This window comes from Stomoxys calcitrans, chromosome 1 (genome assembly GCF_963082655.1).
Source record: "Stomoxys calcitrans chromosome 1, idStoCalc2.1, whole genome shotgun sequence".
NCBI classification, from domain to species: Eukaryota; Metazoa; Arthropoda; class Insecta; order Diptera; family Muscidae; genus Stomoxys; species Stomoxys calcitrans.
In genome coordinates, this window is record NC_081552.1 from 108039052 (window position 1) to 108111140 (window position 72089).

At 39.2% G+C, this 72089-nt stretch overlaps 1 protein-coding gene across 1 annotated transcript; it reads right to left on the reverse strand.

Moving 5' to 3' along the window:
* Positions 1-48663: 48663 nt before the first annotated feature.
* Positions 48664-57388, reverse strand: LOC131994150 (uncharacterized). Its single transcript, XM_059360548.1, has 2 exons — positions 57298-57388; positions 48664-49856 (listed from the first exon to the last, which is right to left on the reverse strand). The coding sequence occupies exons 1-2, from the start codon at positions 57312-57314 to the stop codon at positions 49043-49045; spliced, it is 831 nt and encodes a 276-aa protein (XP_059216531.1). The 5' UTR covers positions 57315-57388; the 3' UTR covers positions 48664-49042.
* Positions 57389-72089: the final 14701 nt, after the last annotated feature.

A 72089-nucleotide genomic window follows, 5' to 3' on the forward strand; every position in this document is an offset into this window, starting at 1 on the left:
TGGGCTTCACTTCCAACAACTGTGCAAAGTATGGTTCAAATTGATCCATAACCTGGTATAGCTGCGATATAAACCGATCTTGGATATTGACGTCTTGAGCCGGTAAAGGGCGCAATTCTCTTCCGATTTGGCTGAAATTTAGCATGAGGTGTTTTGTTATGACTTCCAACAACCGTGCTGAGTATGGTGAAAATCGGTGCATAACCTGATATAGCTGCTATATAAACCGATCTTTGTTTTTGATTCTTGAGCCTCTAGAGAGCGCAATTCTAATCAGATTTGGCAGACATTTTTACAACGACTTCTCCCATGACTTTCAACATACGTGTTCAATATGGTGTGAATTGATCTATAGCTTGATACAGATCCCATATAAACCGATCTCCCGATTTTGCTTCTTGAGCCCCTACAATTAGCAATTCTTATTCGAATGCACTGAAATATTACACAATGACTTCCGCTATGGTCTCCAGTATTCAGTTCAATTATTGTCCGATATGAAACATAACTTGATATTGTTTCAATAGCATAGCAATTCTTTTCTTTTTTCCTTTGTTTGCCCAAAAAGAGATACCGTGGCAAGAACTCGACATATGCTATCCATGGTGGAGGGTATATAAGATTCGGCCCGACCGAACTCTACTTATTTGTTAATTCTAGGTCTAAAGTTTCTCTTAATAATGTTTATTAAGCCATGTTCTGGAATCTAGTTTCGTCATTCTGATTGTAACTAATCGAAATATTCGTGTGAGACACACAAATACTTCTTATTAGTGTAGATCGGTTGGTATTGTAAATGGGCCATATCGGTCCATGTTTTGATATAGCTGCCATATAAACCGATCTTGGGTCTTGACTTCTTGAGCCTCTAGAGTGCGCAATTTTTATCCGATTGGGTTGAAATTTTGCACGACGTGTTTTGTTATGATATCCAACAACTGTGCCAAGTATGGTTCAAATCGTTTTATAACCTGATATAGCTGCCATATAAACCGATCTTGGGTCTTGACTTCTTGAGCCTCTAGAGTGCGCAATTCTTATCCGATTGAAATGAAATTTTACACGACGTGTTTCGTTATTATATCCGACAATTGTCCCAAGTATGGTTCAAATCGGTCCATAACCTGATATAGCTGCCATATAAACCCATCTGGGGTCTTGACTTCTTGAGCCTCTAGAGTGCGCAATTCTTATCCGATTGGAATGGGATTTTGCACGACGTGTTTCGTTATGATATCCAACAACTGTGCGAAGTATGGTTCAAATCGGTCCATAACCTTAATAGCTGTCATATAAACCGATCTTGGGTCTTGACTTCTTGAGCCTCTAGAGGGCGCAATTCTTATCCAATTTGAATGAATTTTGGCACGTAGTATTTTGTTATGATATCCAACAACTGTGCCAAATATGGTTCAAATCGGTTCATAACCTGATATAGCTGTCATATAAACAGATCTGGGGACTTGACTTCTTGAGCTTCTAAAGGGCGCAATTCCTATCCGATTTGGCTGAAATTTCGCAATACGTTTTTATACCCTCCACCATAAGATGGGGGGTATATTAATTTCGTCACTCTGATTGTAACTACTCGAAATATTTGTCTGAGACCCTATAAAGTATATATATTCTTGATCGTCGTGAAATTTTATGTCGATCTAGCCATGTCCGTCCGTCCGTCTGTCTGTCGGAAGCACGCTAACTTCCGAAGGAGTAAAGCTAGCCGCTTGAAATTTTGCACAAATACTTCTTTTTAGTGTATGTCGGTTGGTATTGTAAATGGGCCATATCGGTCCATGTTTTGATATAGCTCCCATATAAACCGATCTTGGGTCTTGACTTCTTGAGCCTCTAGAGTGCGCAATTATTATCCAATTGGGATGAAATTTTGCACGACGTGTTTTGTTTTGATATCCAACAACTGTGCCAAGTATGGTTCAAATCGGTCCATAACCTGATATAGCTGCCATATAAACCGATCTGGGGTCTTGACTTCTTGAGCCTCTAGAGTGCGCAATTCTTATCCGATCGGAATGAAATTTTGCACGTAGTATTTTGTTATGATATCCAACAACTGTGCCAAATATAATTCAAATCGGTTCATAACCTCATATAGCTGTCATATAAACAAATCTGGAGACTTGACTTCTTGAGCTTCTAAAGGGCGCAATTCCTTTCCGATTTGGCTGAAATTTCGCAAGACGTTCTTGTTGTTACTTTCAACAACAATGTCAAATAAAGTACAAGTCGGTTCATAACCTGATTTAGCTGCCATATAAACCGACCTGGGATCTTGACTTCTTGAGCCTCTAGAGGTCGCAATTATTATCCGATTTGCCTGAAATTTTGTACGACGGATTCTCTCATGACCATTAACATACGTGTTTATTATGGTCTGAATCGGTCTATAGCCCGATACAGCTTCCATATAAATCGATCTCTGTATTTTACTTCTTGAGCCCCCAAATGGCGCAATTCTTATTCGAATTGGCTGACATTTTACACAGGTCTCCAACATAAATATAATTTAATTGTGGTCCAAACCGGACCATATCTTAATATCGCTCTAATAGCAGAGCAAATCTTTTCTTATATCCTTTTGCCTAAGAAGAGATACCGTGAAAAGAACTCGACAAATGCGATCCATGGTGGAGGGTATATAAGATTCGGCCCGGCCGAACTTAGCACGCTTTTACTTGTTCATATTGAAAGCCATGCCCCTTGTTACTTCATAATATTAATTAAACATTTCATAATATTAATTAATTATTTCCTTATCAAAATCTGCCTGGCGAAATCGACTTAGTGGCTAAATAAATTTTCCATGGACATTCCTATGAATATTTAAGCTCATTGACAAGGGGCTCCTTTTTATTTCCGAGTCCGAACGGCGTGCTGCATAGCGACACCACTTTGTGGGAAAGATTTAACATGGCTTGATACCTTAAAAATGTCGGCGGCATTTGTCAAGCGATAACCACCGCTGAAAATTTTGTTGGATTTGAACCCCGGCGTTAGGCGTCACAGGCGGACATGCTTACCTCTGCGCCTGGGTGGCCTTCGATCGACTTAGTAAGGCTTCCCTAAAAGACTTAAGGCGATGGGAGAATGGATTGAGGATGGGAACAGCTCACAATAGGAACAGAACAATAGGAAACCTGGAAGAAAAGGAAGAGGTTTCCGATGGGATACCCGAGAAGGCACTTGAGGTCGAGTGCAAGGCTCTGCTGCCAGCGACACAGTCTTGGATTGGCGGAAACCTAGAATTGCCATCTGGAAGCTCACGGTCCTGCAGGCAGAGATCCGGGAGATCAAGTAATGCGTGAGGTGGTGTGGTACTAACCCGAGGACGTCGAGTGTGAACATCATTATGAACAGTAAAATGGTCATAAGGTCAATAATAACCCGGACGGTAAGGTCACGAACAATCTTACAATGCAAGAAGGTGATCAATGCCTTCTCTGAGGATGTGGGGAAGATGGTAAGACGTTGGAGCATTTCCTATGTCATTGCCCGGCTTTCGCGGCTAACAGACTTAGATACTTAGGTGGGGACCGATACCACACATGAACCAACTTAGGCGATTGGTGTGGAAAACAATTAACGATTTTGTAGGTAGCACGGAATATTTTATTTAAATTTTTTTTTTCCAAGTTACTTTTTATAAACTCCACCATAGGATGGGGATAAACTAATTTCGTCATTCTGTTTGTAACTACTCGAAATATTCGTCTGAGACCCCATAAAGTATATATAAAATTCTTGATCTTCGTGAGATTTTATGTCGATCTAGCCATGTCTGTCCGTCCGTGTGTCTGTCGAAAGCACGCTAACTTTCGAAGGAGTAAAGCTAGCCGCTTGAAATTTTGCACAAATACTTCTTATTAGTGTAGGTCGGTTGGGATTGTAAATGGGCTATATCGGTCCATGTTTTGACACAGCTGCCATATAAACCGATCTTGGTCTTGACTTCTTGAGTCTCTAGAGGGCGCAATTCTTATCAGACTTGGCTGAAATTTTGCACGATGTGTTTTGCTGTGACTTCCAACAACTGTGCTAAATTAGGTTCAAATCGGTCCATAACCTGATATAGCTGCCATATAAACCGATCTTGGATCTTGTGTACGACAGATCCTCTCATGACCATCAACATACGTGTTTATTATGGTCTGGATCGGTCTATAGCCTGATACAGGTCCAATATAAATCGATCTCTCTATTTTTCTTCTTGTTGCCTAAGAAGAGATGTCGGGAAAAGAACTCGACAAATGCTATCCATGGCGGAGGGTATATAAGATTCGGCACGGCCGAACTTTGCACGTTTTTACTTGTTAGTTTTTAGAGCTCAATACAAGCCGATTACTGGCTTAGGTGTATATCTTTAGTGGTATGGGGCGTAGTAATATCTGCACCCGCTTTACAATCTTACCTAAGGCTTTCCTACAATCATCATAATCATTGAACAATTTAACGTGATTTTTTTCCATGTAAGGCCAAAATCATTCCAGCGAGTTTTGTAGCTATGCGGCAGCTAATCCTGTATTTAACTGATCTCTTCCACATGAGAGGCAGCGTTATCTTACTTATATAGATTGCTCATCTCTTCTACAATAGTCATACCTTTTCTTTGAGTCATTCTATGTTTCTCTCTTCCACCATCGAAAATCAAATTAAATTGTCTAATCTTTGAGCTCTTAATCCCTGTATATGTGTACATAATTTTACTTTAAATGAGTTATTTACCCCAAAAAAAAAATTATCAAAAAAAAGTAAATGTGCCCTGCAATTATAAAAATATTTAGACAAGTCGTTTATAACCAAACCTATCGGAAGTCAATAAAACGAAAGTCCAAATGTAAGCTAATTTACTCTTTATAAAATAAGTATAGTTTCTTCGTGTGCATGATGTTTGCTAGTCAGTAAAATATAAATTTCCGTCGTTCAGCGCAAATACCACTTCATGTGTCGTGAAATATGGTGCGTCGCAAGGATGGCTTCAGCCACTGAAATGAATTTGCTTTCAGAACTCACAGTAAAGAATAAATTCCTATAAATAACTGCCATTTAGACCGATCTGCGATTAAAAGTAGCCAGAATGTGCCCAAATTGTACTTTATACCCGATATCAACGAAATTTGAAACTGTGAGTTGTTTTTGGCACCTCAAAATTCTTGCCTATATATATATATAGTCTACATCGAAACGTTATATGATATAGATGTATAAATGTATAAAGATTTCGGGAATAAAATTCTTGCGTTATAACTATTGTTTTTTTTACCGAATTAAAACCTGGCCGATCTTAATATGTTTTTACTTACTTAAACTCGGAGATTCGGGGCGGACTGACTGGCCGAAACTGGGCCGCTCCGCTCCCTTTGTCCCATATATATAAAATTCGTACCATAATTCCGTCTTGGGAAATTTCTTTGGTTGTCCTCAAACTTGGATTTGACCTTCGAACTTTACTTCCAAACGCCTTTTATTTGCGTCTCCTATTGTCCCGGATGATCAATAAAGGTTTATTTGTAAAAACTGGACTTTCAAAGACTTTAAATTTGAGTACCGGTGGCCCAATATATCCCTTTGGCGGTTTACCCGAGCGTGGGGTGTCCCTCAGAAACTTAGCCCTACTTTTAAACAAACGATTCGTATTCTACTACCAATTATAAAACGTTCATTATGATAACATGCATATTTTTATACCCTCCACCATAGGAGGGGGGTATACTAATTTCGTCAATCTGTTTGTAACACCTCGAAATATGCGTCTAAGACCCCATAAAGTATATATATTCTTGATCGTCATGACATTTGAAGTCGAACTAGCCATGTCCGTCCGTCTGTCCGTCCGTCTGTCCGTCCGCCTGTCCGTCCGTCTGTCCGTCCGTCCGTCTGTCTGTCGAAAGCGCGCTAACTTTTGGTTAAAATTTGGCACAAATACTTCTTATTGGTGTAGGTCGGTTGGGATTGTAAATGGGCCAAATCGGTCCATGTTTTGATATAGCTGCCATATAAACCGATCTTGGGTCTTTACTTCCTAAGCCTCTAGAGGACGCAATTCTCATCCGATTTGACTAAATTTTTTTTTTTTTAATTTTCGTCCTATTTGTCTTTTATCCTTTATGCTGAAGAGGTTGATAAAAAAATATATTATAGACCAAAGAACCCTTGAAATCGCTTGTCTCGGCAACAACATGTATATGGTAAGGGACAAGTCCTCTGAAACAGCCGACCTAGTCTCCTAAATAGAGGGTTATCTCGCTGTCAAGGAATACACAATGGTAACATTTCTTGACATTGAAGTTGATTTCATTAATGTAAAACCGATGCACAGTGGGCCAAACGGCGAAAAAATGGTGTTGATCTGAGCGTTAAAAAATGTTCAAGATGTTTGTAGAGGATAATATAGGCTTTTAGGAAAATGACGTTGTTGGTCTATATCTTTAATACAGGGTGTCAAAGATGACTACTTCCGCTTCTCAGATAATCAAGAATCTTTTGATCTACGGCATTGGTGGCTAAAAATTTGTAAAAATGGTCACATATGCTGATGACGTGGCAATTGCGGTTAGTGAAAAGTTTCGCAGCACTACTATACATATACTTCAAGAAACTCCAGTTGCAACAGCGAAATGGGTTACCGAAAGTGGTCTAGGCGTAAATCCGTCTAAAACAGATTAAGTTCTTTTCAGCGAACAATTAAGTTAGGTATACATAAGTTACGTTAAAATCTAAGTTACCTGGTTCCTTAGAAGGAGAGAATGGTAAATTTTCTGAAAGCGCAAAATACTTGGGTGTTTTGCTAGACAGAAAAATGAACTTCAAATCAAACATTTTCGAAAGGGGAAGAATGGCAACCTTTGCTCTGTACACATGCTAGGTTTCTATTGGCAAAAGTTTGGGGGTTTAAACCTCTTGTCAAGCACAAGGGTATACGCAGTTGTCGGACCTGAGGTCGACACAATCTGATGCAATGAATTTAATACTACACTTAATGCGTCTGGGCATTGTTGCCTGACAAATTGTGCGACGACTGCTGTGGGGCTTAGGGAGCTTTCTCTTTGGCCATTTGATGGGTACGGACACTGTGTTATTCTTGAAAAAGTGCCCGATATTCCAGGCATTGTTAATTATACATTGCCTGAACCGCTTTTTGATGTAAAGTTCTGTATCATTATTCCTGATAGAACCGATTGAAACTACGATATCCCTAGTAATATCCCGATCTATCCGAATAGATCCAAACTGGACATCCAGGTTAGTTTTGGGGAGGTGTTCGATTACAATTACAGAATTACTGGAACGGCTAAGACACAATGTCCTAACGTCGATTGGCATAAATATCTTCTCAGACAGCCAGCCAGCTATGAAATCTCTGCTTAACGTGTTTCTGAAATCAAAAAGCGCCCTCGACTATCGCAGATCTCCCAACGAGATGGCTTAAGAGTGCAAAATTCACCTGTTATTGGTATTGTAGAGCAGACGAGCTTCCAAGAGAAGACATTCCAGGAGAACTGGAATCTGTGGGTATGCCTATGCTGCATGTAAGCTAAGTCTTAAAGATCAGGGCCGAAGGGCAACGAATGACAGATGGCCCCAAAGGGAGGTTGTTAACACTCCAAAATTATGTGCCTACTCTAGTCTTGAAGAAGTCTACCGCTTTGCTGCCGCTGGCTAGAACGGACGTCTCAGTCATTGTGTCCGTCATGACAGGTCACTGCCTGATCGGAAAACATATAGACAGACTGTAAGTTGCAAAAAACGACTGTTGCAGAAGCAGTGAGGACGTCGAGGAAGAATAGAGTATAGAACATATGCTGTGTGTGTGTCCCGCTTAGGCAGTCAGAAGGAGTTACACTTTAGGTTTTCATTTCTTTGAGAACTTGTTGATATGGCGGATGTGAACATTCGAAAGATTTTGGGCTTTTTTAAACCATCTGGACGGTTCAACGGTAGGAACCAGCCGCCATCTTCCCATCGGCTATTCCTGTTACACCACAATGGACAAAAGGGTGTAAGTGAGTCTGATGGCAGACTGTCGTTGATGCTGACTTTTATGGAAATCAAAAGCATTTAGAGACCAAATTAATATATATCCGCTGCGCCTTCTTTTACTTTATATGGAACAAAAGTTTCCTTAGAATATTTATTTTCGAAGATCTTTTAGTGAAATACCTTACTTACTTGACTAAGAGTTCAACAATATAAGTGCCTTTATCTGAATCCCATATGATTTTTATTGGTCTACTTATTTAAGTTTGGATGTAAGGTGTACTCCATTCTTAAAATACTTCATTTCAGCCCGTATACTCATGATTTCTGATTTAGTGGTGTTTTCGGGAGAGAGGTGGTCCCCCAGATACTTGGCCCTGAAAAAATATCAGCATCGTCATATTCTCTCAAATACCATTTATTTAAACCCCATATTGGCCATTGGCTTAAGAGGAGTTTACAGGATGAGGCGTCCCCGAAACACATGGCCCCAAAATTGGATATCAAATTCGTTTTCTAATCTCAAATACCTTTCATTTGAGCCACATATTGGCATGGACGAAAAATTTTTTCCCTTTGGGGGTGTTTTGGGAAAGGGGTTCCAGGGTATCAAGTTCGTATTCTTCTCCCGAATACCTTTATTTGAGCCCCATATTGCGATGGTCAGTAAAAATTTGCTGTTTGTGGGGTATTTTGGGAAAGGGGTAGACCCCCAGAAAATTGGTCCCGCAAATGGGTAAAATCTTGCTCTACCCCCCAATACCTTTCATTTAGGCTCCACATTGACATGGTCAGTAAATATGCCCGATTAATGCTGTTTTGGGGATTGGGGTGGTCCCCAAACACTAAGCCCGGAAAATATATCAGCAACGTGCTTTATTCTCATACATCTAGAAACCATTTATTTGAACCCCATTTTGCCATTGCCGTCAAAATTGGATATCAAATTTGTTTCTAATCTCATTTTAACTCCTTATTGCAACAGTCAGCAAATATGTCCGATTTGGGGTATTGGCCCTTAAAACTATGAATATTTAGTTCCACTCTCTTTAAGACCCAAATTGTCTTTGTGAGCAAATACGTCCCATTTGGTAGTTGCTATGGTGGTGGGACGTCCGCTATACAGTTGGCCAATAATGTTGATATAAGATACGTGGTCTACTCCCACATACCTTTAATTTGAGCCCCATATTTCCATAGTCGGCAAACTCACTGAGTTGGAAGAAGAAGATATATATCGGATTCGTGTTCCACTTTAAAAATCCTCTTTTTTGAGCCTCATATTGTAATAGTTAGAAAATACTTACTATTTGGGTGGAGTTGTGGGGGTGGCGTGGCCCCATAGTCACTTTTCCCGAATATTGATATCAAATTCGTGCATTACTCCCAAAGACCTTTCATTTGAGCCCCATATTGCTATGGTCGTAAATTTGTCGCCTTTGGGGGATGTTTTTGGTGAGAGGCGGCCCCCCAAACACTTGGTCCCATATTTGGGTATCAGATTCGTATTCTACATTCCAATACTTTTTATTTAAGCCCCATATTCCCATGGTCAGTAAATAAGTCCTGTTTGGGAGGAGTTTTGGGAAAAGGGTGGACCGCCGGAAACGTGGTCCCACATTTGGATATCAGATTCGTATTCTACTCGCAAATACCTTTCATTTGAGTCCCATATTGCCATGGTCGGTAAATATGTCCGATTTAGGGGTGTTTTGGGGCTTGTGGGGGTCCCCCTAGCACTTGGTACGACAATTGGATATCAGATACGTTTTCTTATCCTAAATACCTTTCATTTGACTCCCATATTGTCGTGATTGGTCTAAATATATGTTTGGTAGGTTTAAGGGTGGGGCAGCCCCCCTAGGTACCCCCTCCGAAATTTGGATACCAAATTTTTATTTTTAGGGTACTATATGAGAGCACACAAAATTTCGCTTAAATCGCACCACCGATCTCCGAGATCTGGCGTTTTTGAAAATAAGGGTAAGGGGGAGGTTCCGGCCCCCCTTCAGATATCAAAAAATTTAGTACCCTATTTTCACCACGGGGTCATTATGCACCATCTGTGAAAATTTCAAGAAAATCGGTTCAGCCGTTTCTGAGTCTATAAAGAACACACAAACATATAAACAAACAAACCGACAAACAAACACAAATTGATTTTTATACCCTCCACCAAAAGACGGGGGGTATACTAATTTCGTCATTCTGATTGTAACTACTCGAAATATTCGTCTTAGACCCCATAAAGTATATATATTCTTGATCGTCGCGAAATTTTATGTCGATCTAGCTATGTCCGTCCGTCTGTCCGTCCGTCTGTCTGTCGAAAGCACGCTAACTTCCGAAGGAGTAAAGCTAGCCGCTTGAAATTTTGCACAAATACTTCTTATAAGTGTAGGTCGGTTGGTATTGTAAATGGGCCATATCGGTCCATGTTTTGATATAGCTGCCATATAAACCGATCGTGGGTCTTGACTTCTTGAGCCTCTAGAGTGCGCAAATCTTATCCGATTAGAATGAAATTTTGCACGACGTATTTTGTTATAATATCCAACAATTGTGCCATGTATGGTTCAAATCGGTTCATAATCTGGTATAGCTGTCATACAAACCGATCTGCGGTCTTGACTTCTTGAGCCTCTAGAGGGCGCAATTATCGTCCGATTTAACTGAAATTTGGCACGTAGTGTTTTGGTATTACTTTCAACAACTGTGCTAAGTATGATTCAAATCGGTTCATAATCTGGTATAGCTGTCATATAAACCGATCTTGGATCTTGATTTCTCTAACCTCTAGAGGGCGCAATTCTCATCCGATTTGGCTGAAATTTTATACAAGGGCTTCTCTCATGACGTTCAACATACGTGTCTAGTATGGTCTGAATCGATCAATAGCTTGATTGAGCTCCTACAAGGCGCAATTCTTATTCGAATGAACTGAAATATTACATAATGACCCCTACAATGTCAATCAGCATTCATTTGTGGTCCGAATCGGACTATAACTTGATATAGCTCCAATAGGATAACTGTTCTTATTCAATATTCTATGTTTGTCTAAAAAGAGATACCGCGCATAGAACTCGACAAATGCGATCAATGGTGGAGGGTATATAAGATTCGGCCCGGCCGAACTTAGCACGCTCTTACTTGTTTATATATAAAATTAATAATATAATAAAATACTTTTTTGATTACTAACCCATCGCCCATCTCAATAAAATAATAAGCTTTATTGGAAAGATCGTTTGCGTGATTTCGACAGACGAGAAGAAAGTCGAACGGATACAATTAGTTCTAATGGGAATGTCACCGCGATCCAGAAAAATTATTGGGTGGTGGCACATTGATATTTCAAAGTGTTTATAAAATCACGTTTACAATAGAGCCCAAATGCACTAGATTTGAGATAATCTCCAAAACCTGTTTTAGTACGATTGAAGTGATTAGCATTTGTCAACAGGGATGTTTTTGACAGCGTTTTTATTGTGTTCTGCATTTTTATTGTATTCAACATATATATTGTGGCAAGCAATTAAATTGATGAAGCGATTTTATTAAATTTAATTACAACATTTTATAACTTCAGTAAGAATTTTTTTTTTTGGCATCAGTGGGGTTTGAACATGGATGCTCTCGTTTGCTTATTGAATACGCTGCCAACTCAACCAACCATTTGTTTATTATGTGCGTGACTAAATGTAAACAAATGTAATTGATATATTCTTAGAACAAACAGCATCGAATTTTGCTCTCCTCAATACCCCTAATTTTTATACCCTCCACCATAGGATGGGGGGTATACTAATTTCGTCATTCTGTTTGTAACTACTCGAAATATTCGTCTGAGACCCCATAAAGTACATATATTCTTGATCGTCGTGAAATTTTATGTCGATCTAGCCATGTCCGGCCGTCTGTCTGTCTGTCGAAAGCACGCTAACTTCCGAAGGAGTAAAGCTAGCCGCTTGAAATTTTGCACAAATACTTCTTATTAGTGTAGGTCGGTTGGTATTGTAAATGGGCCATATCGGTCCATGTTTTGATATAGCTGTTTTTATACCCTCCACCATAAGATGGGGGGTATACTAATTTCGTCATTCTGTTTGTAACTACTCGAAATATTCGTCTGAGACCCCATAAAGTATATATATTCTTGATCGTCGTGACATTTTATGTCGATCTAGCCATGTCCGTCCGTCTGTCCGTCCGTCCGTCCGTCTGTCTGTCGAAAGCACGCTAACTTCCGAAGGAGTAAAGCTAGCCGCTTGAAATTTTGCACAAATACTTCTTATTAGTGTAGGTCGGTTGGTATTGTAAATGGGCCATATCGGTCCATGTTTTGATATAGCTGCCATATAAACCGATCTTGGGTCTTGACTTCTTGAGCCTCTAGAGTGCGCAATTCTTATCCGATTGGAATGAAATTTTGCACTACGTGTTTTGTTATGATATCCAACAACTGCGCCAAGTATAGTTCAAATCGGTCCATAACCTGATATAGCTGCCATATAAACCGATCTTGGGTCTTGACTTCTTGAGCCTCTAGCGTGCGCAATTCTTATCCGATCAGAATGAAATTTTGCACGACGTGTTTTGTTATTATATCCAACAACTGTGCCAAGTATGGTTCAAATCGGTGCATAACCTGATATAGCTGCCATATAAACCGATCAGGGGTCTTGACTTCTTGAGCCTCTAGAGGGCGCAATTCTTATCCGAATGGAATGGAATTTCGCACGACGTGTTTTGTTATGATACCCAACAACTGTGCCAAGTTTGGTTGAAATCGGTCCATAACCTGATATAGCTGTCATATAAACAGATCTGGGGATTTGACTTCTTGAGCGTCTAGAGGGCGCAATTCCTATCCGATTTGGCTGAAATTTTGCAAGAGGTATTTTATTTTTACTTTCAACAACTGTGTCAAATAAGGTTCAAATCCGTACATAACCTGATATAGCTGCCATATAAACCGATCTGGGATCTTGACTTCGCAATTACCGAGGTCGCAATTATTATCCGATATGCCTGAAATTTTGTACGACGGATCCTCTCATGACCATCAACAAACGTGTTTATTATGGTCTGAATCAGTCTATAGCCCGATACAGATCCCATATAAATCGTTCTCTCTATTTTACTTCGTGAGCCCCAATGGTCGCAATTCTTATACGAATTGGCTGAAATTTTACACAGGTCTCCAACATATAATTTAATTGTGGTCCGAACCGGACCATATCTTGATATCGTTTTAATAGCAGAGAAACTCTTTTCTTATATCCTTTTTTTTGCCTAAGAAGAGATGCCGGGAAAACAACTTGACAAATGCGATCCATGGTGGAGGGTATATAAGATTCGGCCCGGCCGAACTTAGCACGCTTTTACTTGTTATATATAAGATTTTGCTGAAATTTGGGACAGTGAGTTGTGTTGGGCCCTTCGACATCCTCCGTCAATTTGGCTCAGATCGGTCTAGATTTGGATACAGCTGCCATATAGACCGATCCTCTGATTTAGAGTCTTAGGCCCATAGAAGCTGCATTTATTATCCGATTTTGCTGAAATTTAGGACAATGAGTTGTGCTATGCCCTTTGACATTCTTCGTGAATTTGGCTCAGATCGGTCCAGATTTGGATATAGCTTCCATATACACCGATCCTCCGATTTAGGGTCTAATGCCAATAAAAGGCGCATTTGGATATAGCTGCTATATAGACTGATCTCTCAGTTTTAGGTTTTGAGCCCATAAAATACACATTTATTGTCCGGTGTCGCCGCAATTTGTGACAGCGAGTTGTGTTAGGCCCTTCGACATCCTTCTTCAATTTCAGTCAGATCGGTCCAGATTTGTACATTGCTGCCATATAGACCGATCCTCCGATTTAGGGTCTAATGCCCATAAAAGGTGCATTTATTGTCCGATGTCGCCGATATTTGGGACAGAGAGTTAAGTTAAACACCTCCACGTATTTCTGCAATTTGGTTAGATCGATCAAGATTTGCATAAAGCTGTCATATGGACCCATATCTCGATTTAAAGTCTTGACCCAAAAAAGAGCTTTTATAATCCGATTTAACCGAAATTTGACACATTGGCTTATGTTAAGCTTTTCGACATCCCTGTTGTATATGATTCAGATCGGTTTATTTTTAGATATAGCAACTAAAAAGACCAATATTTTGCTATATACAATTGAACAATGACTTGTACTTATTAATATTTGGTCCAAATCGAATCATATATCGATATAACTGCTATGGGACGTAATATATGCCATTTTCTTGATCGTCATGACATTTTAAATCGATCTAGCCATGTCCGTCCGTGTGTTGAAAGCATGCTAACTTTCGAAGAAGTAAATCTAGGTGCTTGAAATTCTGCACAAATACTTCTTGTTATTGTAGGTCTTGGGTCTTGACTTCTTGAGCTTCTAGAGGGCGCAATTCTTATCCGATTTGGCTGAAATTTGTTCGTGGTGTTTTGGTATCACATCCGACCAGATATGGTCAAAATTGGTTTATAACCTGATATAGCTGCCATATAAACTGCCCTTGAGTCTTGATTTCTAGAGCTTCTAGAGGGCGCAATGCCTTTCCGATTTGGCTGAAATTTTGCATAAAGTATTCTGGTATGACCTTCACCAAATGTGCCCAGTATAGTTTATATCAGTCCATAACCTGATATAGCCGCCATCTAAACCGATCTCCCGAATAGACTTCTTGAGCCTCTAGACGTCGCAATTCTTATCCGATTGGGCCGAAATTATGCATGAAGTGTTTGATTTTGACTTCCAACAACTGTTTTAAGTATGGTCTAAATCAGGCTATATCCTGCTATAGCCGCCATATAAACCGATCTTCCGATTAGACTATTTGGGCTTCTAGAAGCCGAAATCCTGATCCAATATGAATGAAATTTTGCGTATGTCATTTTGATATGACTTCCAACAACTGTTCTTAGTATGGTCTAAATCAGTATATAATCAGATATAGCTGCCATATAAACCGATCTCGCAGTTTAGTTTTTGAGCCTCGGGAGGGCGCAATTATTACTCTATTTGCCTGACATTTTGGAAGCGGTATTTTTCTATGTCTAGTAATTTTCTATTCAAAAAAGTGTAGATCGATCTAGCCATGTCCGTCCGTCCGTCCGTCTGTCTGTCGAAAGCACGCTTACTTTCGAAGGGGTAAAGCTAGCTGCTTGAAATTTTGCACAAATACTTCTTGTTAGTGTAGGTCGGTTGGGATTGTAAATGGGCTATATCGGTCAATGTTTTGACATAGCTGCAATATAAACCGATCGTGGGTTTTGACTTCTTGAGCCTCTAGAGGGCGCAATTCTTATCCGATTGGAATGAAATTTTGCACGACGTGTTTTGCTATGACTTCCAACGACTGTGGCAAATAAGGTTAAAATCGGTCCATAACCTGATATAGCTGCCATATAAACCGATCTTGGGTCTTGACTTCTAGAGCCTCTAGAGTGCGCAATTCTTATCCGATTGGAATGAAATTTTGCACAACGTATTTTGTTATGATATCCAACAACTATGCTAAGTATGGTTCAAATCTGTTCATAACCTGATATAGCTGTCATATAAACCGATCTTGGGTCTTGACTTTTTGAGCCTCTAGAGTGCGCAATTCTTATCCGATTTGAATGAAATTTTGCATCACGTATTTTATTCTTACTTTCAACAACTGTGTCAAAGAAGGTTTAATTCGGTTCATAACCTGATATAGCTGCCATATAAACCGATCTGCGATCTTGACTTCTTGAGCCTTTAGAGGTCGCAATTATTATCCGATTTGACTGAAATTTTGTACGACGGATTCTCTCATGAGCACCAGCATACGTGTTTATTATGATCTGAATCGGTCTATATCCCGATCTGAATCGGTCTATATCCCATATAAATCGATCTCTCTATTTTACTTCTTGAGCCCCTAAAGGGCGCAATTCTAATTCGAATTGGCTGACATTTTACACAGGTCTCCAACATATATTTAATTCTTGTCCAAACCCGACCATATCTTGATATCGCTCTAATGGCAGAGCAAATCTTTTCTTATATCCTTCTTTTGCCTAAGAAGAGATGACGGGAAAAGAACTCGATAATTCGATCCATGGAATAGGGTATATAAGATTCGGCCCGGCCGAACTTAGCACGCTTTTACATGTTTTATCCTTTGTTTGCCTAAAAGGAGATACAGTGCCAAGAGCTCGACAAATGCTATCCATGGTGGAGGGTATATAAGATTCGGCCCGGCCGAACTTAACACGCTTTTACTTGTTATTATCCCATTTGCCTGAAATTTTGTACGACGGATTCTCTCATGACCATCAACATACGTGTTTATTATGGTCTGAATCGGTCTATAGCCCGACATAGCTCCCATATAAATCGATCTCTCTATTTTACTTCTTGGCGCAATTCTTATTCGAATTGGCTGACATTTTACACAGCTCTCCAACATATAATTTAATTGTGGTCCTAACCGGACCATATCTTGATATCGCTCTAATAGCAGAGCAAATCTTTTCTTATGTCCTTTTTATACCCTCCACCATAAGATGGGGGGTATACTAATATCGTCATTCTGTTTGTAACTACTCGAAATATTCGTCTGAGACCCCATAAAGTATATATATTCTTGATCGTCGCGACATTTTATGTCGATCTAGCCATGTCCGTCCGTCCGTCCGTCTGTCTGTCGAAAGCACGCTAACTTCCGAAGGAGTAAAGCTAGCCGCTTGAAATTTTGCACAAATACTTCTTATTAGTGTAGGTCAGTTGGTATTGTAAATGGGCCATATCGGTCCATGTTTTGATATAGCTGCCATTTAAACTGATCTTGGGTCTTGACTTCTTGAGCCTCTAGAGTGCGCAATTCTTATCCGATTTGAATGAATTTTAGCACGTAGTATTTCGTTATGATACCCAACAACTGTGCCAAATATGGTTCAAATCGGTTCATAACCTGATATAGCTGTCATATAAACCGATCTGGGGTCTTGACTTCTTGAGCCTCTAGAGTGCTCAATTCTTATCCGATTAGAATGAAATTTTGCACGACGTGTTTTGTTACGATATCCAACAACTGTGCCAAGTATGGTTCAAATCGGTCCATAACCTGATATAGCTGCCATATAAACCAATCTGGGATCTTGACTTCTTGAGCCTCCAGAGGTCGCAATTATTATCCGATTTGCCTGAAATTTTGTACGACGGATTCTCTCATGACCATTAATATATTTGTTTATTATGGTCTGAATCGGTCTATAGCCCGATACAGCTCCCATATAAATCGATCTCTCTATTTTACTTCTTGAGCCCACAAAGAGCGCAATTCTTATTCGAATTGGCTGACATTTTACACAGGTCTCCAACATAAATATAATTTAATTGTGGTCCAAACCGGACCATATCTTAATATCGCTCTAATCGCAGAGCAAATCTTTTCTTATATCCTTTTTTTTGCCTAAGAAGAGATGCCGGGAAAAGAACTCGACAAATTCGATCCATGGTGGAGGGTATATAAGATTCGGCCCGGCCGAACTTAGCACGCTTTTACTTGTTTTGCCTAAGAAGAGATTCCGGAAAAAGAACTCGACAAATGCGATCCATGGTGAAGGGTATATAAGATTCGGCCCGGCCGAACTTAGCACGCTTTTACTTGTTTTACCTGCTCTTGAAAAGTCGTTATGAATCTAAGATTAGTATTGAGTCCATAAATGGAGCATTTTTTATCCGATTTCGATCAAAATCGAATCATTCCTTCGCGGTATAATCGAGGCGACGATAGAAAACTTGGAAGGAAGTGGAGAGGTTTCCGATCGGATACCAGAGATGAACCTTAAGGTCGAGTGTGAGGCACTGCTGCCAGCGAAACACTCTTGGACTGACGAACACTAGTATTACCACCAGGAAGAATATTTTAAACAGATGGATCAAAGCTAGAGGACAGAGTGGGCCTGAGGGTCTACAGCGAGAACGCAGGGACTGAGATCTGTTTTAGACTGCCTGACCATAATACGGTCATACAGGCGAAGATTCGGGCGATCACGGTTTGCGTGAGGTGGTGTGGTGCTAATGCGAGGACGTCGAATGTGAACATCTTTACGGACAGTAAAATTTATAAGGGCAATAACAATCAAGACAGTAAGGTCACGAACAGTCTTGCAGTATAAGAAGGAGATTAACGCCTTCTCTGAGCATGGCAAAATCCGCATCGTTTGGGTGCCGGGTCATACGCGGTAAGGGGGAATGAAAGGACAGACGATTTGGCGGTGAAGGCCAGAGGACTGCCGTTAATAAACTTGGTTAACCGGAAGCCTTTCGGATCGACGCAGTCCGAGTTGAGGGCGTGGGGGATGAATTCTCATGCAACCCTGTGGAACAGCGAAACGGTCTGTAAAACGGCAAAAATCCTATGGGGGGATCCAGATCGTGGGAAGACCAGGCTATTACTGAGAGGAGGTGAGAAGGAGGTCAATAGTGCTATTGGAATCATAACGGGACACATACGACTACGAGCTCACTTATATAAAATCGGTGCAACAAGTAATAGCATGTGCAGGGCATGTGGGGGAAGATGATGAGACGTTGGAACATTTCCTTTGTCATTGCCCGGCTTTCGCGTCTAACAGATACCGGCACTAAAGCTGAGTATTCTGTTCAGCTTCAAGGGAATTGCTGTCAAACTCCATATAAAAAACGTCAGCGAAAAGTTGGCTAAAAATAGGCGGAAAAGTAGTACTCCGCCTATAGTGAGGAAAATGATAAAAATAATCAAAGTGGCAACAATTAAAACCATTGCCAGCATCATTTCCACAATTAAATTGTATTTATGTTGAAGACCTGTGTAAAATGTCAGCCAATTCGAATAAGAATTGCGCTCTTTGTGGGCTCAGAAGTAAAATAGAGAGATCGATTTATATGGAGCTGTATCGGGCTATAGACCGATTCAAACCATAATAAACACGTATGTTAATGGTCATGAGAGAATACGTCGTACAAAATTTCAGGCAAATCGGATAATAATTGCGACCTCTAGAGGCTCAAGAAGTCAACATCCCAGATCGATTTATATGGCAGCTAAATCAGGTTATGAAACGGCTTGTACTTTATTTGACATAGTTGTTGAAAGTAACAATAAAATACGTCTTGCGAAATTTCAGCCAAATCGGATAGGAATTGCGCCCTCTAGAAGCTCAAGAAGTCAAGTCCCCAGATCTGTTTATATGACAGCTATATCAGGTTATGAACCGATTTGAACCATATTTGGCACAGTTGTTGGATATCATAACAAAATACTACGTGCCAAAATCCATTCAAATTGGATAAGAATTGCGCCCCTCTAGAGGCTCAAGATGTCAAGACCCAAGATCGGTTTATATGACAGTTATATCAGGTTATGGACCGATTTGAACTATACCTGACACAGTTGTTGGATATCATAACAAAACACGTCATGCAAAATTTCATTCCAATCGGATAAGAATTGCGCACTCTGGAGGCTCAAGAAGTCAATACCCAAGATCGGTTTATATGGAAGCTATATCGAAACATGGACCGATATGACCCATTTACAATACCAACCGACCTACGCTAATAAGAAGTATTTGTGCAAAATTTCAAGTGGCTAGCTTTACTCCTTCGGAAGTTAGCGTGCTTTCGACAGACAGACGGACGGACGGACAAGGCTAGATCGATATAAAATTTCACGACGATCAGGAATATATATACTTTATGAGGTCTCAGACGAATATTTCGAGTAGTTACAATCAGAATGACGAAATTAGTATACCCCCCATCTTATGGGGAGGGTATAAAAACGTGTTTTGGTATGGAAACAAAAATATTTTAGTGCTGTCAACGGAATAAATAAAAAACAAGTAAAAACGTGCTAAGTTCGGCCGGGCCGAATCTTATATACCCTCCACCATGGATCGCATTTGTCGAGTTCTTTTCCCGGCATCTCTTCTTAGGCAAAAAAAAAAGGCTATAAGAAAAGATTTGCTCTGCTATTAGAGCGATATTAAGATATGGTTCGGTTTGGACCACAAATAAATTATATTTATGTTGGAGACCTGTGTAAAATGTCAACCAATTCGAATAAGAATTGCGCTCTTTGTGGCCTCAAGAGGTAAAATAGAGAGATCGATTTATATAGGAGCTGTATCAGGCTATAGACCGATTCAGACCATAATAAACACGTATGTTAATGGTCATGATAGAATCCGTCGTACAAAATTTCAGGCAAATCGGATAATAATTGTGACCTCTAGAGGCTCAAGAAGTCAAGAGCCCAGATCGGTTTATATGGCAGATATATCAGGTTATGAACCGACTTGAACTTTATTTGACATAGTTGTTGAAAGTAACAATAAAAAACGTCTTGCGAAATTTCAGCCAAATCGGATAGGAATTGCGCCCTTTAGTAGCTCAAGAAGACAAGTCCCCAGATCTGTTTATATGACAGCTATATGAGGTTATGAACCGATTTGAATTATATTTGGCACAGTTGTTGGATATCATAACAAAATACTACGTGCCAAAATTCATTCAAATTGGATAAGAATTGCGCACGCAAGAGGCTCAAGAAGTCAAGACCCAAGATCGGTTTATATGACAGCTTTATCATGTTATAAACCGATTTGAACCATACTTAGCACAGTTGTTGGATATCATAACAAAACACGCCGTGCAAAATTTCATCCCAATCGGATAAGAATTGCGCACTCTAGAGGCTCAAGAAGTCAAGACCCAAGATCGGTTTATATGGCAGCTATATCGAAACATGGACCGATATGGCCCATTTACAATACCAACCGACCTACACTAATAAGAAGTATTTGTGCAAAATTTCAAGCGGCTAGCTTTACTCCTTCGGAAGTTAGCGTGCTTTCGACAGACAGACGGACGGACGGACAGACGGACGGACGGACAGACGGACAGGCGGACGGACAGACGGACGGACAGACGGACGGACAGACGGACGGACAGACGGACGGACAGACGGACGGACAGACGGACGGACATGGCTAGATCGTCATAAAATTTCACGACGATCAAGAATATATATACTTTAAGGGGTCTCAGACGAATATTTCGAGTAGTTACAAACAGATAGACGAAATTAATATACCCCCCATCCTATGGTGGAGGGTATAATAAACATTTCCATGTAAAAACACTGTAAGAACATGTTAATTCTTAACAAGTAAGAGCGTGCTAAGTTCGGCCGGGCCGAATCTTATATACCCTCCACCATGGATAGCATTTATCGAGTTCTATGCGCGGTATCTCTTTTTAGACAAACATAGAATATTGAATAAGAACTGTTATCCTATTGGAGCTATATCAAGTTATAGTCCGATTCGGACCATAAATGAATGCTGATTGACATTGTAGGGGTCATTGTGTAATATTTCAGTTCATTCGAATAAGAATTGCGCCTTGTAGGAGCTCAAGCAGCAAAATCGGGAGATAGGTTTATATGGGAGCTGTATCAAGCTATTGATCGATTCAGACCATACTAGACACGTATGTTGAAGGTCATGAGAGAAGCCCTTGTACAAAATTTCAGCCAAATTGGATGAGAATTGCGCCCTCTAGAGGTTCAAGAAATCAAGATCCAAGATCGGTTTATATGACAGCTATACCAGATTATGAACCGATTTGAATCATACTTAGCACAGTTGTTGAAAGTAATACCAAAACACTACGTGCCAAATTTCAGTTAAATCGGAGGATAATTGCGCCTTCTAGAGGGTCAAGAAATCAAGACCCCAGATCGGTTTGTATGACAGCTATATCAGGTTTTGAACCGATTTGAACCATACTTGGCACAATTGTTGGATATCATAACAAAATACGTCCTTCCAGTCGGATAAGAGTTGCGCCTTCTAGAGGTTCAAGAAGTCAAGACCCAAGATCGGTTTATATGGCAGCTATATCAAAACATGGACCGATATGGCCCATTTACAATACCAACCAACCTACACTAATCAGAAGTATTCGCGCAAAATTTCAAGCGGATAGCTGTACTCCTTCGGAAGTTAGCGTGCTTTCGACAGACAGACGGACGGACGGACAGACGGACGGACATGGCTAGATCGACATAAAATTTCGCGACGATCAAGAATATATATACTTTATGGGGTCTAAGACGAATATTTCGAGTAGTTACAATCAGAATGACGAAATTAGTATACCCCCCATCTTGTGGTGGAGGGTATAATGATCTTTTTATTTGGCAACAAAATGAAACAAATCGTAAATAGAATTGAATGTTTTGTTTTTCCTCAAATTATGCCAAGTATAAAAATCAATATGTCAGCTTTTCTTTGGATGGCAGATGCAAGATATTAAGTAATGGTTTTCAGTATGAAACTCTACACTTTGTTTTTCATGTGCTACTCAAAATAATAGCACAGCAAGAAATTCGATGCTTATGTTGGCTGCCTGTAAGAAATTCTGCATGAGCAACTTCGGCACACTTTCTTACTATTCTTCCTGCTTGGCAATTTCTTTACTTTCTGTGTATTTTTATACCCTCCATCATAGGATGGGGGTATACTAATTTCGTCATTCCGTTTGTAACTTGTCGAAATATTCGTCTAAGACCCCATAAAGTATATATATTCTTGATCGTCATGTCATTTTAAGCCGAATTAAGTCTGTTCAAAGCACGCTAACTTTCGAAGGTGTAAAGCTAGCCGCTTGAAATTTCGCACAAATACTTCTTATTAGTGTAGGTCGGTTGGGATTGTAAATGGGTTATATCGGTTCTCGTTTTGATATAGCTGCCATATAAACCGATCTGGAATCTTGATTTCTTGAACCGCTAGAGGGCACAATTCTTATCCGATTTGTTTGAAATTTTGCATGAAGTGCTTTATTATGACTTCCAATAACTGTGCTGAGTATGGTTGAAATCGGTCTATAACCTGATATAGCTGCTATATTAACCGATCTGGAATCGTGATCGGTCTGAAATTTTGTACATCGGCTTCTCTCATGACCTTTAACATGCGTGTCGAATATGGCATGAATCGGTTTATAGACTTATACAGCTCTCCTATAAACCGATCTCTCTATTAACTTCTTCAGCCTCTTAAGAGCGCAATTCGTACTAGATTTTGGCTGAAATTTTACAAAATGACTTCTACTGTGGTCTCTAATATTACATTTCTTTTATTTTTTTGTTTGCGTAAAAAGAGATACCGTGGAAAAGAGCTCGACAAGGAGGAGGGTATATAAGATTCGGCCCGGCCGAACATAGCACGCTTTTTACTTGTTAAATCTTAAATCTTTATATATTGTGGCATAAAATAGGGAAACATTTTATATCCACCACCGAAGGATGGGGGTATATTCATTTTATCATTCCGTTTGCAAACGCATCGAAATATCCATTTCCGACCCTAGAAAGAATATATATTCTTGATCAGCGTAAAAATGTAAGGACGATCTAGACATGTCCGTCCGTCTGTATGTTGAAATCACGCTACAACCTTTAAACAATAGAAATATTTAGCTGAAACTTTGCACAGATTCTGTTTTTGTCCATAAGCAGGTTAAGTTTCGAAGATGGGCTATATCGGACTATATCTTGATATAGCCCCCATATAGACCGATCGGCCGATTTAGGGTCTTAGGCCCATAAAAGCCACATTTATTATCCGATTTTTGCTGAAATTTTGGCCCAGATCGGTCCAGATTTGTATATAGCTGCCATATAGACCGATCCGCCGATTTAGGGAAAAAAGGGGCATTTATAAACCCGATTTAACGGAAATTTGACACAGTGACATATGTTAGGCTTTTTCGACATCTATGTCGTATATAGTTTCAGATCGGTTTATTTTTAGATATAGCTACTAAAAAGACCAATATTTTGTTATACACAATTGAACAATGACTTGTACTTATTAGAATTTCGTCTAAATCGAAACATATTTCGATATTACTGCTATGGGACATAAGGTATGCAATTTTCACCTGATTTTGATGGAAGATGGTTAACATATATTCCCGAGGTGGTGAGTATCCAAAGTTCGGCCCGGCCGAACTTAACGCCTTTTTACTTGTAAATAAAAAGATGTAGTACAAACTCAACCTATCTTCACCTTTATTTTGAACTTCTCTCAAAAAGAGGCAAAGCAAACGAGCTTATGCTCCAACAATCAAAATTCAGTTATTTGTAGCACAAAAAATACATATATTTAACCCAAGATATAATTATATCTAAGGCCAAATATAATTATATCCATTTGGATATCTTATATATAATAACAATTTATGTTTGTTTGTAGGTTTGTTTGTTTGTTTGTTTGTATGTTTGTGTGTTCCTTATAGACTCAGAAACGGCTGAACAAATTTTTTTGAAATTTTCACAGATGGTGCATAATGACCCAGTGGTGAAAATAGGGTACTACATTTTTTGATATCTGAAGGGGGGGCGGACCTTCCCCCTTACCCTTATTTTCAGAAACGCCAGATCACGGAGATGAGTGGTGCGATTTAAGCGAAATTTGGTATGCTATCGGATGGGGTATCTAGGGGGGCTGACCCACCCTAAAACCTACCAAACATATATTTAGGCCCATCACGGCAATATGGGACTCAAATGAAAGGTATTTAGGATAAAAAAAACGCATCTGATATCCAATTGTCGGACCAAGTGCTAGAGGGACCATCCCAAGCACCCCTAAATTTGACATATTAGCCAACCATGGCAATATGGGACTCAAATGAAAGGTATTTGCGAGTAGAATACGAATCTGATATCCAAATGTTGAATCACTTTTCTGGGGGTCCACCACTTCCCCAAAACACCTCCCAAACAGGACTTATTTTACTGGCCATGGCAATATGGGGCTTAAAAAAAAGGTATTTGAGTGTGGAATTAGAATCTGATATCCAACTATGGGGACCAAGTGTTTGGGGGGGCCGCCTCTCCCCAAAAAACATCCCCCAAAGAGGACAAATTTACGACCATAGCAATATGGGGCTCAAATGAAAGATATTTGGGAGTAGTGCACGAATCTGATATCAATATTCGCGAAAAGTGTCTATGGGGCCACGCCAACCCCCCATAGTAAAATATTTTTCTGACTATTGCAATATGAGGCTCAAATAAGAGGGATTTTAAAGTGGAACACATATCCGATATATATTCTCAAGGCCAATCCGAATATATATTCTCAAGGCCAATAACACACCCCAAACCGGTCATTTTTTGCCGACTTTGGAAATATGGGGCTCAAATTAAAGGTATGTGGGAGTAGACCACGTATCTGATATCAACATTAGGGGCCAGCTGTCCAGCGGACGTCCCACCACCATAACAACCCCCAAATAGGACGTATTTGCTCAACAAGACAAAATGGGTCCTGAAGAGAGTGGAGCTAAGTATTAATAGTTTTTTTAGGGCCCATACCCCAAACCGGACATATTTGCTGACTTTTGCAATTAGGAATTTAAATGAGATTAGAAAACGAATTTGATATCCAATTTTGAGCGCCATGGCAATATGAGGTTCAAATAAATTGATTTATAGATATATGAGAATAGAGCACGTTTGCTGATATATTTTCCGGGCTTAGTGTTTGGGGGACCACCCCAATCCCCAAAACAGCATTAATCGGGCATATTTACCGACCATGTCAATGTGGAGCTTAAATGAAAGGTATTGGGAGTTAGAGCAAGAATTGATACCCATTTTCGGGACCAATTTTCTGGGGGTCTACCCCTTTCCCCACAATACCTTACAAACTGCAATTTTTTTATTGGCCATCGCAATATGGGGCTCAAATAAAGGTATTTGGGAGAAAAAACGAACTTGATATCCAAATGTAGGACCATGTATTTAAGGCATAACCACTTTCTTAAACCCCCCAAAGGGAAACAATTTTTTGACCATGCCAATATGTGGCTCAAATGAAAGGTATTTGAGTTTAGAAAACGAATTTGATAACCTATTTTGGCGCCATGTGTTTTTAGGGGACGCCACATCCTGTAAAACTCCTCTTAAGCAATATGGGGTTTAAATAAATGGTATTTGAGAGAAGATGAAGATGCTGATATTTTTTCAGGGCCAAGTATCTGGGGGACCACCTCTCCCCTGAAAACACCACTAAATCAGAAATCATGAGTAGACGGGCTAAAATAAAGTATTTTAAGAATGGAGTACACCTTACATCCAAACTTAGATTAGTAGACCAATAAGGATCATATGGGATTCAGATTAAGGTACTTATATTGTTAAACTCTTAGTCAAGTAAGCATGGAATTTCACTAAAAGATTTTCGAAAATAAATATTCCAAGGAAACTTTTGTTCCATACAAAGTAAAAGAAGGCGAAGCGGAGCGAGCCCGGGTCAGCTACTAATTATATATAGCCGATAAAATTATATTTGTCCCCAAATCCAATTATAGCTACGACCAGATATAGTTATATGTGACATCAGATATAATAATATTGGCTTGCCCAAAAAGTAATTGCGGATTTTTCATATAGTCGGCGTTGACAAATTTTTTCACAGCTTGTGACTCTGTAATACCATTCTTTCTTTGCTTTAGAAAAAAAGTGTAAAAAAAGTATATTTGATTAAAGTTCATTCTAAGTTTTATTAAAAATGCATTTACTTTCTTTTAAAAAATCCGCAATTACTTTTTGGGCAACCCAAGATTAAATTGGATATGGCAGATTCATCTGGTTCTAATTAGATCCAACTATTTCTTATACAAGATATATTTGGGTCTAACCCTATCGATTTTTATATCAGGTTATGGACCGATTTGAACCATACTTGGCACGGTTGTTGGATATCATAACAAAACACGTCGTGCAAAATTTCATTCCAATCGGATAGGAATTGCGCACTCTAGAGGCTCAAGAAGTCAAGACCCAAGATCGGTTTATATGGCAGCTATATCGAAACATGGACCGATATGGCCCATTAACAACACCAACCGACCTACGCTAATAAGAAGTATTTGTGCAAAAGTTCAAGTGGCTAGCTTTACTCCTTCGGAAGTTAGCGTGCCTTCGACAGACAGACGGATGGAGAGACGGGCAGACGGACGGACATGGCTAGATAGACATAAAATGTCGCGACGATTAAGAATATATATACTTTATGGGGTCTCAGATGAATATTTCGAGCAGTTACAATCCGAATGAAGAAATTATGGTGGAGGGTATAAAAAATTTCATTAAATTCAACTTAAAAGTGCGAAAATAACTTGGTCACCAAACTTTTATATTTGCTTTTTATACCTACCACCATAGGAATGGGGGTATACTTATATAGTCATTTCGGTTGTAACACATCGAAATATTGATCTATATATATTTATGATCGTCTCGACATTCTACGTCGATCTAGCCATGTCCATCCGTCTGTCGAAATCACGATATCGGTCGAACGCGTAAAGCTAGCCGCTTGAAATTTTGCACAGATTCTTTATATTAATGTAGGCCATTGGGGATTGCAAATGGGCCATAAAGGTTCAGATTTGGATGTAGCTCCCATATAAAATGGTCTGCCGCAATTTTCGTCCGATTTGGCTATAATGTTGCACATAGTGCGCTGCTATGACTTCCAACAACTGTGAAAAGTACGGTCATAATCAGTCTTAAACCTGATATAGCTCCCATATAAACCGATCTTCCGATTTGACTTATTGAGCCCCTGGAGGCCACAATTTTTGTCAGATTTGCACAAAGTGTTCTTTTGTGACTTGTAACGACTGTGCCAAGTACCGTTAGGATCGGTCTATAACCTGATATAGCTTCCGTATAAGCCGATCTCCCGATTTGGTTTCTTGAGCCCCTGAAGCCACAATTTTTTCCGATTTGGCTATAATTATCCATGCGATGTTCTATTGCAGCTTTCAACAACTGTGCCAAGTACGATCCACATCCGAATTTGAGTTCCCCCGATTTGAGTTCTTGAGCCCCTGGAAGCCGCAATTTTTGTCTCATTTATCTAAAATTTTGCACATAGTGTCTTTTTACTGCTTCCAACAACTGTACTGGGTGCGGTCCAAATCGGTCTATAACCAGATATAGCTCATATATAAACCGCTCTAGCGATTTGACTTCTTGAACGCTTACAAACCGTAATTTTTGTCCAATTTGGCAGAAATGTTGCAAGTAGTGTTCTGTTATGACTTTTATCAACCGTACTTAGTAAAGTCCAAATCAGTCTATAACCTTGTATAGCTCCCATATAAACCAATCAGCCTATTTAACTTCTTGAGTCCTTACAAGCCGCAATTTTCGTCCAATTTGACTGAAATGTTGGCGTAGTTGTTGCGTTTTGTTACGCAACAACTACGCCAAGTACAGTCCAAATCAGTTTTTAATCTGATATAGCTCCCATACAACCTGTCTCTCGATTATCTTGGTCGGTTCCTAGCTTTAATTTTTTAACTTAGCACGCATTACTTGTTATTACTCAAATTCCGACTGGTTGTCGTTTTGTTTAAAAATAATAGTTAAATACCATAATAGACGAAATGCCCTTTGCCCCATTTTTACAAGCACCTATCCACATTAAGTGCCATTCTGGATTAAACCAGCGTACCAGAGTGATGGCGTAGTAATGGATGTAAGAGAGTGATGGACGGCCGCTTGGTTGAATGGTTGGCAGGGTGAGTGACAACAACGCCTTTGGAAAATTGCCATCACTCACTCAAGTCGTCATAATTTTATTATCGCCAACCACTGTTTGGCCTTAATTTGAGGATTTGTAATCTTCCCATGTTAACTATTTATTCAGAGTTTGTGTGTGCCTTTTTTTGTCTTTACTTCTGAGGGGTTTTATTTTTATGACAACTTTAGGCTACAATTTTTATGGTCTTGATTTTTTTACTGCTTTTTCACAATTTAACTGCGCATAATAAAAGCAATTTTGTTGTTTTCATTTTTTCTTTCATTCGTATTTTTTTTCTTTTTTATTCAGTCCATTTGGTACTGCGCAGCTTAACGAATTTGGCAACCGGTTCACCGCGGTGAAAGGACACATACCAATGCGGATATTACGACCAGAGATAGGCCAAAGCAAATGCGAAAAGTTTCATATTTCTATAAGGTAACAATTGCATCCTTCTAACAAGTTGAGGTTTGTTCATGTCATGTGATTGGTTTTTATAAAAAGTGGTTGCAAAAGGATGCGAAAATTAACAATTCGTCAAGTGTATTTCGTTAACTTATTATATTACTTTGATTTAAGATGACAAATAATTACCAATGTATGGAGAACGGTTTTTATAGGTTGGAAGTCATAACAAATATCTTTGTGCACACTTTTAGCTAAATGGGGAAAAAATTGCGCCTTCAGTAGCACGATGAAAAAAAACAAGTGAAAGCGTGCAAAGTTCGGCCGGGCCGAATCTTATATACCCCCCACCATGGATCGCATTTGTCGAGTTCTTTTCCCGGCATCTCTTCTTAGGCAAAAAATGATATAAGAAAAGATTTGCTCTGCTATTAGAACGATATCAAGATATGATCCGGTATAGACCACAATTAAATTATATGTTGGAGACCTGTGTAAAATGTCCGCCAATTCGAATATGAACTGCGTCCTTTGGGAGCTCAAGAAGTAAAATAGAGAGATCGATTTATATGGGAGCTGTATCAGGCTAAATACCGATTAAGACCATAATAAACACGTATGTTGATAGTCACAAGAGCATCCGTCGTACAAAATTTCAGGAAAATCGGATAATAATTGCGACCTCTAGAGGCTCAAGAAGTCAAGATCCCAGATCGGTTTATATGGCAGCTATATCAGGTTATGAACCGATTTGAATCATACTTGGCATAGTTGTTGGGTATCATAACAAAACACGTCGTGCAAAATTTCATTCCAATCGGATAAGAATTGTGCACTCTAGAGGCTCAAGAAGTCAAGACCAAAGATCGCTTGATACGGCAGCTATATCAGGTTGGGTGGAGGGTATAAAAATCTAAATGATAACTATGAAATAGGTAGTTATATAGTCATTTATAGACAACCACCAGATGATGATCAATGTTACAGGCGTTAAGCCACTCGAAGCGAGTAGTAGCACTAACATTTATGCATGGGCCATGTACTGGCTGCTTTCAAATGGATTTAGTTGATCCAATTGAAAATGGCCATTAAACAGCGCCAATTTGGAGCAGCCAACATAAACAGAAAAAGGGCAGAGTGGTCAAAATTGATTATACAGCATTTATCTTCGTTATGACTTCGTTGCGGTTGTTTACGGTATTATTTTTTACTTTCCCACTCTAAGACGGAAACTAACAATAATTTTCAAAAAACACAAGATCTGGGAGATGGGTAAGGCGATTTCATCGAAATTTTGTTGGCGTTAACCAAAGGTCTAAAATTTGGTATAAGAATCCGAGGTGGGGTGACTAGGAGGGCCGCCCACATCCAAAACCCGCCAAACGAATTTTTAGACCAATCACTACAATATGGATATCAAATTGAAGGTATTTGAGAGTAGAAATGATATCCAGTTGTGGGACAAAGTGTTTCGTTTGTCACCTCACTTCCAAAAAATCCCTCAAATAGAACATATTTACCGACCATGGCAGAATGGATCATAAATGAATGGTCTTTTGGAGTAGAGCACAAAATTAACATCACTTCTGAGAACAAGTCTCTGGGGATCCACCACACCCTTTAACATGACTTTTACATATTGGGATTAAATAAAAGGTATTTTAGAGTAGAAAAATCCGCAGGATTTAAATGATTTTGTGTTTGTTTGTTTGTTTGTTTGTGTGTTTGTAAATTTGTTTGTTCCGTATAGACTCAAAAACGGCTGAAACAATTTCTTTCAAATTTTTTACAGATTGTGAGGGATGATCCGGAAGGAGCAATAGGCTATATAATTTATTGATATCGGTAGGGGGGCGGACCCTCCCCCTTACACTAAAAGTACTACCCCAAAATAAAAGTGAACCGATCGGGACAATATGGGATTATAATGTATAGTATTCAGGTGTAGACTACGAATTTAATATTAACAAGTAAAAAGGCATTAAGTTCCGCCGGGCCGAACTGGGCGGACCCTCCCCCTTACACTAAAAGTACTACCCCAAAATAAAAGTGAACCGATCGGGGACAATATGGGATTATAATGTATAGTATTCAGGTGTAGACTACGAATTTAATATTAACAAGTAAAAAGGCATTAAGTTCCGCCGGCCGAACTTTAGATACCCACCACCTCAGGTATATATGTAAATCACCTTTCGTCATAATACGGTGAAAAATGATCAATTTATGCCCCCATAGCAGCTTTACCGAAAAATTAACCGATTTGGACCAAATTCGACACGGACATTGAGTGATCTAAGTACGGATGTGTCAAATTTCACCGAAATCGGATTATAAATGTGCCTTTTATGGGCCAAAAATCGAGAGATAGGTGTATATGGCCGCTATATACAAATCTGGACCGATTTGTGCCATATTGCAGAAAGATGTCGAAGGGCATTACTCAACTCACTATCCCAAATTATAGCAAAATCGGACCAAAAATTCACCTTTTATGGGCCCAAGACCTTAAATCGAGAGATCGGTCTATATTGCAGCTATATCCAAATCTGGACCGATCTGTGCCCTATTGCAGAAGTATATTTAGGGGCTTAACTTAACTCACTGCCAAAATTTCGGCGACATCGAACATTAAATGCGCCTTTTATGGGCCCAAAACTTTAAATCGAGAGATCGGTCTATATTGCAGCTATATCCAAATCTGAACCGATCTGGGCCATATTGAAGAATGATATCGAAGAACCTAACACAACTCAAAGCCCCAAATTTCAGCAAAATTGGATAACAAATGTGGCTTTTATGGGCCAAAGATCCTAAATCGGCCGATCGGTCTATATTGGGGCTATATCAAGATATAGTCCGATATAGCCCATCTTCAAACTTAACCTGCTTATGGACAAAAAAGACTGTGCAAAATTTCAGCTCAATATCTCTATTTTTAAAGACTGTGGCGTGATTTCAACAGACAGACAGACGGACGGAGATGGCTAGATCGTCTTATATTTTTACGCTGATCAAGAATATATATACTTTATAGGGTCGAATATGGATATTTCGATGTGTTGCAAACGGAATGACAAAATGAATATACCCCCATCCTTCGGTGGGTATAAAAATTGGATCTAAGTAACTGGGGGCCGCCCCGACCCCAAAACCCCCTTAAATAGGTTTATTGAATGATATTGACAATATGGGATTTGAATGAAAGGTATTCGGGAGTAGATTACGAAATTGGTCAGGAAGGAGGAAAATGCTTTTTAGTTTATTGATATTGGAAGGGGGCGGACCCCCTCCAGTCACCCCAAAAACACAACTTAAAAACATTGCCTCCTAAAGTCGTCTCCAATAGTTCATTTGACCAATTAAAACAATGGGGGATCAAGTCGGATTTTTTAAAAGAAAGTAAATGCATTTTTAATAAAACTTAGAATGAACTTTAATCAAATATACTTTTTTTACCCTTTTTTTCTAAAGCAAGCTAAAAGTAACAGCTGATAACTGACAGAAAGAAAGCAATTACAGAGTCACAAGCTGTGAAAAAATTTGTCAACGCCGACTATATGAAAATCGGCAATTACTTTTTGGGCAACCCAATAGATATTTTTAAGTGAAGTGTGTCATTCAAATTTGTGCTCAAGTGGCAGATGGAGTGAGGCTCACAATCCTCTTATAGCCGCCCCCATCAAACGGCTGTATACACCAACAAGTAAAAGCGTGCTAAGTTCGGCCGGGCCGAATCTTATATACCCTCCACCATGGATCGCATTTGTCGAGTTATTTTCCCGTCATCTGTTCTTAGGCAAAAACAAGAAAAAAGGCATTAAGTTCGGCCGGGCCGAACTTTGGATACCCACCACCTCGGGTATATATGTAAACCGTCTTTCATCAAAATTCGGTGAAAAATTCATAACTTATGTCCCATATCAGTTATATTAAAATATGTTCCGATTTGGACCAAATACTAATAAGTACAGTAGATATATCTAAAAATAAACCGATCTGAACCATAAACGACACGGATGTCGAAAAGCCTAACATTAGACTTTGTCAAACTTCAGTGATATCGGATTATAAATGCGAATTCTATGGGGCCGAGACTTTAAATCGAGATATCGGTCTACATGGCACCTATATCCAAATCTAGACCGATTTGGACCAGGTTGCATAAAAATGTCGAAGAGCCTAACTTAAAGCACTGTCCCAAATTTAAGCGAAATCGGACAATAAATGTCTCTTTTATGGGCCCAAAACCTTAAATCGAGAGATCGGTCTATATGACAGCTATATTCAAATCTAGACCGATCTGGGCAAAATTGAAGAAGGACGTCGAAGAGCCTAACTAAACTCACTGTCTCAAATTTCAGCGACATCGGACAATAAATGAGCATTTTAATGGGCCCAAAACCTTAAATTAGGAAATCGGTCTATGTGGCAGCTATATCCAAATCTAAACCGATCTGGGCCAAATTGAAGACAGATGTCGAAGGGCCTAACACAACTCCCTGTCCCAAATTTCAGCGAAATCGGATAATATATGTGGCTTTTATGGGCTTAAGACCCTAAATCGGAGGATCGGTCTATATGGCAGCTATATCCAAATCTAGACCGATCTGAGCCAAATAGACGAAGGATGTCGATGGGTCTAACACAATTCACTGCCACAAATTTCAATAAAATCGGATAATACATTTGGCTTTTGTGGGCTTAAGACCCTAAATCGGAGGATCGGTCTATATGGCAGCTATATCCAAATCCGTACCGATCAGGTCCAAATTAACGAAGGAAGTCAAAGGACCTAACACAAATCCCTGTACCGAATTTCAACAAAATCGGATAATAAATGTGGCTTTTATGGGCCTTAGACCCTAAATCGGAGGATCGGTCTATATGGCAGCTATATCCAATTCTGGACCGATCTGGCCAAATTGACGAAGGATGTCAAAGGGCCTAACACAACTCACTGTCCCAAATTTCAGCAAAATCGGATAATAAATGTGACTTTTATGGGCCTAAGAACCTAAATCGGCGGATCGGTCTATATGGGGGCTATATCAGGATATTCTCCGATATAGCCCATCTTCGAACTTTGCCTGCTTATGGACAAAAAAGGAATCTGTGCAAAGTTTCAGCTAAATATCTCTATTTTTGAAGACTGTAGCGTGATTTCAACAGACAGACGGACGGACATGTCTAGAACGTCTTAGATTTTTACGCTGATCAAGAATATATATACTTTATAGGGTCGGAAATGGATATTTCGATGTTTCGATATTTCGGCGGTGGGTATAAAAAAAGGATATAAGAAAAGATTTGCTCTGCTATTAGAGCGATATCAAGATATGGTCCGGTTAGGACCACAATTAAATTATATGTTGGAGACCTGTGTAAAATGTCATCCAATTCGAATAAGATTTGCGCCCTTTGGGGGCTCAAGAAGTAAAATAGAGAGATCGATTTATATGGAAGCTGTATCGGCCTATAGACCGATACAGACCATAATAAACACGTATATTAATGGTCATGAGAGAATCCGTCGTAAAAAAATTCAGGCAAATCGGATAATAATTGCGACCTCTAGAGGCTCAAGAAGTCAAGATCCCAGATCGGTTTATATGGCTGCTATATCAGGTTATGAACCAAATTGAACTTTATTTGACATAGTTGTTGTAAGTAACAATAAAAAACGTCTTGCGAAATTTCAGCCAAATCGGATAGAAATTGCGCCCTCTCGAAGCTCAAGAAGTCAAGTCTCCAGATCTGTTTATATGCCAGCTATATAAGGTTATGGACCGATTTGAACCATACTTGGCACAGTTGTTGGATATCGTAACAAAACACGTCGTGCAAAATTTCATTCCAATCGGATAAGAATTGCGCACTCTAGAGGCTCAAGATGTCAAGACCCCAGATCGGTTTATATGGCAGCTATATCAGGTTATGAACCGATTTCAACCATACTTGACACAGTTGTTGGATATCATAACAAAACACGTCGTGCAAAATTTCATCCCAATCGGATAAGAATTGCGCCCTCTAGAGGCTCAAGAATTCAAGACCCAAGATCGGTTTATATGGCAGCTATATCAAAACATGGATCGATATGGCCCATTTACAATACCAACCGACCTAAACTAATAAGAAGTATTTGTGCAAAATTTCAAGCGGCTAGCTTTAGTCCTTCGGAAGTTAGCGTTAGTTAGCTTTCGACAGACAGACGGACGGACAGACGGACGGACATGGCTAGATCGACATAAAATTTCACGACGATCAAGAACATATATACTTTATGGGGTCTCAGACGAATATTTCGAGTAGTTACAATCAGAATGACGAAATTAGTATACCCCCCATCTTATGGTGGAGGGTATAATTATGAAAATATGGGGTTAAATAAAAGGTATAAAGTTGAGGACTGAGAATCTGATATCTTTATTCTGCTCATATATCTAGCAGACCACCTCACCCCAAAAAAGTTGATCAATTATAATGGCCTAACAGGACACTGCCGCCATACCCCAAAAGTTATGACGTTCAGTGTGATAGGAGCAGTTGCAAACCTTAGCGTCAAGGTGTCCGCCATTTTTAGCTCATCGACAAGGAGCCTTCTTTTCCTAAACAAGTCCAAACAACGTGATGCTGGGCAACACTTTTATGTTCAAAAGTTTTACACGGTTTAATTACTAAGAACTGTCGCCACCGCACCTTATATAAAGACCGAGAAATTAGTTCTTTACCAATGAAAATAGGTTAATCTGGTAATTTGATTTAAAAAAGTGTAAACTTTGACTATTCAACAGGTAGCCATGTAGTAAGTTATAGACAACTAACACATGAAGATCAATGTTATAGGCGCTAAGCCACTCCAAGCGAGTAGCAGCATAGACAAAGGAAATCTGTAGACTCATAACAATATGTTCAAAAAAGCTCTAACAGATGGGAAAAATCCCGAATTGTCAGTCGTTAATATATGATAGAGAAGGATCCGGGGCGACATGAAACGGAGAACTTTCAAGTTATTTTATTAAAATTTTGTGTATTAAAGTCCAAAACTTTCCTTTATCGATAGCAGCACTAACATTTACATAAGCGCCATCTGTTTGGAAATGGATCAACTAAATAGTGACACCACTCTGTTCGTGGTCGTGTGGTAAAAATTGATCATGCAGCATTTATCTTTGTTATGGGAATCTATCAGTCAGTAAAATAAAGAACAATTAAAAGCGTGCAAAGTTGGTCCGGGCCGAATCTTATAAACCGTCCACCATGGATCGCATTTGTCGAGCTATTTTCCCGGCATCTCTTCTTAGGCAAAAAATGATATAAGAAAAGATTTGCTCTGCTATTAGAACGATATCAAGATATGATCCGGTATAGACCAGAATAATAGTCGAATTGATCGAATCGAAGAGATCGATTCATATGGGAGCTGCATCAGGCTTTAGACCGATTTAGACCATAATAAACACGTATGTTGATGGTCATGAGAGGGTTTCAGCCAAATCGGATAACAATTGGGACTTCTAGAGGCTTAAGAAGTAAAGATCCCAGATCGGTTTATATGGCAGCTATATCAGGTTATTGACCGATTTGAACCTTATTTAGCATAGTTGTTGGAAGTCATAGCAAAACATGTTGTGCCAAATTTCATTCCAATCGGATAATAATTGCGACCTCTAGAGGCTCAAGAAGTCAAGACCCAAGATCGGTTTATATGCCAGCTATATCAGGTTATCGACCGATTTGAACCATACTAGGCATAGTTGTTGGATATCATAACAAAACGAGTCGTTCAAAATTTCATACCAATCGGATAAGAATTGCGCACTCTAGAGTCTCAAGAAGTCAAGACCCACGATCGGTTTATATGGCAGCTATGTCAAAACATGGAGCGATATGGTTCATTATTTGTGCATAATTTCAAGCGGCTAGATTTACTCCTTCGAAAGTTAGCGTGTTTTCGACAGACAGACAGACGGACGGACGGACAGACGGATGGACGGACGGATGGATAGACGGACAGACATGGCTAGATCGACTTAAAATGTCGCGACGACAAGAATATATATACTATATGGGTTCTCAGACGAATATTTCGAGTAGTAACAAACAGAAAGACGAAATTAGTATACCCCCATCCTATGGTGGAGGGTATAAAAATAAAATATAGGATTTTCGTTCCGGTTGTTTGCTGTCTTATTTTTTAAATTTCCCATCCTAACACGGGCCTCAACAATAGGTGTGTCAGGTGGTTTAAATGTCTATATTTTTCATAGATAATAATTTATTTAGTAGAGTGCGAATATCCAAGTTTGTGTTAAACTGTTAGAGGGGAAGGTTCACCGAACGTACACAGAATCAGAGCTATTGGAGAGTAGATTACGTTACAGAGGTGTCATTTTTTTTTTTTTCGTCTTGAAAGCGAAATCTTAGTGGAGCGGTTTTAATTGAAAATTTAGGTCAAAGATAAGATTAGACTCCTTTTTATAGTCGAGCCCATGTGGCGTGCCGATAAACACGCATTTGTTTTTTCGTTTTGTCACTCGATTCATTCGCCAAGTCATTGAAAACAGCTGATTTTATAAAAGGAAAAAAGCTTGGCGAATGAATCAAGTGACAACAAGTAAAAGCGTGAAAAGTTCGCCCGGGCTGAATCTTACATACCCTCTAGCATAGATCTCGTTTGTCATTTTTATGCCCGACATCTCTTTATAGGCAAACAATGGATAAAAATTGCAAGCTATTAGAGCTATATCAAGTTATCAACGAATTCGGACCATGATTGGTTTGGCTATTGGAGACCATAGTAGATATATTTGTGTAAAATGTCAGCCAAAATTGGATAAGAATTGAGCCCTATAGTGGCTCAAGAATAAAAATCGAGAGATCGGTTCATATGGGAGCTATATCAGGCTATGGACACATACAGACCATATTTGGCACGTATGTGGAAGGTCATAGGAGAAGTCGTTAAAATAGTGTTTAGCCAAATCGCATAAGAATTGCGCCCTCTAGAGGCTCAGAAAGTCAAATTCGGAGATCGGTTTATATAAGAGCTACATCAAGATTTAAACCGGTTTGAATTATACTTAGCACAGATGTTGGAAGTCATAACAAAATATCTTACAAAATTATACACAATTAGAGACAAATCGGATAAGAATTGTGGCGTCTAGGGGCTCAAGAAGTCAAGATCCGAAAATCGGTTTATATGACAGCTATATCAAAACATAGACCAATATGACTATGACCCAATAAAAATTCCAACTGACCTACACTAATTGGAAGTATTTGTGCAAAATTTCATGTGCCTAGCTTTATCCTTTCAAAAAAAAGCGTGCTTTCGACAGATGGACGGACCGGCATGGTTAAATCGACTTAGAATGTCAAGACGATCAAAAATATACATATATACATACATATATATGCTTTTCAAACCGAAAGACGAAATTAGTTTATGATGGAGGGTATGAAAGAAAAGCCAGTAAAAGCGAGCAAAGTTCGGGCGGGCCGAATCTTATATACCCTCCACCATGGATCGCATTTGTCGAGTTCTTTTCCTGGCATCTCTTCTTAGGCAAAAAAGGATATAAGAAAAGATTTGCTCTGCTATTAGAGCGATATCAAGATATGGTCCAGCTTGGACCACAATTAAATTATATGATGGAGACCTGTATAAAATGTAAGCTAATTCGAATAAGAATTGCGCCCTTTGGGGGCTCAAGAAGTAAAATAGAGAGATCGATTTATATGGGAGCTGTATCGAGCTATAGACCGATTCAGACCATAATAAATACGTATGCTGATGGTCATGAGAGGATCCGTCGCACAAAACTTCAGGCAAATCGGATAATAATTGCGACCCCAGATCGGTTTATATGGCAGCTATATCAGGTTATGAACCGATTTGAACCATACTTTGCACAGTTGTTGGATATCATAATAAAATACTTCATGCAAAAATTCATTCAAATCGGATAAGAATTGCGCACTCTAGAGGCTCAAGAAATCAAGACCCAAGATCGGTTTATCAGGTTATGGACCGATTTAAACTATACTTGGCACAGTTGTTGGATATCATAACAAAACACGTCGTGCAAAATTTTTTTTTAATCAGATAAGAATTGCGCACGCTAGAGGCTCAAGAAGTCAAGACCCATGATCGGTTTATATGGCAGCTATATCAAAACATGGACCGATATAGCCCATTTATTATAGTATTTGTGCAAAATTTCAAGCGGCTAGCTTTGCTCCTTCGGAAGTTAGCGTGCTTTCGACAGACAGACGGACGGACGGACGGACATGCTAGATCGACATAAAATGTCGCGACGATCAAGAATATATATACTGTATGGGGTCTCAGACGAATATTTCGAGTAGTTACAAACAGAATGACGAAATTAGTGTACCCCCATCCTATGGTGGAGGGTATAATAAATTTTGTGGTATAGGCCGTACTTTTTTGTACTGAAGTCTTAAATGGATAATGATTAATGTCGCAACTATTGTTGAGGGATCATCCAGTGCTCAAAACTTTTTCTGATATTTTTGCCATGGTAAACCGAAGTTGCTTACCCATGCGCAACGGTGACATTAGATAGGCCGACAAAAGTGGAAATTCGACTGAATTTAAAAATAGACAAAATGATGAGAATATGAAGGAAAAGAAAGCGAGAGGTACAGGAGAGTTTGTTCAAAGACGATCATATGTTTTTCACTTCTGTTTTGACAAGTTGTCTTTCCTTCGAATAAATAAAATAACGGAACTAACCTTTGACTGTTTTTTAACCATAGTCTAAAAGTTCTATAAAAAGTTCTATAGGAGAAGTAATTGAAAAGAAAGTAATAATTCATATGGTGTAAAGGGAAGTGCAGCGAAGCCAGCCGGTCTTATATATAGCTGTATATATATATATATATAGCTGTCTCATATAAATAACAAGTAAAATCGTGCTTAGTTCGGCCGGGCCGAATCTTATATACCCTCCACCATGGATCGCATTTGTCGAGTTCTTTTCCTGCCAACTCTTCTTAGACCATAGTCATAAGACCATGGTCATGAGGGGATCCGTCGTTTAAAATTTCAAGCAAATCGGATAACAATTGCGACCTCTGGAGGCTCAAGAAGTCAAGTCCCCAGATCGGTTTATATGACAGCTATATCAGATTATTGACCGTTTTGAACCATACTAAACATCATAACAAAACACGTCGTGGAAAATTGCATTCCAATCGGATAAGAATTACGCCCTATAGAGGCTCAAGACGTCAAGACCCAACATCGGTTTATAAGGCAGCTATATCAGGCTATGAACCAATTTGAACCATACTTGGCACAGTTGTTAGAAGTCATAACAAAACATGTCGTGGAAAATTTCATTTCAATCGGATAAGAATTGCGCCCTCTAGAGGCTCAGGAAGTCAAGATGCAAAATCGGTTTATATGACAGCTATATCAGATTATTGACCGTTTTGAACCATACTAAATATCATAACAAAACACGTCGTGGAAAATTGCATTCCAATCGGATAAGAATTACGCCCTATAGAGGCTCAAGACGTCAAGACCCAACATCGGTTTATAAGGCAGCTATATCAGGCTATGAACCAATTTGAACCATACTTGGCACAGTTGTTAGAAGTCATAACAAAACATGTCGTGGAAAATTTCATTTCAATCGGATAAGAATTGCGCCCTCTAGAGGCTCAAGAAGTCAAGACGCAAAATCGGTTTATATGACAGCCATATCAGATTATTGACCGTTTTGAACCATACTAAACATCATAACAAAACACGTCGTGGAAAATTGCATTCCAATCGGATAAGAATTACGCCCTATAGAGGCTCAAGACGTCAAGACCCAACATCGGTTTATAAGGCAGCTATATCAGGCTATGAACCAATTTGAACCATACTTGGCACAGTTGTTAGAAGTCATAACAAAACATGTCGTGGAAAATTTAATTTCAATCGGATAAGAATTGCGCCCTCTAGAGGCTCAGGAAGTCAAGACCCAAGATCGGTTTATATGGCAGCTTTATCAAAACATGTACCGATATGGCCCATTAACAATCCCAACCGACCTACACTACTAAGAAGTATTTGTGCAAAATTTCAAGCGGCTAGCTTTATACCTTCGAAAGTTAGCGTGCTTCCGATAGACAGACGGACGGACGGACAGATGGACGGTCATGGCTAGATCGACATAAAATGTCACGACGATCTAGAACATATATTCTTTATGGGGTCTCAGACGAATATTTCGTGTAGTTACAAACAGAATGACGAAATTAGTATACCACCATAATAAGGTGGAGGGTGTAAAAATCAATTTGTGTTAGTTAGTTAGTTAGTTAGTTAGTTAGTTAGTTAGTTAGTTAGTTAGTTAGTTAGTTAGTTAGTTAGTTAGTTAGTTAGTTAGTTAGTTAGTTAGTTAGTTAGTTAGTTAGTTAGTTAGTTAGTTAGTTAGTTAGTTAGTTAGTTAGTTAGTTAGTTAGTTAGTTAGTTAGTTAGTTAGTTAGTTAGTTAGTTAGTTAGTTAGTTAGTTAGTTAGTTAGTTAGTTAGTTAGTTAGTTAGTTAGTTAGTTAGTTAGTTAGTTAGTTAGTTAGTTAGTTAGTTAGTTAGTTAGTTAGTTAGTTAGTTAGTTAGTTAGTTAGTTAGTTAGTTAGTTAGTTAGTTAGTTAGTTAGTTAGTTAGTTAGTTAGTTAGTTAGTTAGTTAGTTAGTTAGTTAGTTAGTTAGTTAGTTAGTTAGTTAGTTAGTTAGTTAGTTAGTTAGTTAGTTAGTTAGTTAGTTAGTTAGTTAGTTAGTTAGTTAGTTAGTTAGTTAGTTAGTTAGTTAGTTAGTTAGTTAGTTAGTTAGTTAGTTAGTTAGTTAGTTAGTTAGTTAGTTAGTTAGTTAGTTAGTTAGTTAGTTAGTTAGTTAGTTAGTTAGTTAGTTAGTTAGTTAGTTAGTTAGTTAGTTAGTTAGTTAGTTAGTTAGTTAGTTAGTTAGTTAGTTAGTTAGTTAGTTAGTTAGTTAGTTAGTTAGTTAGTTAGTTAGTTAGTTAGTTAGTTAGTTAGTTAGTTAGTTAGTTAGTTAGTTAGTTAGTTAGTTATTTAGTTAGTTATTTAGTTTGTTTGTTTGTTTGTTTGTTTGTTTGTTTGTTTGTTTGTTTGTTTGTTTGTTTGTTTGTTTGTTTGTTTGTTTGTTTGTTTGTTTGTTTGTTTGTTTGTTTGTTTGTTTGTTTGTTTGTTTGTTTGTTTGTTTGTTTGTTTGTTTGTTTGTTTGTTTGTTTGTTTGTTTGTTTGTTTGTTTGTTTGTTTGTTTGTTTGTTTGTTTGTTTGTTTGTTTGTTTGTTTGTTTGTTTGTTTGTTTGTTTGTTTGTTTGTTTGTTTGTTTGTTTGTTTGTTTGTTTGTTTGTTTGTTTATATGTTTGTTTGTTTGTTTGTTTGTTTGTTTGTTTGTTTGTTTGTTTGTTTGTTTGTTTGTTTGTTTGTTTGTTTGTTTGTTTGTTTGTTTGTTTGTTTGTTTGTTTGTTTGTTTGTTTGTTTGTTTGTTTGTTTGTTTGTTTGTTTGTTTGTTTGTTTGTTTGTTTGTTTGTTTGTTTGTTTGTTTGTTTGTTTGTTTGTTTGTTTGTTTGTTTTTTTGTAAATAATTTTTATTTTGATGAGAATTCATTACAATTTGTGCCTCGCGAAGCCTTAGGCTTGTTAGCAAGGATATACAATGTAAAAGTGTAAAATTCGTAGTACTAAATTAAATACATAATTAAACATTACAAATTAGATAACAATGGATAACAAAGTATTATAAGGTAATCTTTTACAAAGGAATTTAAACAATTTAGTTTATTCGCTTCATTGCGAGTTAATAAAGAATTTCTTAATTTCATTTTTCCTTTTAAATCTATTTTGTAAACAGAGGACATGAGGCTGTATCGCATTTAATATAGAAGGCAATTGTATATCTATTATATTTTTCCCATATTTATTGTTGAACCTGGGTACATTGTATCTTCCTTCTGCGCGTCTTCTTGTGTTGTATTGATGATTTATTGGCAATAGGGATGAGTCGTCGTAGAATTCATTTATTATGGTGGTTTTGTATATATTTTTTACAGTCAAGATGTTATGTGTTTTTGCAAATTCTTTAATATCGTGGTTTTCGACATTGTGTGTATATATTTGATTGATGGAGTTATGAGGGTTGGCGTTTCGCAAGTTAATCTGCGGTTGTGAGTGTACCGGTTTGCTTCTTATTAATATTTTAAGTAGCCTGTTTTGTGTTTTCTGTATTATTTTGAAGTGCGATGTATTTCCAAAAGCAGTGATTCCATGACGGATGTATGATTCAGCAAGTGAAAAATAGGCTTGTTTTGTCACATCAAGGGGAGCATAGTTGCCAAGATGGAAAATGGCATATCCAGCACTGCGTAACTTCTTGTTTAAATTTTGAATGTGTATTTTCCAGCTGAAATTACTGTCTACCATGACTCCCAGATACTTGTACGTGTTAACAGATTCTATGAGAGTATCGCATTTGTCATCGAGGAGTGCTGAAGTTGACTTGTTTTTGTGCAGGCAATCATAGTTATGAAATTTTATATTTATCACACAGCTTGGCACACTGGGTAATTTAATGTGCATCAGTTTAGTTTTCGCTGCATTAATAACCAGTCCATTGTCATGGCACCATCTAGATATGATATTTAACTCCGATTGAATTATATTAATTGCTGATTCAAGCTTCTCATGAGCCACTACAATGGCAGTGTCATCGGCATAGGCGAAAGTCTCGCTGGAATTCAGTTGCTTCAGCATTTCATTGGCGTATATCAGGAACAATATAGGTCCCAGTTTTGATCCCTGGGGAACCCCATATGTTAAGCATACCTCTTGGCTTAAGCTATTTTCCACTTTTACTTTATAGGTTCTGCGATTCAGGTAATCTTTTATCCATTCCAGACACTGTCCTCGAATTCCATTTCTCTCAAGAATTCGTATGATATTTTTATGGCATAGTGTGTCAAACGCTTTGCTGAAGTCAATAAAAACAACTAAACAATGCATTCTTTTATCTAGACATTTGTTTATGTGCGTTGAGAAATGTACTTGGTCATTGGTTTATGTTTTTACCTTTCTGAAATCCGTATTGACGTTTATTTATAATTTTATATTTAGTAAGAAATCCTCTAATCCTTCTTACTATAATTTCTTCCAATAATTTTTCTATTGCGGGTAAAATAGAAATTGGTCGATAATTATTATAATCGTTTTTAATTCCATTTTTGTATATTGGTCTAATAAGTGCAGTTTTTAACATTTTTGGCACTGAACACTCTGCTATGCTTGCATTTACGATGTTGGTTATTGCAGGAGCTAAAAGTTTGGAGTTTACTTTCAGGTCTTTTGGTCTGATTCCATCGGCTCCTGCACCTTTTTTTATGTTTAGTTTGCTAAGTATGTTCAATATTTCCAATTCCGTTGTTGGTTCAATATAAATTGAGTTTGGTATCCTAGTTTCTCTGCTAGACCAGGTTTTGATGTCACAGTCATGTAAAATATTCACAACGTTTTCTTTGAACTTGATAGCAAAATTTTCAGTTACTTGTTTAAGATTTTCATTTTTAAAGTTTTTTTTTATTATTTCATCCACATTTTCATTTTTTTGCCAGTAATTTCATTGATTAATGACCAAGTTCCGCGGATGTTATGTCGGTTTTTTATGAATTCTTTTCTCCGATATTCGTTTCTAGCATTATTTATTATTTGATTTAGTTTGTTATTATAGGTTTTGTAATCTCGTTCAATGTCTCTATTATTTTTATTTTTTTTGTATCTTTTATACAGCCGACTCCTCATATCACAGTACTTTAGTAATTGCTCATTAAGCCAAGGAAAATCATTTCTTTTTTTCACATTTCGGTTTTGGATTGACTTTCTGTATATTTCTGTAAATTTCTTGTAAAAATTTTCAAAATTTTCCATACAATTTTTGTTTTGATTAAATACTTCATTCCACCTGGTTTTTCTTATCATTTCATTTACGCTTTTAGAACTAATTTTGGCACATGGTGATTGTTTTAGTTCCGTACCCTGGATAGCAAAGCAGTCATTATTTTTATACCCTCCACCATAAGATGGGGGGTATACTAATTTCGTCATTCTGTTTATAACTACTCGAAATATTCGACTGAGACCCCATAAAGTATATATATTCTTGATCGTCGTGACATTTTATGTCGATCTAGCCATGTCCGTCCGTCTGTCCGTCCGTCCGTCCGTCTGTCCGTCTGTCTGTCGAAAGCACGCTAACTTCCGAAGGAGTAAAGCTAGCCGCTTGAAATTTTGCACAAATACTTCTTATTAGTGTAGGTCGGTTGGTATTGTAAATGGGCCATATCGGTCCATGTTTTGATATAGCTGCCATATAAACCGATCTTGGGTCTTGACTTCTTGAGCCTGTAGAGTGCGCAATTCTTATCCGATCAGAATGAAATTTTGCACAACGTGTTTTGTTATGATATCCAACAACTGTGCCAAGTATGGTTCGAATCGGTCCATAACCTGATATAGCTGCCATATAAACCGATCTTGGGTCTTGACTTCTTGAGCCTCTAGAGTGCGCAATTCTTATCCGATCAGAATGAAATTTTGCACAACGTGTTTTCTTATTATATCCAACAACAGTGCCAAGTATGGTTCAAATTGGTCCATAACCTGATATAGCTACCATATAAACCGATCTTGGGTCTTGACTTCTTGAGCCTCTAGAGTGCGCAATTCTTATCCGATCAGAATGAAATTTTGCACAACGTGTTTTGTTATGATATCCAACAACTGTGCCAAGTATGGTTCGAATCGGTCCATAACCTGATATAGCTGCCATATAAACCGATCTTGGGTCTTGACTTCTTGAGCCTCTAGAGTGCGCAATTCTTATCCGATTGAAATGAAATTTTGCACGACGTGTTTTCTTATTATATCCAACAACTGTGCCACGTATGGTTCAAATCGGTCTATAACCTGATATAGCTGCCATATAAACCGATCTTGGGTCTTGACTTCTTGAGCCTCTAGCGTGCGCAATTCTTATCCGATCAGAATGAAATTTTGCACAACGTGTTTTGTTATGATATCCAACAACTGTGCCAAGTATGGTTCGAATCGGTCCATAACCTGATATAGCTGCCATATAAACCGATCTTGGGTCTTGACTTCTTGAGCCTCTAGAGTGCGCAATTCTTATCCGATTGAAATGAAATTTTGCACGACGTGTTTTCTTATTATATCCAACAACAGTGCCAAGTATGGTTCAAATTGGTCCATAACCTGATATAGCTACCATATAAACCGATCTTGGGTCTTGACTTCTTGAGCCTCTAGAGTGCGCAATTCTTATCCGATTGGAATGGAATTTCGCACGACGTGTTTTGTTATGATACCCAACAACTGTGCCAAGTATGGTTCTAATCGGTCCATAACCTGATATAGCTACCATATAAACCGATCTTGGGTCTTGACTTCTTGACCCTTTAGAGGGCATAATTCTTATCCGATTTGAATGAATTTTTGCACGAAGCATTTCGTTATGATATCCAACAACTGTGCCAAGTATGGTTCAAATCGGTTCATAAACTGATATAGCTGTCATATAAACAGATCTGGGGATTTGATTTCTTGAGCTTCTAGAGGGCGCAATTTCTATCCGATTTGGCTGAAATTTTGCATGACGTATTTTATTTTTACTTTCAACAACTGGATCAAATAAGGTTCAAATCGGTTCATAACCTGATATAGCTGTCATATAAACCGATCTGGGATCTTGACTTCTTGACCCCTAGAGGTCGCAATTATTATCCGATATGCCTGAAATTTTGTACGTTGGATCCTCTCATGACCATCAACAAACGTGTTTATTATGGTCTGAATCGGTCTATAGCCCGATACAGATCCCATATAAATCGTTCTCTCTATTTTACTTCGGGAGCCCCAATGGGCGCAATTCTTAACGCAACATATAATTTAATTTTGGTCCGAACCGGACCATATCTTGATATCGTTTTAATAGCAGAGTAACTCTTTTCTTATATCCTTTTTTGCCTAGAAGAGATGCCGGGAAAAGAACTTGACAAATGCGATCCATGGTGGAGGGTATATAAGATTCGGCCCGGCCGAACTTAGCACGCTTTTACTTGTTTGTTTTGTTTTGATTGTTTGCATCTCCTACACAGCCAAACAAAGAGTAGTGGTCAGAAATGGTAGTTTGAATTACAATAGCGAGAGCGGTTGTTATTGTTTTGTTTTTGCGTACAAAAATATGATCAATGCAGGTGCCTTTATTTTTTTGCACTTCTTCTCTCGTAATCTCATTCACCATGCATTCTAGCCCGTTAGCAGACATCATATCTACATAGTTTCTTGTTGATCTTTCTTTTTCTGTTGATATGTTTATATTCATATCGCCTACTACTATTATTGCTTTGTTTTTGTGTATTGTTTTTATGGTTTGTTCCAGTTCTTCAATGAATAGATTGATATTAGTTCGTGGTGGTCTGTATACAGGTAACAATATAATGTTATTTTTGCCAACAGACAAGTTAATTTGAATTGATTCACAGTTTGTAGTATTTAAGTCTTTTATTGTGTAATAAATGTGCTCCTTTATAAAAATCGCAATACCGCCACCGTTTCCTTTTCTATTAAGAAAAATACTATTGAAGTTGGGTATAGTGTAGAATCCATTTTCTTCATCAGTTATGTTCGATTCCACGAATATTACAGCATCGATTGACTTCAAAATATCTAATACATTTCCCAGAAATACTGGAAGGTAATGAAGGGAAGGTAATGAAAGGTATTTAGGAAAATAGAACGTATCTGATATCCAATTGTTGGACCATGTGTTAGGGGGGACCAACCCAAGCCCCCCCCCAAAAAAAAAAACCCCTACATCGGACATATTTACCGACCATCGCAATAAGGGACTCAAATGAAAGGTATTTGCGAGTAGAATACGAACATGACATCCAAATGTGGGACCACGTTTCTGGGGGTCCACCCCTTTCCCAAAACACCCCCCAAACAGGTCTTATTTACTGACCATTGAAATATGGGTCTTACATAAAAGGTTTTTGAATGTAAAATACGAATCTGATATCCAAATATGGGACCAAGTGTTTTGGGGGCCGCCTCTTACCAAAAAGATCCCCCAAAGGGGATAAATTTACGACCATAGCAATATGGGGCTCAAATGAAAGATCTTTGGGAGTAAAGCACGAATTTGATATCAATATTCGGGAAAAGTGTCTACGGGGCCACGCCACCCCCACATCACCACTCAATAGTAAGTATTTTCACCATGGGGTCATAATGCACAATCTGTAAAAATTTCAAGAAAATCGGTTCAGCCATTTCTGATTCAATTGGATCAACTAAATCCATTTGAAAACAGCCTTGCATAATGTTATTGCTACTAATCGCTTGGGGTGGCTTAACGCCTATTGTACAATTGTGAGGTTTTCTGCAATAGTGGACTGTATTTTAGTGTGAAACTCACAATTGTAAACCCATGCAAATAGAACAAAAAAAATAGAAAAAGCCAGAGTTAGGTTTATGCAATTCAAAGTTTATTTTTTGGTCTCCGTAAAGAGCTTCGTTCTTACCGTAGAGTAAGCTGGTTTCTTTTTAAGTGAAGAGACAAAGTATTTCATACATAGCAAAAGGGCTAATTCAGCGCAAGGTGAATTGGAATATTATTTCAAGATGGAAACTATTGGGCAATTTGAGCGAAAGCTCTAGCCTTTGGTGAGGTTGATTGTGCCAAGGGTTTCCATTGATGCAAACTAGCAAATATTTTAACCGTTAAATTCAATTTAAAAATCCACATTCATTATAAGAGTAATTCATTATTAACTTATTATTAAACTTAACCTACTTTGTTGAACACAGTTCAACATGGCGCCACCTCTTGCCGCAGTGCAAAATTAGAGAGTACAAGCTCCTGAAACCACCCAACCGAAAATGGTGCTTTGTAATACTGGCATATTCTTTGAAGTCTGTATAAGACCAGCCCGTAGAACGGAGGCCACCAAGTCGCTACCAATAATTATTTCGACATCCTTGGGATTATAAAAGTGAGGATCGGCTAAGTCGATTATGTGGCCATATATGCTTTGGAATTTTTTATCGGATGATGTTGGTGGCATAGTAATTGATAGGTGGTTTTTAACTAAACCGCGCACCTGCAATTTGGTCGTATGGTCGTGGTATGACAGAAGATACACAATACAGAACTCTTTATCGTCGGCTATAGTTGTTGGAAGACTTAAACGATGTACAAGCGACTTTGCAATGAGTGTTTGTACTTGACCGGAGCTTATCAATAATCTTGCCTTTTGGGGTCCCTCTGTTGTAATAATTTTGGCCAAAGCGGTTGGCATAAAAACATTGGTAGGTAATTTTTTGCCTAGTCTTTCTTGGACTGGTTTTCTAGTCCCCTGTTCCTTTTTCGACATGGAGTTCTTACATTGTGTGACCGGGTTGGACAGATTTTTACTTCGGTTTTCCTCTGACTGTTGTTGTATTTTGTCGGTATGAAGCTTAGTGTGGTGCGCTTTGTTACATACTTCACATTTATTACGAGAGCGACACCATTCCCGAGTATGTGATAGGCAAAGGCAATTAAAACAATAGCCACGGCTTTTGACAGCTTCCCATCGTGCTGCTACTGACATTCGATTAAAATCAGGACACAATCTCAGATGATGTTGACTTGAACATACTCGACATTTGGCTTGGCTGTTGAGGAAATTAGGGTTAAGTTTGAAAAGAAAAGAGACAATACGGCTTTATAAATCAGGCAACTGGCAAAATACAAAGCTTGGTTAATGGTCGAGTGACGAGTCCATTTTGAGTCCGGATTTCTGCTACTCGAACCCTGGAATCAGAACCCATAAAAACTCTTTCAACCCTTCCTAGTCGCCATTCTGTTGGCGGCAAAAGATCATCTTTCACTACGACGAAATCGTCCTTCTTCAAATTAGCCTGAGCTGTTTTCCACTTATACCGCCTTTGCATATCCGAGATGTACTCGTTTTTCCATCGTTTAGCAAAATGGATCTGTAAGATCTTTAATTTTTGCCAACGGTTGATGAGCGACAAATTGTCTGAATAACATTCCGGAACAGCAACTAATGGTGCTCCTTTTAATAAATGCCCAGGCGTCAGCGGAATGAGCTCAGAGGGATCTTCGCTTATTGGAGAAAGTGGCCGGGAGTTAAGGACACTTTCAATGCGTACCAGTAGGGTCGTAAATTCCTCAAACGTAAATTTGATATTTCCAGCAGTCTTCCTCATATGAGATTTCATACTCTTTACTCCGGCTTCCCACAACCCCCCCATGTGGGGTGCGTGGGGCGGAATAAAATTCCAAGTGAACCCATGTAAGCCAAATTTATTCACAATATGTTCTTCGGACTTCTGAAGAAACTGGCGATACTCTCTTTGTAACGCCCGGCTGGCCCCAACGAAATTGGTTCCGTTGTCCGAAAATACTTTAGCAGGTAGTCCTCTCCGTCCAACAAACCTGTCAAAGGTTGCAAGGAAGGCCTCTGATGTCAGTTCCGAACATGATTCTAAATGAATAGCGCGTGTTGAAAAACAAACGAATATGGCGGCGTATCCTTTCTGTATCTTTGAATTTCTCAATCGAGATGTTTTGACATCAAACGGCCCAGCAAAGTCAATACCCGTATAGGTAAAAGGTAAAGAAAACGTGCAACGCTCAGGGGGTAAGGCGGCCATGATTTGATTATGAATCCTATGTTTGTAAATCGTACAAATCTTGCAATTTCTAACGCACTGTTTGACAGAATTTTTTAACCGTATAACGTAAAATTCTTGTCGAATTGCTCGAAGCATCAGGTTATTTTCCGCATGAAGTAAAACCCTATGGGTAAATTCTATAAAGAGTTTGCAAAGTCTAGCCCTTTCCGGCATTATAATGGGATGCCTTTCATTGAAGCTTAAGTTGGAATCAGATAAACGGCCGTTAACTCTCAAAAGTCCTTCTTCGTCACGAAACGGATTTAGTGTCAGCAGCCTACTTTTTTGACTGATAGGTAAGTTATTCTCTAGGGCCCTATATTCAGAAGGGAAATACGCAATCTGTGCCAATTTTACCAATCGGTACTTCACAAACAATAATTCAGCAGCGGTGATGTAGTCCTTCCGGTTTTCCAACAATGGTTTGCGCTGGCATCTCTGTGCAAACCGAAATACGTAACAATAGACGCGCAATGCCCTATTGTAAGAAGAGAACCTTTCCAAAATGTCCTCTTGGTCGCTCTGTATGGTAAATGCCTTAGTTTTCCTTTCGCAATTAACTTCAGCTAATGTTGGCTGTTCTGGCCACTCCGTTGGTTCTTTCAGCAACCAATCAGGTCCGTTCCACCAGAGTCGTCTGTTTCTCAACTCCACGGCCGTACATCCTCGAGACCCAATATCCGCTGGGTTGTCACCACTTGGAACATGCATCCAACTAGCATTTCCAACATTGTCCAAGATCCTTGAAATCCTATTTGCGACATAGGTATTCCATTCGAAGGGGGGTTTTCTTAACCACGACAACGTAATGGTCGAATCTGACCACAAAAAAATATGGCAGTCTTTAAATTTTAAATTCTCGCCAATAGACTTTATAAGCCTTGCCAACAAAACAGCACCGCATAGTTCAAGCCTCGGTAGGCTAATTGTCTTCAAAGGCGCCACCTTGCTCTTGGCCACCAAGAGGAATGAAGAGTTTCCATTGTCCCCATTCGACGTCTTTATGTAAACACAGGCGCAATATGCCTTCTCAGAAGCATCGCAAAAACCGTGTAGTTCAACATTCTCATTCTGAGTGCAATGTACCCATCTAGGGATTCTGAAATCGGCGATATCACAAAAATTCTGAACGAATGATGCCCATCTCTCCAACGAATGCGGCCTGACTTCCTCGTCCCAGCTGGTACCATCAATCCATAACTGTTGTAATAGCATCTTGGCAACAATAATGATTGGTGATAACCATCCAGCTGGGTCAAACAATTTCGCCACCAAAGACAGAATTGTTCGCTTTGTGATATTCCGCGGAGGCAGATCAATAGCGCAAACGCTATAGAAAAAGTCGTCAGTCATAGCGTTCCATCGTATTCCCAAAATTTTCGTCTCACTACTATCTTCAAACATCAAAAAATCTTCGTCAAAAAGATCGTCTTTTGGAATTCCTTCTAGCAACTTCGTATTATTTGCCATAATCTTTTTGAGCGGAAATCCCGCTGACTCCAGTACATATTTCAGCTCGAAGAGCGCTGTCCTTGCTTCCTCCAAACTATGCCCACCAGACAGTATGTCATCAACATATGTCTGATCTTTAAGGATAGCTGCGGCCACAGGATAACTTTGAATGTTGTCCTCACTTAGCTGCAGCAGTGTCCGTATCGCCAAATATGGAGCGCAATTAACTCCAAATGTGACCGTCTTCAAAGCATAATCTTTAACTGTATCAGAAACAGACTCCCGGAATAAAATCCTCTGATATTGATGGTCCCTTTCATCGACAAGTATTTGCCGATACATTTTCTGGATATCTCCTCCAAACACAAATCTAAATAACCGCCATCGTAAAATGACGTTCATAAGATCATTTTGTAGTGCCGGACCCGTATAAAGTACATCATTCAAGGAAAAACCACTAGTAGTCTTCTTCGAAGCATTGAAGACTACTCGAATTTTTGTAGATCTACTTTCCTGTCGTATAACGGCATGATGTGGGAGGTAGAACGAAAAATACCGCGCACCATCGGTAATCTCACTAGAATCCGTCAAGGTCATGTGATCGAGCTGTAAATACTCGTTAAGTACGGCAGAATATTCGTGACCAAGATTGGATGAATTCCGCAAGGATTTCTCCATTCGGAAGTATTGGCCCAAGGCCGTCCTACGGGAACTACCCAAGTGAACATCCCTTGGAAATCCAGGTTTAAATGGCAACCGAACCACATACCGTCCATCATCACGACGTATTGTCGTTTCTCGAAAATACTTCTCGCACCATAGTTCCGAATCAGATTTCTGAATTTTTTCAGGAATCTCTTCCGTCTCCCAGAACTTTCTCACCGCCTCGTCCAAAGACACATCTGAAGTCCACGTCGCAAATGAAGTCACAATTCTCTCCTCTGGAGGACCACTCACAAACCATCCGAATTCAGAGTCTTGTGCCATGAGTCCACCCGAGATATTCCGGCGAATACCTGGTTTCAATATCTGTGGCAGAATATCACTGCCAATCAGTAGGTCTATTTGGGCCGGCTTATAAAAATAAGGATCCGCTAACTCCAAAGATTCCAGATCACTCCAATCAGTGATCCTAGTATGTTCGGTTGGCATAAAATGATTCAGACTCCTAATCACAACAGCCGTGGCCGGTAATGAGAAGTCGGATCTACGAGACCTGAGATTTATCCGACATACTCGTGAAGAGTTCTCAAGGGGTGTACCGCCAAGGCCGGATATCCTTGTAATTGATCTCATCGTAGGGATTGAAAATCTCTCAACGACCCCACTCGCCAAGAATGTCTCCTGAGAGCCTTGGTCAATAAAAGCACGTACCGTAAACCGGTGGCCCAAGTGGTCGATATCCACTAATGCAGTAGGAAGTACAGTACGATGCCCCGACTGAGACAAATTAACCTGCACGTCATTATCGAGACCCGAATGAGACATTATCTCGGCCGGAGGTCCGTCCTGATTAGAATCAAGATGAAATGACTGGGATTGAACCTGAGAACTCATAGAACGGGTTTGATACCGTCGAGAATTTTGAGTCGATTCAGCATGCAAAAAGGTGTGGTGTGTCGCCTGACAAACCTGACATCGGCTACTACTACGACAGCTGTTCACACTGTGTCCATGTGTCAAGCAATTAAAACACACCTGGTTCTGCTCAGCATATTTCCTCCGCTCGGAAACTGTCATAGCCTGGAATTGAGGACACTTTCTGAGTCTATGCTCCTCACCACAGATTCTACATTGGCGATATGTACCGTCAGAACTGACATGATGATTTTGGGACCGTTGCACCCCCGCGTTCGAGTTCGACCCAGGTCTGCGAATATCGGATATAGACTCCAATAAGTCCAGTCTCTTCGATATAAATTCATTCAATCGGTTCCATGAAGGCATCTCCTTATGGTCATCAATGGAATTTTCCCATGCCGTCAGTGTCTCCTCCGGCAGCTTCGAAGACACCCAATATACCAAAATAGGATCCCATGCCAAAACAGAAATGTTATATGTCCTCAAAATCGAAATCGAGTTATTCATAGTGTATTGCAAATTCCGTAAGGATTTGCTTTTCTCAGAAACTACATTCTCCAGGGCAAAAATCTTCCTCAATTGGTTATTAATGAGAATTCGTCTATTCTCATATCTCTGTACCAACGCATTCCATGCCAATCTATAATTGTCGTCCGAAAGGGCGAATTGTTTCACTATTTGGCCGGCCTCTCCGCGTGTCTTAGCTCTAAGGTGAAACAATTTCTGAGCGGCAGATAGCTTTGGGTGCTTATCGTAAATAGCCGAGAACATATCGCGAAAACTTGGCCATTTTTCATATCCCCCAGAAAAGATCTCCGTATCACACGGTGGAAGCTTCAACGAAAATGATGTGTCAAGTGGAGATGCCCCAGCAGTCTCCGAACCGATAGGCACCTTGGTCGCCTTTTGTCTTTCAATCTGAAGCAAATCCAATATCTGTGCCTTACATCCCTTGTAGGTTTTACATGATACAGAAAATTTTGAATGAGTCGATTGCCTCATCTCTTTTGTATACGCCGGGTCATCTGACGTCATCTCAGACTCATATATCTGCACCAATTGACGCCATCGACGTTCTAAATCATCCAACTCTACTTCCAAACTAGAGGTCGTATGATCTTGAATTGGTATGTCAGCGAATGCCGCGCAAAATGTGACCACTTGGTCCGAAAAGAAAACGAATCTTTGTGAATTCATCTCTTAAGTATCTTGTCTCCCTTTACCCACAATAACAGAAATATCAACCGTATAGTTGATCAAATTATCAAATAAGGGATTTTATCTAAAAATACTGCGTAAACAGTATTTGTGTCAGGCCAGTATCCCTCTTATTATCCAATACAATATCCACCTTAAATCAGCTATATCCGTTTCAAAATTATGTCGCCTAATACAATCAAAGCCGACTGGGTATAAAAGTATCTAAGCGTAGTGCTATCCTAGAAAAATTCTAGCCCGAGTCAGGAAAGGGGTATTCAATGCAGTTTGAACTGGCGAAATAAAGAAATGAGCTAAAAAATCATTTCTCTTAATATAAGGTCATAAAATCAAACAAAATTATAAAAAAAAATTTCCACCAAATATCCGACAAGGCACTGAAATGGTTTCTATATCAAGAAAAATAAATCGTTTTACCTTTTACTTTCGCAGCAGGTAAAATCAGAGTATCTATTCCTCAAAACCTAATTCCAAACAACTTCTGAAAGAAAGATACCAAACAATTTCTCTTCCTTTAAAAAGCTCTTACTCGGCTTTCTCAGCGAATAAATCTAATATAACCGTCAAGTTTTGATCACAGCAGGTGTAAAATTAGCTTCCAATCTACGTTCCTGAAAGCAGTTTCTTCTCGACAGACTAATAGGCGTACGAATTCGCATAGAAATGCATTTCTATCATTTGGCCTCAAACCAAATATAGGTATTTAATTTAAACCTAGAATAGGTTTATTAGTAAAATAGAACAATCTATTTAAGCATTCCACTGTTCGCATATCTAACATTGAACATAGCTGTCGCTGTTTCTTCTACCGGGTAGCACGCTCCGAATGTGTTTTCAAATCCAATCTTCTATGGTAATGCCACATAAGAAACCAATATTTCACGTATAATTCAATGCACTCATCTCGAGACACTAGGTATTTAAGAAATTCATCAGGCCTTCCTTCTAAGTCAAGAAAATCTCTTCCACTTTCGTCTCTCAAAGGTCAAGGAAACATCAATCCTCTTCCTCTATTTAATACCAATCTTCTAGATATACTCTGGTTCATAAATTCGCATAAGATGGAAAACCAACATATAACTTTGATAAAATTACGTATAAAATAACTTGTTCATTTATAATTCCAGATCCAAATATTTATTTACAGTTAAAATTCATAATTCTTGCAAAATATTTAGTACTTCAAAGTTCTGACCCACCTTATGGTACGGAGCCAAATCTCTTTCGCTGGCTTGGTATACCTAATTTTCGTGGACAGAAAATTGTTGACACTTCCTCCTCATGAATTCGATGGGCAAAGCAAGCTGCCAAACTGTATGCATCAATCCTCTCGCTCTCCTATGTATATGCACTTGTTCATTCAATCGCCACTAGTTACACTCATTAGTGTAGTCTTCACTATCATTCACTTTCAAATTAATTCTCCCTCTCTAAGCTGTTGCGACATATAGTCTTAAAATTTTGTCTCATTCCACTTAATTAATAAATTAAAACTCCACAAATCAATTTTGGCATACTTGTCATTCACACGTGAAACGATGGGTGCAGTGGAGACCATAACCGTCAAACCAAGCTGTCAACTGACATTTACTTCATAAACGCCCCCAAAGGTCTTCGCTCAACTGCGAAAGAATAGAAGGAGGAAGTAATAGATAAAGCGCAAAAACAAAATAACTATGCATAGATGGAATAACAATTTAAACTCAGTCACAACAAAAAACCGGTTACGTTATCTGAACCAGAGTAACAGTGTCGATGAAAATAAGAGACGACAGTAAGATCTCTTGCCAACAGTGACTCCTACATCAAGCAATCAGTCAAACCTCTTAAAGAGCAAACCAGACGGACATGCACTAATTACCAAGAGAAAATGTAAGAGCTTCCGCACGAGGGCATTTAAAAAAAATGTTGCTAAACATTCAGATATGATGCGCCAAATTCTAAATTACGCTGATTACGCTCTTTAGGTTCGTATCTCTTTCCTTAGCAAAGCTATGATGTAACATTCGTAGAAATGCACATGGATATGTAATCCAGATTTTTTTTTTTAATTTTCTCGTTTCGTAAAAAACAATTAAATGAGCGTTCAAGGGGTTACCATAACACTTATATTTTGCCGAGTTTGCCAAACCGTACTATTCTTTTTCATCCAAACTTAACGTACCTGTGTTTTTGGCTCATCTCCAAATATAAGTAACTTCTATTTATTAGCTGTCAATTTCCTCGTAAAAGGCTCGAAAAGGACCATGTACAATCCGGTTCGAAGGACCATGTACAATTGTGAGGTTCTGCAATAGTGGACTGTATTTTAGTGTGAAACTCACAATTGTAAACCCATGCAAATAGAACAAAAAAAATAGAAAAAGCCAGAGTTAGGTTTATGCAATTCAAAGTTTATTTTTTGGTCTCCGTAAAGAGCTTCGTTCTTACCGTAGAGTAAGCTGGTTTCTTTTTAAGTGAAGAGACAAAGTATTTCATACATAGCAAAAGGGCTAATTCAGCGCAAGGTGAATTGGAATATTATTTCAAGATGGAAACTATTGGGCAATTTGAGCGAAAGCTCTAGCCTTTGGTGAGGTTGATTGTGCCAAGGGTTTCCATTGATGCAAACTAGCAAATATTTTAACCGTTAAATTCAATTTAAAAATCCACATTCATTATAAGAGTAATTCATTATTAACTTATTATTAAACTTAACCTATAACATTGACGTGGTAAATGACTATATGACTACCTATTAAATAGTCATCATTTGGTGTTTTTTTAAATCAAATCAAATTGCGGTGGCATGTAAAACTTTTGACCAAGAAAGTGTTGCCCAGCAGCACGTCGTTTGGTCTTGTCTAACGATGAGCTAAACATGGTAGCAATCTGAATGTTAAGGTTTGCAACTCCTCCTGTCAATATATTCCCGAATATTGATATAAAATTCGTGCTTTACTCCCAAAGACCTTTCATTTGAATCCAATATTGATATGTACGTCAAATATTTATGTTTGTTTGGGGAACTTTTGAAGTTGGAGTGACCCATGGGTTCCTCGGACCAAACTTTTAATGCTATATTCGTGTTCTACTTTCCAATATCTTTCATTTGATACCCATATTGTCCCGATCAGCCAATTTTAATTTTGGGTGGTTTTTGGGGGAAACATGGGAAGGTCCGCCCCCTTCCAATATCAACAAACTCTATTGCCTACTCCTCCGTCCTGAATTTATTCGTAATCTACTCCTGAACACCTTTCATTCGAGTCCCATATTGTCATTATCGTCCAATATGGCAATTTGAAGGCGTTTTGGGGTCGGGGCAGCCCCCTAGGTACTTGGACCCCAATCCGATCCGACCCGATCCACTTTTCCACTTTTATTTTTTGGTGGTCTAAGTGAGGGGGAGGGTCCGCACCCTTCCAATATTAACAAGTTATATGGCCTATTCTTCCTTCCTGACCATATTCGTAATCTATTCCCGAATACATTTCATTCAAGTCCCATATTGTCACTATTCTCCAATATACCTATTTGAAGCGCTTTTGAGATCGGTGCAACCCCCTTTTGATATAAAATTTGTAGTGTAGAATTACTCTAGAATACCTTTCATTTGAGTACCATATTGCCCCGATCGTTCCACTTTTATTTTTGGCTGGTACCTACGGGTAAGGGGGAAGGTCGGCCCCTTGAGAAATGAAACAAGTAAAAGCGTGCTAAGTTCGGCCGGGTCGAATCTTATATACCCTCCACCATGGATCGCATTTGTCGAGTTGTTTTCCCGGCATCTCTTCTTAGGCTAAAAAGGATATAAGAAAAGAGTTGCTCTGCTATTAAAACGATATCAAGATATGGTCCGGTTCGGACCACAATTAAATTATATGTTGGAGACCTGTGTAAAATTTCAGCCAATTCGTATAAGAATTGCGCCGATTGGGGCTCACGAAGTAAAATTGAGAGATCGATTTATATGGGAGCTGTATCGGGCTTTAGACCGATTCAGACCATAATAAACACGTATGATAATGGTCATGAGAGAATCCGTCGTACAAAATTTCAGGCAACCATACTAGGCACAGTTGTTGGATATCATGACGAAATACTTCGTGCAAAAACTCATTCAAATCGGATAAGAATTGTGCCCTCTAGGGGCTCAAGAAGTCAAGACCCAAGACCGGTGTATATGGCAGCTATATCAAAATATGGACCGATTTGAACCATACTTGGCACAGTTGTTGGGTATCATAACAAAACACGTTGTGCGAAATTCCATTCCAATCGGATAAGAATTGCGCCCTCTAGAGGCTCAAGAAGTCAAGACCCAAGATCGGTTTATATGGCAGCTATATCAGGTTATGGACCGATTTGAACCATACTGTGCACAGTTGTTGGTTATAATAACAAAACACGTCGTGCAAAATTTCATTTCAATCGGATAAGAATTGCGCACTCTGGAGGCTCATTAAGTCAAGACCCAAGATCGGTTTATATGGCAGCTACATCAGGTTATGAACCGATTTAAACCATACTTGGCACAGTTGTTGGATATCATAACAAAACACGTCGTGCAAAATTTCATTTCAATCGGATAAGAATTGCGCACTCTAGAGGCTCAAGAATTCAAGACCCAAGATCGGTTTATATGGCAGCTAAATCAGGTTATGGACCGATTTCAACCATACTTGACACAGTTGTTGGATATTGTAACAAAACACGTCGTGCAAAATTTCATTCCAATCGGATAAGAATTGCGCACTCTAGAGGCTCAAGAAGTCAAGACCCAAGGTCGGTTTATATGGCAGCTATATCAGGTTATGGACCGATTTGAACCATACTTGACACAGTTGTTGGATATCATAATAAAACACGTCGTGCAAAATTTCATCCCAATTGGATAAGAATTGCGCACTCTAGAGGCTCAAGAAGTCAAGACCCAAGATCGGTTTATATGGAAGCTATATCAGGTTATACACCGATTTGAACCATACTTGGCACAGTTGTTGGATATCATAACAAAACACGTCGTGCAAAAATTCATCCCAATTGGATACGAATTGCGCACTCTTGAGGCTCAAGAAGTCAAGACCCAAGATCGGTTTATATGACAGCTACATCGAAACATGGATCGATATGGCCCATTTACAATACCAACCGACCTACGCTAATAAGAAGTATTTGTGCAAAATTTCAAGCGGCTAGCTTTACCCCTTCGGAAGTTAGCGTGCTTTCGACAGACAGACGGACGGACAGACGGACGGACATGGCTAGATCGACATAAAATTTCACGACGATCAAGAATATATATACTTTATGGGGTCTCAGTCGAATATTTCGAGTAGTTACAATCAGAATAACGAAATTAGTATACCCCCCATCTTATGGTGGAGGGTATAAAAATTGTATAACCTTTTGCTCCTTCCGGACCACTCCCCACAATCTGTGAAAATTTGAAAGATTTAGCCGTATATACTACCTGACCCGGGCCCGCTCCGCTGCGCATTCTTTAACTTTATATGGAACAAAAGTTTCCTTGGAATATTTATTTTCGACAATTAATGATCTTTTAGAAAATACCGTGCAACGAAAATAGTATGTCGCTTGACAAACAGTTTAACAATATAAGTGCCTTTATCTGAGTCCCATATGATCTTTATTGGTCTACGAATTCAAGTTTGGATGTTAGGTGTGCTCCATTCATAAAATACTTTATTTCAGCCCGATATTCTCAAGTTATCTGATTTATGGGTGTTTTCGGTGGTGAGGGGGTCCCCCAGGCACTCGGCCCTGAGAAAATATCAGCATCGTGCTCTTCTCTCAAATACAATTTATTTAAACTCCATATTGCCATTGGCTTAAGGGGAGTTTACAGGATGAGGCGTCCCCCGAACACATGGCCCCAAAATAGCTTAATAAATTCGTTTTCTAATCTCAAATAACTTTAATTTGAGCCACATATTGGCATGGTTGAAAAATTTTTTCCTTTTGGGGGTGTTTTGGGAAAGGGATGATGCCCTAAATACATGGTCCTACATTTGAATATCAAATTCGTATTCTACTCGCAAATACCTTTTTTGAGCCCCATATTGCGATGGTCACTAAAAAAATTGCTGTTTGTGGGGTATTTTGGGAAAGGGGTAGACCCCCAGAAAATTGGTCCCGAAAATGGGTATCAATTCTTGCTCTACCCCCAATACCATTCATTTAAGCCCCACATTGTCATGGTCGGTAAACATGCCGGATTTAGGAGTGTTTTGAGGAGTTTGGTGGTCCCCCAAATTCTAAGCCCTGAAAATATATGAGCAACGTGCTCTATTCTCATTCATCTATATATCATTTATTTGAACCCCATATTGCCATTGGCCTCAAAATTGGAAATCAAATTCGTTTTCTAATCTCATTTAAACTCCTTATTGCAAAAGTCAGCAAATATGTCCGGTTTGGGGTATTGACCCTAAAAACTATGCATATTTAGTTCCACTTTCTTTAAGACCCAAATTGTCTTGGTGAGCAAATACGTCTTATTTGGGGGTTGTTATGGTGGTGTGACGTCCGCTAGAGAGTTGCCTCCTAATGTTGCTTTCGGATACGTGGTCTACTCCCACATACCTCTAATTTGCCCCCCCGGCAAACATGACCGGCTTGAAGGTGTTTTGGGGTATGGGCGGCCACTCAGTGAGTTGGCCTTGAAAATATGTATCGGATTCTTGTTCTACTCTAATAACCCTCTTATTTGAACCTCATAATGCAATAGTCAGCAAACATTTCCTATTTGGGTGGTGTTGTGGGGGTGGGGTGGCCCCATAGACACTTTTCCCGAATATTGATATCAAAGTCGTGCTTTACTCCCAAGGACCTTTCATTTGAGCCCCATATTGCTATGGTCGTGAATTTGTCCCATTTGGGGGACGTTTTTGGTGAGAGGCGGCCCCCAAACACTTGGTCCCATATTTGGATATCAGATCCGTATTCTGCATTCACATATATTTCATTTGAGTCCCATATTGCCATGGTCGGTAAATATGTCCGACTTAGGGGTGTTTTGGGGCTTGTGGGTCAATGTCCGGTTTGGGGGGACATATTTGCTGACTTTTGCAATAAGGAGTTTACATGAGATTAGAAAACGAATTTGATTTCCAATTTTGAGGCCATTGGCAATATGGGGTTCAAATAAATGATATATAGATATATGAGAATAGAGCACGTTGCTGATATATTTTCAGGGCTTAGAATTTGGGGGACCACCAAACTCCTCAAAACACTCCTAAATCAGGCATATTTACCGACCATGACAATGTGGGGCTTAAATGAATGGTATTGGGGGTAGAGCAAGAATTGATACCCATTTTCGGGACCAATTTTCCAGGGGTCTACCCCTTTCCCAAAATACCCCACAAACAGCAATTTTTTAGTGACCATCGCAATATGGGGCTCAAAAAAGGTATTTGCGAGTAGAATACGAATTTGATATTCAAATGTAGGTCCATGTATTTAGGGCATCATCCCTTTCCCAAAACACCCCCAAAAGGAAAAAATTTTTCAACCATGCCAATATGTGGCTCAAATTAAAGTTATTTGAGATTAGAAAACGAATTTATTAAGCTATTTTGGGCCATGTGTTCGGGGGACGCCTCATCCTGTAAACTCCCCTTAAGCCAATGGCAACATGGAGTTTAAATAAAGTATGGGGGGGACCAGATACTTGGTTCTTTCTTTACGAATTAATCTAGTGTTCAAAGTTGGGATTCGTTTATACCATGGAAATATATATTGCACGACTTAATGATTTTTCCGATGTATTCCGATTCTTGGTACTATTTGGTATTTTCTTTACAGAATGGGACAGATTTCTGAAATTTTGTACGCAGTTATTACAAATCTTACTATTACAATCTTATAAATCGAGTGACTACCTAGGTTTTTGGAAGTCCGCTTCGCTGCTCCCGTTTATGACACCCAATAAACGGGGAAGCGACACGGTCCACCAGGATGCTAGTATCTAGTATCTTATATATAACAAGCAAAAGCGTGCTAAGTTCGGCCGGGCCGAATCTTATATACCCTCCACCATGGATCGCATTTGTCAAGTTCTTTTCCCGACATCTCTTCTTAGGCAAAACAGGATATAAGAAAATATTTGCTCTGCTATTAGAGCGATATCAAGATATGGTCCGGTTCGGACCACAATTAAATTATATGTTGGAGACCTGTGTAAAATTTCAGCCAATTCGAATAAGAATTGCGCCCATTGGGGGCTCAAGAAGTAAAATAGAGAGAACGATTTATATGGGAGCTGTATCGGGCAATAGACGGATTCAGACAATAATAAACACGTTTGTTGATGGTCATGAGAGGATCCGTCGTACAAAATTTCAGGCATATCGGATAATAATTGCGACCTCTAGGGATCAAGAAGTCAAGATCCCAAATCGGTTTATATGGCAGCTATATCAGGTTATGGACCGATTTGAAAGTTATTTAACGCAGTTGTTGAAAGTAAGAATAAAATACGTCATGCAAAATTTCAGCCAAATCGGATAGGAATTGGGCCCTCTAGAAGCTCAAGAAGTCAAGATCCCAGATCGGTTTATATGGCAGCTATATCAGGTTATGAACCGCTTTGAACCATTCTTGGCACAGTTGTTGGATATCATGGCAAAACACGTCGTGCAAAATTTCATTCCAATCGGACAAGAATTGCACACTCTAGAGGCTCAAGAAGTCAAGACCCAAGATCGGTTTATATGGCAGCTATATCAGGTTATGAACCGATTTGAACCATACTCGGCACAGTTAATGGATATCATAACAAAACACGTTGTGCAAATCTAGAAGTCAAGACCCAAGATCGGTTTATATGACAGCTATATCAAAACATGGACCGATATGGCCCATTTACAATACCAACTAATAAGACCTACACTAATAAGAAGTATTTGTGCAAAATTTCAAGCGGCTATCTTTACTTCTTTGGAAGTTAGCGTGCTTTCGACAGACAGACGGATGGACGGACAGACGGATGGACAGACGGACGGACGGACGGACAGACGGACGGACGGGCGGACAGACGGACGGACGGACAGACGGACGGACAGACGGACGGACGGACGGACAGATGGACGGACATAAAATGTCACGACGATCAAGAATATATATACTTTATGGGGTCTCAGACGAATATTTCGAGCAGTTACAAACAGAATGACGAAATTAATATACCCCCCATCTTATGATGGAGGGTATAAAAATCAATTTGTGATTGTTTGTTTGTTTGTGTGTTCCTTATAGACTCAGAAATGGCTGAATCGATGTTTTTGAAATTCTCACTGATGGTGCACAATGATCCCGTGGTGAAAATAGGGTACGACGTTTTTTAATATCTGAAGGGGAGCGGACCCTTCCCCTTACCATAATTTTCAAAAACGCCAGATCTCGGAGATGGGTGCGATTTAAGCGAAATTTTGTGTGCTCTCTTATAGTAAAATTCAAACAAAAATTTTGTATCCAAATTTCGGATGGGGTACCAAGGGTGGGCGCAAAACACTCCCCAAATAGGACTTATTTACTGATATGGGGCTTAAATAAGAGGTATTCGAGTGCAGAACACGAATCTGATATCCAGATGTGGGACCAAGTGTTTGAGCGGTCGGCCTTCCCCGAGAATATCCTCCAAAGCAGACGTTTACGACGAAAGCAATATGGGGCTCAATTGAAAGGTCTTTGGAAGTAAAGCACGAATCTGATGTTAACATTAGGGACCAACTGTCTAAGGGACGTCCCACTTCCATAACAACCCCCAAGTAGGACGAATTTGTTCACCAAGACAATTTGAGTTTTCAAGAGAGTCCATACCCAAAAGCGGACATATTTGCTGGCTTCTTCAATAAGGATTTTAAGTGAATGGTATATGAGATTAGAAATTCGATATCCAATTTGAGGCCAATGGCAATATGGAGTTCAAATATATGAGAATAGAGCACGTTGCTGTTATATTTTCAGGGCCAAGTGTCTGGGGGACCACCTTCCCCAAAACGCCCTCCAAAGGGTAAAACAATTTTCGACCATGCCAATATGTGGCTCAAATGAAAGGTATTTGAGATTAGAAAACGAATTCGATAACCAATCGTGGGCCATGTGTTTGGGAGACGCCTCATCCTGTAATCTCCCCTCAAAACCAATTGCAATATGGGGTTTCAAAAAATGGTATTTCAGAGAAGAGCACGATGCTGATATTTTTTCAGGGCCAAGTGTCTGGGGGACCCCCTTACCCCCGAAAACGCCCCTAAATCAGATATCATGTGAATATTGGGCTGAAATAAAGTATTTTAAGAATGGAGTACACCTTACATCCAAACTTAAATTCGTAGACCATTAAAGATCATATGGGATTCAGATAAAGGCACTTATATAGTTCAACTGTTTGTCAAGCGATATACTATTTTCGTAGCATGGTATTTCACTAAAAGCTCTTTAATAGTCGAAAATAAATATTCCAAGTAAAATTTTGTTCCATATAAATTAAAAAAAGGCGCAACGGAGCGGGCCCGCTAGGGTCCAACTAGCCTGATATGAAAATGTATTTCTTGGTATCTTAGGCGCCTTCACACCCCCTCAAACCCCCCGCATGAGACATTTACCAATTGGGATACCAATATGGATATCAAATGAAATGTATTCAAAAGTGCTGTAAGAATACGATAAAAAAAAAATATTTCTTGGTATCTGAGCCGCCTTCTCACCCGACACAACCCCCCCGCAGGGCTTATTTACCAATTGGGACAATATGGATATCAAATGAAGTTGAATACACATCTGTTATAAGAATTTGGTCTAAGGTGTCTACGGGGCCTCCCCAACCCCAAAAGCCCTTAAACGGGCATGAATGTCCAACGTCACCAAATGGGTATCAATTGAAAAGTCTTTAGGAGGTATACATATTTTTGATAGAGTCTGGGACGCAGGCGCAGCGGAACGGGCCCTGTTCTGCTAGTCCCGGCAGAACAGGGCCCGTTCCGCTGCGCCTTCACTTACTCACTTATTTTATCTGAGCCCTGTCCTGTTTGGGGGTACTGGTACGGCCTTTCTACTCCCAAATGCATTTCATTTGAGTCTTATATTACTATGCTCGGTAAATAAGTCCGGTATCGGGGTATATTTGGGGGTGAGGTAGACCGTCGTATATCAGATTCGTTCTCGAGTCTCGAATACCTTTAATTTGAGCCCCATATTGTCAATATTTGTTTGTATTTCCATTTAGCGAGCTTTGGAGGTGGCGCGGCCCCTCGCGCCATAAATAAGGATACCAATTTCTAAATTTCGCGTAAATTGCCCCACCCATCTCCGAGATCTGGAGTTTTTGAAAATAAGGTAAGTGTGAGTCCGCCCATTATAGTTTGGATGTTGGATCTACTTCATTCTCTTGGCTTTGGTGGTGGATTGGAGTAGTCAAACCCTTTGCCACGAAAGTGTAAAGTGGATATCAGATTCATATTCTACTCCCAAAAATCACCCTTTGCCATGAAAATGAAAAGTGGATTTCAAATTCATACTATACTCCCAAAAATCACATTTGCTATAGTCGGTATATATGTTAAATAATGCAGATATTAGATTGGAGTCCCTTATTGTCAAAATCCACTAATATGTCCACTTGGAGGTGTATATAGGGTGCGGCGGCCACCAACGCACTTAGCCCTGAAAAAATATCAATAAATTTCTTTTAATTGAGCCCCGATAGCTATTGGTTTAGGGGGAGTTAATAGGGTGAGACGACCCCCAAACACTTGGCCTCAAAATTGGATATCAAATTCGATTTCTACTGTCAAATACCTATTTTTAATTGCCATATTAGGCAAACATGGTCGGTTTAAAGGGAGTTTAGGGGGCGGGTCCTGAAATAATATCAGCATCGTGCTAGAGAACGATTTTGTTTGGCCCTATAATGTCAAGCATTTTTAAGGTGTCTATCAAGATATTCAGGGCAACGTTCTTCGTTCAGATCCACATTAATTATTATACCCTCCACCATAGGATGAGGGGTATACTAATTTCGTCATTCTGTTTGTAACACCTCGAAATATGCGTCAAAGACCCCATGAAGTATATATATATATTCATTTTAAGTCGATGTAGCCATGTCCGTCCGTCTGTCTGTCGAAAGCACTCTAACTTTTGAAGGAGTAAAGCTAGCCGTTTGAAATTTTGCACGAATACTTTTTAGTAGTGTAGGTCAGTTGGGATTGGGCCAAATCGGTCCATTTTTTGATATAGCTGCCATATAAACCGATCTTGGGTCTAGACTTCTTGAGCTTCTAGGCGTCACAGGCGATCTGGCTGAAATTTTGCACGTGGTATCAGGTATGGTCTAAATCGGTTTATAAACTGTTATAGCTGCCATATAAACCGACATTGGTTCTTGACATCTAGAGCTTTTAGGGGGCGCAATTTTTATCCCATTTGGCTGAAATTTTGCATGAAGTGTTCTGGTATGACTTCCAATATTTGTGACAAGTATAGTCTATATCAGTTCATAATCTGATATAGCCGCCATATAAACCGATCTCCCGAATAGATTTCTTGAGCCTCTAGAGGGCACAATTCTTATCCCATTTAGCCGAAATTTTGCATGAAGTGTTTTATTTTGGCTTCCAACAACTGTATTTAGTATGGTCTAAATCTGTACATATCCTGATATAGCCACCATATAAACCGATCTTCGATTAGACTTCTTGGGCTTGTAGAAGGCGAAATTCTTATCCGCTATGGTTGGTATGACTTTCAACAACTGTTCTAATTCTAAGTATAGTCTAAATCAGTATATAACCTGATATAGCTGTCATATAAACCGATCTCCCAATTTGATTTTTGAGCCGCTGGAAAGCGCAATTATCAATCGATTTGTCTGAAATTTTGTAGGTGATGTTTTTCTATGACTGGTGTTTTTCTATTCGAAAAGTAATTTAAAGGACTTGACAAATGCGATCCATGGTAGAGGGTATAAAAAATTCGGCCCGGCCGAACTTTTTAATTATCCACATTCAAAATCATATTTCAAAGCTACCACTGGGGATACGACATTTTTAAAAATCAGTAGGTCCTCCTGTGTCTATCTCAATTTGAGAGTAAAAAGTGTGCTCTACTCTAAATCGTATATATAATCCCACCACAGAAGGATGGGGGTATATTCATTTTGTCATTCCGTTTGCAACACATCGAATTGGCATCAATTTGGCCCAGATCGGTCCAGATTTGGATATAGCTGCCATATAGATCGATCCTCCGATTTAGGGTCTTAGGCCCATAAAAGCCACAAATTTTTAGTCAATTTTGCTGAAATTTGGGACAGTGAGTTGTGTTAGGCCCTTCGACATCCTTCTTCAATTTCATACAGATGGCTCCAGAGTAAAGCACGACTTTGATATCAATATTCGGGAAAAGTGTCTATGGGGCCACCCCACCCCCACAACACCACCCAAATAGGAAGTGTTTGCTGACTATTGCATTATGAGGTTCAAATAAGAGGGTTATTAGAGTAGAACAAGAATCCGATACATATTTTCAAGGCCAACTCACTGAGTGGCCGCCCATACCCCAAAACACCTTCAAGCCGGTCATGTTTGCCGGGGGGGCAAATTAGAGGTATGTGGGAGTAGACCACGTATCCGAAAGCAACATTAGGAGGCAACTCTCTAGCGGACGTCACACCACCATAACAGCCCCCAAATAAGACGTATTTGCTCACCAAGACAATTTGGGTCTTAAAGAAATTGGAACTAAATATGCATAGTTTTTAGGGTCAATACCCCAAACCGGACATATTTGCTGACTTTTGCAATAAGGAGTTTAAATGAGATTAGAAAACGAATTTGATTTCCAATTTTGAGGCCAATGGCAATATGGGGTTCAAATAAATGATATATAGATGAATGAGAATAGAGCACGTTGCTCATATATTTTCAGGGCTTAGAATTTGGGGGACCACCAAACTCCTCAAAACACTCCTAAATCCGGCATGTTTACCGACCATGACAATGTGGGGCTTAAATGAATGGTATTGGGGGTAGAGCAAGAATTGATACCCATTTTCGGGACCAATTTTCTGGGGGTCTACCCCTTTCCCAAAATACCCCACAAACAGCAATTTTTTTAGTGACCATCGCAAAATGGGGCTCAAATAAAGGTATTTGGGAGTAGAATACGAATTTGATATCCAAATGTAGGACCTTGTATTTAGGGCATCACCCGTTTTCCAAAACACCCCCAAAGGAAAAAAAAATTCGACCATGCTAATATGTGGCTCAAATGAAAGGTATTTGAGATTAGAAACCGAATTTAATAACCTATTTTGGGGCCATGTATTTGGGGGACGCCTTATCCTGTAAACTCCTCTTAAGCCAATGGCAATATGGGGTTTAAATAAATGGTATTTGAGAGAAGAGCACGATGCTGATATTTTTTCAGGGCCAAGTGTCTGGGGGACCACCTCACCCCCGAAAACATCACTAAATCAGATATCAAGAGAATATCGGGCTAAAATAAAGTATTTGATGAATGGAGTACACCTTACATCCAATTCGTAGACCAATAAAGATCATATGGGATTCAGATAAAGGCACTTATATTGTTAAACTGTTAGTCAAGCGATATACTATTTTCGTAGCATGGTATTTCACTAAAAGCTCTTTGTCGAAAATACATATTCCATTGCAAATTTTGTTCCATATTAAGTAAAAGAAGGCGCACCGAGGCGGGCCCGGGTCAGCTAGTTTCGTATAAAATTTCAATATGTGTCCACTTATGTGAGAAAAGTATCAACTAGTACCAAACAGAACAATACTTCGGAAATATCACTAAGTACCCCAATATATATGGTTAAGGTATAAGTGAATCACAATTTTAAGCGCTTTAGCTCAATTCGTAAAGAAAGTACAATTTTGAATGTTTTAGTACCTTGATATTCGATTTTAAAACAAGTAAAAAGGTGTTAAGTTCGGCCGGGCCGATTTTTGTCTTCAATACCCACCGCCGAAGGATGGGGGTATATTAATTTTTTCATTCCGTTTGCAACATATCGAAATATCCATTTCCGACCCTATAAAGTATATATATTCTTGATCAGCGTAAAAATCTAAGACGATCTAGACATGTCCGTCCGTCTGTCTGTTGAAATCACGCTACAGTCTTCAAAAATAGAGATGTTGAGCTAAATTTTGCACAATCTTTTTTTGTCCATAAGCAGGTTAAGTTCAAAGATGGGCTATATCGGACTATATCTTGATATAGCCCCCATATAGACCGATCCGCCAATTCAGGTTCTTAGGCCAATAAAAACCACATTTATTATCCGATTTTGCTGAAATTTGGGACAGTGAGTTGTGTTAGGCCCTTCGACATCCTTCGTCAATTTGGCCCAGATCGGTCCAGATTTGGATATAGCTGCCATATAGACCGATCCTCCGATTTAGGGTCTTAGGCCCATAAAAGCCACATTTATTTTCCGATTTTGCTGAAACTTAAGACAGTGAGTTGTGTTAGGCCCTTCGACATCCTTCGTCAATTTGGCTCAGATCGGTCAAGATTTAGGGTCTTAGGCCTATAAAAACTATATCAATTATTCGATTTTGCTGAAATTTGGGACAGTGAGATGCCTTAAGCTCTTCAACATCCAGTTTAGCTCAGATCGGTCCAGATTTGGATATAGCATCCATATAGACCGATCCTGCGATTTAGGGTCTTAGGCCCATAAGAGACGCATTTATAGTCCGATGTCGCCGAAATTTGGGACAGTGAGTTAAGTTAAGCCCCTTGACATACTTCTGTATTATGGCACAGATCGGTCCAGATTTGGATATAGCTGCCATATAGACCGATCTCTCGGTTCTAGGTTTTGGGGCCATAAAAAGCGCATTTATTGTCCGATGTCGCCGCAATTTGGGACAGTGAGTTGTGTTAGGCCCTTCGACATCCTCCATTAATTTGCCTCAGATCGGTTCAAATTTGGATGTAGCTGCCATATAGACCGATCTCTTGATTTAATATTTTGGGCCCATAAAAGGCGCATTTATTGTCCAATGTTGCCGAAATTTGGGACAGAATGTTAAGTTAAGCCCCTTCAAATATTTCTGTAATTTGGTCTAGATCGATCAAGATTTACATATAGCTGCCATACGGACCGATATCTCGATTTAAAGTCTTTGCCCCGAAAAAGGCGCATTTATAATCCGATTTAACTGAAATTTTACTCATTGACTTATGTTATGCTTTTCGACATCCATGTTGTATATGGTTCACATTGGTTTATTTTTAGATATAGCTACTAAAAAGACCAATATTTTTGTTATAAACAATTGAACAATGACTTGTATCTATTAGTATTTGGTCCTAACCGGATTATATTTCGATATAACTGCTATGGAACATAAGGTATGCAATTTTCACCGGATTTTGGTGAAAGGTGATTTATATATATACCCGAGGTGGGTATCCAAAGTTGGGCCCGGCCGTACTTAACGCCTTTTTACTTGTTTTTTGCTGAAGCCGTCAAACAACAACAAAGTAAATACGATTTTAAAATTAACTTGTTATACCCACCACCGACGGATGGGGGTATATTCATTTTGTCATTCCGTTTGCAACACATCGAAATATCCATTTCCGACCCTATAAAGTATATATATTCTTGATCAGCGTAAAAATCTAAGACGATCTAGACATGTCCGTCCGTCTGTCCGTCTGTCTGTTGAAATCACGCTACAGTCTCTAAAAATAGAGATATTGAGCTGAAATTTTGCACAGAGTCTTTTTTTTGTCCATAATCAGGTTAAGTTCGAAGATGAGCTATATCGGACTATATCTTGATATAGACCCCATATAGACTGATCGTCCGAATTAGGGTCTTTAATCCATAAAAGCCACATTTATTATCCGATTTTCCTGAAATTTGGGGCTGTGAGTTGTGTTAGGCCCTACGACATACTT